Source organism: Budorcas taxicolor, chromosome 21, assembly GCF_023091745.1.
Source record: "Budorcas taxicolor isolate Tak-1 chromosome 21, Takin1.1, whole genome shotgun sequence".
In the NCBI taxonomy this organism is placed as follows: Eukaryota; Metazoa; Chordata; class Mammalia; order Artiodactyla; family Bovidae; genus Budorcas; species Budorcas taxicolor.
The window spans coordinates 28957086-29028147 of NC_068930.1; the positions used below are offsets into that span (position 1 = coordinate 28957086).

Sequence of the window (71062 nt, forward strand, 5' to 3'; positions counted from 1 at the left end):
TTACATTCGTTTTCTCATGCTAAGTCTTTAAAATCCAGTGTGTGTTTCAGGCTTGCAGCACATCTCATTGTAGAGCCAGCCGCATTTCAGGTACTTCGTGGCTGCAGGTGACGACGTCCCAGGGAGCCCAGTTCCCCGAGAGATGTGTCTTTAACGTCTCCCACTGCCATTGTGAACTTGGCTGTGACTGCTCTTCTATTTCTGTCCGTTTGTATGTATTGATGTTTTGAGGTTATGTTATTAGGGACATTCAGATTTAGAATCCTCATCGTCTTGGCAGACTGGACTTGCGTGAGCAGGAGATGCTCCTCTTTATCGCTAGTGATGCTTCTTACCTTAGGCTCTCTCTGACAGTGATGTTGCCGCGTCAGGTTTCTGCCCTTGTTCGCCTGGGCATCTTTGACTCTCACCTGTCTGTGGTCTTCCATCTTAACATGTGCCTCTGGGAACAGTGTGTGGCTCTAATCTTAATCAGGGTGACGCTTTTATCTTTTAATGAGGACATTTGCTCTGTTTATAACTTTGATGTTTCCGTCTGTAGATACCGTGTTGCTGTGTGTTTTCTGTTTGTCCCACCTGTTCCGTGTTCTTTTCTCTTGCCTTCTTTTAGAAGGATGAGGTGTTTCTCTAGTTCTGTGCTCCTCTGCCAGGTTGGTGGGTGCACATTCGCAGACACAGTCTGTGTTTTACATTGAAGTCTAACTTAGTACTTTTACTGCCTCCCTGACACGACTGTTTCCTCCTTGTCACTGTTATCCTTTAAAATTTTAGATATATTGTCGGCGTTATCATCACTGTAGCATTAATATTTACCCTGACAGTTCCCTCATTGTTGGTCTTTACTTGTTTTTTATATTTCAGTCAGAGACGACTTTTCTTTCTCCCAAAGCACTGCCTTAATATTTTTTTAGTCATGTCTGTGGGTGATGAATTGTCTCATTTCCATTTGCCCTACAAGTCTTTATTTTGCTTGCACTTTCGAAGAGTGTTTTTGTTGGGTATCGAATTCCAGGTTGGTGGTTATTTGTTTTTCAGCATTTTACAGATGCCAGTCCATTATCTTCTGACTTCCTTTTACTTGAAAAGTCAGCTCTCAGTGTTGCTGTGCCATTAAAAGCCACAGCTTTTTTCCTCTGAGAGCTTGAACATTTTCTTCTTGCCTTAGGCACCTGCAGAGCTGCTGAAACCAATGTGTGGTTTTCATTTTTGAGTCAATGCTCTGATTCTTGAACCAACTCTTGCCACTGTCCCTGTCAGTCAGTTCAGTTGCTGAATGTCTGACCCACTGCGACCCCATGGACTGCAGCCCGCCAGGCTTCTCTGTCCATCACCGATTCCCGGAGCTTGCTCAAACTCATGTCCATCGAGTCGGTGATGCCATCCAAGCATCTCATCCTCTGTCTTCCCCTTCTCCTCCTGCCTTCAGTCTTCCCCAGCATCAGGTTCTTTTCCAAAGAGGCAGTTCTTCGCATCAGGCGGCCAAAGTATTGGAGCTTCAGCATCAGTCTTTCCAATGAATATTCAGGACTGATTTGCTTTAGGATTGACTGGTTGGATCTCCTTGCAGTCCACGGGGCTCTCAAGAGTCTTTTCCAACACCACAGGTCAGAAGCATCGATTCTTTGGCGTTCAGCCTTCTTCGTGCGCCAGCTCTCACATCCATACATGACTACTGGAAAAACCATAGCTTTGACTGAATGAACCTTTGTCAGCAAAGGAATGTCTCTGCTTTTTAATGTGCTGTCTAGGTTTGTCATAGCTTTCCTTCCAAGGAGCAAGCGTCTTTTCATTTCACCGTCTGCAGTAATTTTGGAGCCCAAGAAAATAAAGACTATCACTGTTTCCGTTGTTTCCCCATTTATTTGCCATGAAGTGATGGGGCCGGCTGCCATGATCTTCATTGTTTGAATGTTGAGTTTTAGGCCAGCCTTTTCACTCTCCTCTTTCACTTTCATTAAGAGGCTCTTTAGTTTCAGCCCCTGGAGGCATTTCTTATTCCCCTGACTGTCTTTTCTCCACCATGAGGGGCCCCATTTATAGTTTTTCACAATGTAGTTGAACAACGGGTTCCTTCGCTATATTCTATACTTTTTTCCCTCATATATATATATTTTTTAACCGATCTATTCCTCAGTTCACTGATCCTCTCTTCAGCTACATCCAACTTGATGTGAAGCCCAGAGCCTGAGTTCTTCAATTCAGTCACTGTTATTTGAAAGTTCTAGAATCGGTTTTGAGTCTCAGAAAGTTTTCCTTTTGTCAAGTATATTTTTGAACTGGTGAAGTTTGCATCTGATTCCTCTAGCATACCTCTGATATGCTGATACACATCAGATACCTCTGGATCTGTTTCCGTTCTTTTTCTCTTGGTCTTATTTGTTGTTACACCCTTATTTGCTTTTTTGGTTGCATGGTGGACATTATCTATGGAAACCCTAGAGTTTCTGGTGATGCTGTCTTCTCCAGAGGTTCCTCTGATGCAGACCTCTAGTGAGGACAGAGCTGTCTGTTCACTCAGGGTCTGAGTGACTTGAGGCTGGGGTGTCTTTGTAAGCTGAGTCTCAGCAGCCTTCACCCACCTTCCCCCCCTGACCCCAGGGAGGAGCCCTCCAGCATCTCCATCTGGAAGCCTGGGGTGCCTCCCATGGCCCCCTCCCTTCTCGGCCGGTCCTGAAGCCCACCGTCTGTCTCCCGAGCACCACAAGGTGATTGATACTCAGCGCTCAGCCGGTTTGGGCAGAGTGCTGGGTATGTTTTCTGTGCCTCCCGTTTCTTGGGGAGCTTGGTCTCTACCATCCGGACTGACTTGTCAGGCCTGTGGTTGGATTTTTGTCTTCCCAGCCCAAGGAAGTGTCCAGAGCTGTTAGCCAGTCCCCTCTGCTTGACTTTTTCCCTGCCTTTTCTTCCCAGAGTCAGCTTTGTTCTGATGCCCCGAGGGAAGGAGCGGCCCTCTCAGTCTCCAGCTCCCTCACTGGGCTTTTGTTTGAAATCTTGGATTGTGGCTGCCTAAGGACCTCTTTTGAAAAGTATTTAGCTTCTCTAGCTCTTAGTAGGCTGACCCACAAGCTGCTTGCATCTATAACTGGTAGTGGGGAAGCCCCGGGTGTCTTCTCTCATCTGAAGCCACATGTAAAATTCACAGTAATTATATTGATCATCTTTGGTACTGGGGTAAACAAGAACCAGGGGCCCTTGCTCATTACCCACGGTTGTGTTTCTGATCAGAATCCCCTGCTTGCCTGGGCTGTTTCAGTGCCACTTGAACTTGGGAAGAAGGTGGGGCAAGCGGCCCATGCGGCCTGGGGACAGAGGAGCCAGTCTGCCCTCTTCCCTTGCCCCTGCCGGCCCAGGGCAGGCCTTGTGATGACAGGCGGCTGGTAGTGGAGGAGAAGGCTGAGGAGGAAGGGGTTGCGTGAACTGTATTCTGTGATGTGGTCAGTTGCGGGTTTTCTTTTTCAGTGTGAAAAAATGACTGCTTTGACTCTTCTCTCCAGTTTCACTTGAAGGTTGAAAATGAAGATTTTATCCTTAAAGTTGAGCACAGTGATTTTACAGTCTTTTCGAAAGCAACAGTTGAGGTTTTCGAAAGACATCTCAGAGAACTCTCGCAGATAAAGCGACAAAAAGAGAATGTGTTCAGGGTGAACTGCGGGCAGGACCCCAAACCGTACTCTGTATCTTCCAGAGTCTGTAACTGCTGAGATGGGTGGATATGGGGCCTCAAGCCCCCGGGGGACGGAGGTCCTCAAGTGACAGCAGAGGCCCCGGCTGAGCCAGGAGCCGTATGGCCTGTGCCCTGGCGAGTGGAGAGCCGCGAGGCTGGGAGTGGGGCCAGGAGAGGGGGTGGGAGACTCGGGCGTGGAGGGACGGGCAGCACCTGGCGGGGTCTGGGAGGCGCTGGCTGTCGCGGCTCAAGGCAGGGACACCCCTGAACCTCCACCGTGCAGCCCCCACGGGGCAGAGTTGTCTGGCAGCCCAGGGTCAAAGTGAAGAGGGTGAGTTCGCAGCAGATTGACCGAAGCCCTGTACCCACTGTGAATTCATTTTAAGTGCCTGGAGCGAGGTTGGTCAAGCCCTTGCTGCGCTCGAGTGAGGGAGTCAGTCAGGGAGGACGGAGCTCAGGGTGAGTGAGGGGCAGCTAGTGCGGTGAGTCCTTGTCACCCGGGTGGGTTCCGGGGACACCCTTGAGTTCAGTGGTGCCCTTTCAGTAGCCTCCCTGGAGGCTTGTTTGGGTGCTAGAGGAAGCAGAAGCCCACTTAGAAGACATGCTCATTCCTAGTGGTGGTGGTTTCTGAAGCAGTTGCTACTATTTGGTTTGACTGTGAACCAGTATCCTTGCAGGGTCATGTTTGATGGTGGGCCTGAGCTGTGGGGCACAGCCTTCCTTCTCCTGCACCCCACACTCATCTGTCATCTTTTGGGCAGCCCCTCCCCCCTCTCTGCACCCTTGATGGTGGGCCTGAGCCCAGCCCCCCTGTTACCATGGAGCCCCTTATTACCCAGTGGGTTCCAGGTGCCAGGCTCCTGGGAGACATGCTGGAGGCAGAGCCTTTGTGCCATTTCTTCTAGAGACAGCAGCGCTGATGGTCGTGGTGTGAGAGCGGTGGTCCTAGTGTGAGAGCAGTGTGTCTGAGAGTGGTGTGTGAGAGTGTCGTGTGTGAGAGTAGTGTGTGAGAGTGGTGTGTGAGAGCAGTGTGTGTGAGAGCGGTGGTCGTAGTGTGAATAGTGGTGGTCATAGTGTGAGATCGGTGGTGATTGCTCGGGTGCTGAGGTATTGAACCGTGAAACAGCAGTTGCCCCTGAGTGGGGGGCTTCCCCCATCCGCGAGGATGGGTCGCAGGAGGGCCCGCCTGTGGGCGCTTTTCCAGTGCTGCATCCCCAAGGCAAAGGCCAAGACAAGGAAGAACTTGGCCTCGGCCCAAGTCCTGGAAGCAGAGCGGCCTGAGGTGAGAGCAGCCGGGGGCTGGGCCCGTCGGATTGGCCTTCACGCGGCGAAGCGTTGGAGCTGTGTTTCATTTTGTTAGCATGGCTGTGGGCCCTGCCGGCCAGGGCGTTTTGGTCTTCTGGGCAAGATCGACCCCAGCAGGTTGACCTTGTAAGTGGTTATGCAGGTGCTGCGTGGAGGACAGGCGGGGACCCCACAGGAAGGGAAACACTGTCTGGAGGAGTCACTGGGGCACGTGGATTGAGCTATAGAGTCAGTCCTTGAAGCAGAAAGGCTAAGCCCCTTAACCTCTCCCATCTTACAAAGCACAGAACAGTGTGTCCAGTATCTTAATGACGGGTACCTGCTGCTTATGTGTATAACATACACCCTCATAGCTTCACATGTCTACTACATGCCTCTTAACAAGTGTTGGGCAGTGTTCTAGGCGCTGAATACTCAGTATGTAGTAGGGGATATGTAGCCCAGGATTTTTTTATTTGTGTAAAGAAAACTAGAAGAATGAAAGACTCCATGTGGTTCAGTTTGAGCAAGTTCACCACGTGGACGACACCGCGTGCGTGAAAATTGTGATAAAATACATAAAACATGAATTTAACATTTTCTCCAGTTTATTGAATGACTGGGTGACTTCAGTGGAGTCAGGCTAACAGATGGCCTTGGGGTGCCATCAGCCTTTTTCCCAGAGGAACACTCCAAAGCCTGATGGCCTTGTAGATCTTACCTTTCTTCCTCACTCTCCCCAGCGGTTCTAGGTCATTTGTCTGTGTGTCGTTTAAGAATCTCTTTATCCACTTTGTTGTTAGGTTTATGTTTAGGGAAGTTTCTCAGACGTCCCTGGGTCTTGAGAAGACAGGCTTGGATTCCGGGTTCTCCCCTGCCGCATGCCTGCCAGGTCGAGGTGGGGGCTGAAGGCCGGTCTGAGTTGTGGTGGTCTGTGTGGTCTTGGGGTCAGTGGACCCCCTCTTCTCTGGAGGGGCAGGGAGACCCTTTGCGTGGAGCCTGGAGAGACTTGACAGGGTCAGTCTTCAGAGTCTCGCTCTCTTTTTAATTTGTGTTTGCATTTAGTTACTTACTCATTTCACTGTTTTCTAGGAGTTGGCAACATCTACGGAAGAACTCAATATATGCCGGGAACAGCTTCTTGCAAGAGAAGAAGAAATAGCTCTGCTGAAAGCAGAGAGGAATAACATCATGGTCAGTAGGGGAATTCTCACATGTTGACATTTGCCCCGCGGGGTCACCGCTGGGCTCCGTGTTGCTGTCTTTAAACTCTGTCTGGTTTTCAAGTCATTTTTCACATCTTCCCACTGAGCAGACCAGGGTGGATCAGTTTGGAGTTCTCATACTTTGCTTCAAATTTATGATGAGAGCTACTATAATTTTAGTACATTTGAGGGGGGAGTTCTCTTAACCTACAATTTTGTCCATCCTACAGTTTGTGTGGGGTCTTAGTTCCCTGACCACGGATTAAAACCCATGACCCCTGCAGAAGTGTGGAGTCTTAACTACTGGGCCACTGGGGAAGTCCACTCTAATTTTAGACTGAAGTGGCGAGATTCCGACTTGCCTTAGCATGTTTCCGGCTGTAGCATGAGGCTGAGAGGGGTTGTTGGCCCTGAATTCAAGCATGAGGTTGACGGTGCTCCTTTGGCCCTGCCCTGCAGCTGCTGCTGGAGCACCTGGAGTGCCTGGTTTCCCAGTATATACCGTCCCTCCAGACGACGGCGGGCAAGTGGCAGGCGCAGTCCCCAGAGGGCATGACCAGCGAGCTGGAGGTGCTCCAGGCGCTGAAGTCACTCTTTGAGCACCACAAGGCCCTGGACAAGAAGGTACCAGCCACCCAGCCATCCTGGATTTGTACACTTGCAGCCTTGTTAGGTGGACGATGCACGTATTTATGTAACTAGTTGACTTTTGAGCTTCTTGAATTCTTGTAAATACTTTTCTTCTGTAAGAAGTCAGAGTTTTATATGGTTAAAAAGTGTTGCCTGCATACATGCTCAGTCATGTCCGAGTCTTTGCGACCCTGTGGACTGTAGCCCACCATGCTCCTCTTTTCCTGGGACTTCCCAGGCAAGAATACTGGAGTGGGTGGCCATCTTCTACTCCAAGGGATCTTCCCGACCCAAGGATTGAACCTGCCCTCTTGCATTGGCAGGTGGATTCTTTACCATTGGTCCACCTGGAAAGCCGCCAGTTAAAAAGTATTAGTTGGTATAAATGTCTCAAGATTTATTATATTCTGTATATCAATTTGCAATTAAAAACTAAGTGATAGAATTATTTTAGGAAACATTTTTTTCCTCTCAAACTTAGAATTTAAAGCTGTTAATAAGCAGATTTTTTGATGTGAAGATCAATGAGATACATTAAATGTATTCTGTTATAGTAGCCGCATATTAGGGTGAGTATACAATGCCAACCCACTCCAGTACTCCTGCCTGGAAAATCCCATGGGTAGCCGCGTATTAGGGTGAGTATACAATGGCAACCCACTCCAGTAATCCCACGGGTGGAGGAGACTGGTAGGCTTCCATCCGTGGGGTCGCGAAGAGTTGGACACTGCTGAGCGACATCACTTTCACATTTCCCTTTCATGCACTGGAGAAGGAAATGGCAACCCACTCCACTGTTCTTGCCTGGAGAATCCCAGGGACAGGGAAGCCTGGTGGGCTGCCATCTATGGGGTCACACGGAGTCAGACACGACTGGAGCGACTTAGCAGCAGCAGCAGCAGTATACACTAAGAAGTGCACTCACGTATATACACACATCAACACTCGAGGAGCACTTGAAAGGTGTAGTTTGTTAGAAGAATTAGGTGCCACACATAACAAGGTAAGTTGGATCATTCATCGTGTAATTTCAGTTAGTTCAGTTCAGTTCAGTTCAGTTCAGTCACTCAGTCGTGTCCGACTCTTTGCGACCCCATGAATCGCAGCACGCCAGGCCTCCCTGTGCATCACCATCTCCCGGAGTTCACTCAAACTCACGTCCATCGAGTCGGTGATGCCATCCAGCCATCTCATCCTCGGTCGTCCCCTTCTCCTCCTGCCCCCAATCCCTCCCAGCATCAGTCTTTTCCAATGAGTCAACTCTTCCCATGAGGTGGCCAGAGTACTGGAGTTTCAGCTTTCGCATCATTCCTTTCAAAGAAATCCCAGGGCTGATCTCCTTCAGAATGGACTGGTTGGATCTCCTTGCAGTCCAAGGGTTTGTCATTTGTATCCTTTCATTTTAAGAAAGTATGAAGGCTGTAGTGGTGGACATCAGATGTTCTTTATCTTTCTGATTGAGGACCAGCCCACCTGGGTTATTTTAATGACTAGTAAACTAGACTTTTGGCTCAGAGCTGCAGGATCTCTTAAGCACCCCTTTGTCCAGGAGGAGACAAATTCTGACTCGAATCACCTGGTTCTATTCGAGATGGATAGCATCACCATGTATTTTCTTTTTATGCTGTATTTTCAGTTTTGAGTTGAGTTTTTCCAAATGGAGTTTTGCTGTCTTTACTTATTTCTTTATTCTGATTCAATGTTTTGGTTTTCGCTGATGATTCTTAAAGAGAAGAATAACCCGAAAAAGATACTAATGGACAGAGCGCTTGATGTAAATCACAAGCAAGAAAACATGCCAAGCGCCAATGGAAAGGCATGTCCTCGGTCTCACTCTCTGTCTGGTTCTCGTCTTACTATCCAGTCTGTGCGGGGCTGTTGAGACCTTTCACCAATGCATCATGTAGGTCTGAGTGGCCGTGAGGGTCGTGTGAGCTCCAGAGCGCAGAAGGCAGTTTTGACTTCACCGATTTCCCGGAAGTGCTGCGTTCCCTTCCTCCCAAAACAAGGCTGTCTAAGGTTTCCTTTCCCCCTTAGAGAACCCGCGACGAAGACCTGGCTCAGGTGACCGAGCTCCAGGAAATCATCGAGAAGAAGTCACGGGAGCAGAGAGAGATGAAGGACCACCTGGCAGCCCTCTCTGCCCACGTAACAGAGCTGGAGAAGGACCTGGACACGGCCAGGAAGGACCTCCTCAAGTCTAAGGAAGTACACGTGAAATTACAGCAGGACGTCCGTGAAGTGAGTGACAGTGGACGTGTCTGTTGTCCTGAGGCAGAATGTGGGTCCCTTGTTCTCCCCGTGATCTCAGCCTTGGCATGGCTGCGTGAGCAAGAGCAGAGCACTGGCGAGACCGCCACTGGCTGCCTTCCCGCCTCTGCATCGAGGTCTCTGGGCTAGAAGAGGCCTGGTCCAGGCGGCCCGTTGGCAGTGGACCAACATGGCTGTGCTGCACCCTGGGTGTGGACTCCTTATTTCCGCAAGTTCTAGGGGACCTAGTGTGTTCCTTTTTAAAAAATTCATTCATCCACTCATTCATTTATTGGAGTATAGTTGCTTTACACTGCTGTGTCAATTTCTGCTGTACAGCAATGTGAACCAATCATATATATATATATATATATATACACACACACACACAAATCTCCCTGCTTTTTAGGTTTCCTACCCATTAACTTCACCACAGAGCACTGATAGAGTGCCCTGTGCTGTTCAGTAGGTCCTCACTCGTTGCTGACTTGATGCATAGTGTCAGTAGTGTGTATATGTCAACCCCAGTCTCCCCGTTCATCCCCCTACCTGCCTGCTGAATATATTCCCGATGATGCTGAGATTTCCTTCTGATTCACTCAGGTGAGTCTGAACGTCTGTGGAGCCCATTCTCCCGGAGAGATGGGAACATGCTGTGTGGGCTCTGCTGAGGCAGCTTGCCTGGTCATCTTCTCTAGTTTTCTGAGGTTCCGCTCCTTGAAAGGATGTGTGACAGTGATACCAGTGGTCAGACAAGTCAAGTGGCGTTTGCTCACCCTCAGATCCTCAGGCCCGTGCTGTGTAACCATGTAGAATCAGGATGTTTCTGGCGGTCGTGTCTGCGGGTGTCGTGATTTATGAGAAGCTCCCTAACGGTCACTGTGAAAACAGAAGAGAGCTGGGGGCTCAGGCCTCCTCTCGTGAGCCTCGCCTCTCCTCTCTGTGCAGACAGACAGTGCCCACCCTGCCCCACCCCTCCCCCATGAGACCATCTCAGAGTGCACCCCTCCAACATGTGGTACAGCAGGTGTACTGGTTTACTAGCTCGGTGTGAGTCATTCTGTGTGAGAACTCAAAACAGAAATATTTGCACGTTTGTATAACGTGTTCACACCACTCTTTGGCAACAGGAGGAGATTAGGTGGCAGAGATTAATACACAGAGAATTCTGGAAAAAGCATTTTTAAGACCTTTCACTTTTAATGTTAGGACAACATCGGTTACTTAGTGAGCACGGAGGGACCTGAAATGGATTTTGAGCCGGCGGACAGGAGTCGCATCGGCAGCAAGCTCTGCTCCTGGTTTGAGCGTTTCCTACATGTGGTGTAACTGCTTGAGAAGAACTAGGCTTGAGAAGGCTGCTCCCAGTTGTGTAACACTTTGACTTCTGTTTTTCTACTCATTAATATTCTTATTTAATTTTGAGGAAATTGCATGAGATTTTACCAACTTTCACCTGAGGAAATGAGCCTCAGAGCTCCCTGTAGGATCTGTTGACGGTCCCTCCCTGTTCTGGGTCAAGCCCGCCTGTATAGTGTGGAGACAGAGATCCTCATTTCATGCCAGATACCTTCCCTCCTGGAATTCTTGCAATGACAGAGTAGTTTAGTGTACTTTTTGTTTGCTGGTTGGGTTTATGATGTAGAAAAGAAGCTTGGTAAATCGAGTGGCCAGACAGACATTAAGACAGATGGGTGCCATCGTGGCAAATGTGACATTTGAGGTAGGCGCGTTTTTGCTCACATCTCAGAAAACTGCCATGTCTAGGACTTTAATTTTGAGGACGCTAATTTTATGTTTGATTTGAAACTTAGGATTTAGTCCAGCTTTTTAACTCTTAATTGTATCTGACTATTCTATGATAACGACTTACCTTTTCTCCTCTGCAATGCCTGGTGTAGGCTATGGCCCAAAAGGAGGACTTGGAGAAGAGAATCACTACACTTGAGAAACACTACCTCACTGCACAGCACAAAGCCATCTCTGTGCACAACCTCCATGATAAACTTGAAAATGAAATCACAAATAAGGATTCTATGCATCGACAGGTAATGGCTTTTCCTGAACTGTGTCTGACTTCTGTAGTAGTGAATACTGAGGAAGGAAGGTAAAGACCTTTTCATGTGACTCCCATGTTGGAAATGAAGTCCCAGTGTAAAGTTCTTATGACCCTAAAATACTGCGTTCAAAAGTGTGGATGTACATCATGATAAATCAGCTGTACTGAAAGGAAATACATTTTTTAAAAATTGAGGGTGACTGCAACTTAGAGGTTTGAATTATTTGGGATTTGGGTTGACCATTTTGTGGAATTCCACTCCTGACTCTTGTTTTACTTGACTTGAATCTGTTGGCTTGTTAGCATTTTTCCTGAAAGAGCAGAGAGCAGCAGGGAACTTCACAGCAGCTGGCTGCCTGTTGGGAAGTGGGGTCACTGCGACAAAAGGCAGGGTTAGAGCTCCAGTCTGATTAGGGTTTGTACTTCCTGTGGTTTGGTGAGCTTTACTTGCTCCTGTTCCTGTATGGTCTCACATAATCAGGACTTAATCAGGAAAACCAAATCTGGCTTCTCCAAAACAAAGTGAGTCAGTCTGGTGTGTGACAAAGTGTATCATTGGCCCCACTACAAAAATAAAATACTAGAAAGCCATTGAAATGTATGATGTGGAATGCTAATTAAGAGCATTCTGATATACAAAATAATGGCTGTAAAAGGCAGATCAGAAACTACTACGTACCATATGCTGTTGTTTTCTGAGGGTTTTAAAGCACATCTTATTGTTTATGTATCTACATAGAGTAATACACACATAGAAAAAATAAGAAAGCTGCTTAGAAATAAATGCTCACCTCTCAGGAACCCGAGCGTATAGATCATTTCATTTTTTTTCTTTTTCCAAAAAGAATCTGTCTAAATGTTCTACACTGAAAGTTTTCAGAGGAAGAAGATCTGTTAAAAGAATAATCATGCATTTACAAATATTAGTTGACTGGCATTTCCCCAGGCACACTCTGATCAGGTCTGTATTTCAGAGGAGATGAAAGCCATATTTTGGCTTACAAGCCCATGGCCGTCTGGGTTGGTAGGGTTCCCTTCAAATGATGATTCTGGTGATGTTTTAAGAAGGGTCAGTACTGACCCTTAACTTGTCAATAGGAATGCATAAGCTTCTACAGAAACCTGATCTTCTTTAATATATAAGAACTATTTTTTTTTTTAAAGACTTCTTTTGAGACGTTTAGGAAGAGCAAATACTCTGGCAGGAGGTGTTCTGCCCACTGAGACCAAGCCCAGGAACACTGAGAGAAAAATTACCGTGACGCGGCTTCCGAAACAGAACTAATCCTGTAGACACACGCATTTAGGTTTTGTCTCAGCTTACTAACAATGGCAGAGGCTGCACCACTTGGCCCATTTTGATGTTCTGCTCTCCCTTTGTAGAAGGAGGATAAAGACCGACAGCTGCAGGAGTGCCTGGAGCTGGCAGAGCAGAAGATGCAGCAGATGCTGACAGAAGTGGTGGCTGAGCTGGCTCAGGGGGGAGCTGCACTCTCCAAGGTGCTGCTCTTGGTCCCCGGGGGACGGGCGCGGGGAGGGCCTGTTCCCTTGTTGTCCCACCGTGCCCCTCCCCGTGCTGCTCAGTCCACAAAGGAGCGCAGACGCGGGGGTCGTGCTGCCCGTCTGAGATGGGAGCACTCCCTGAGTGTCGGACAGTCCCCGCTCCCGTGTCATCCCTAGGTTAATTTCCCTCCAGTTTTGTCCTGTGCTCTGTGTGTCCGCAGGATGCTTCAGCTCCGAGTCACTGCTGCTCAGAGTTCAGTCAGCAACTCAAAGCCTAGCAGGATACAGAACGAGAAAAATCCCATTCTCGTTAAGAGATGGCCAAAATAGCTCTGTCATGAACACAGTTTTAAGTCTTTATTCATACATTGTTGAATAAGTCACAGCGGGGCACGGTGCAGACCCAGGGCCCCACTCCCAGCTTGCAGTCCCCGGGAGCCCCTCGGGTGAGAGGCCGCGTCCAGGAGACGTGGCGCTGCTGGGGATATGGTGCCCAGAGCCAGCCAGCCACCCGGTCCTTCTGGTGGGAAAGGTGTTGCCTTGCACTGCTGGTGGGCACTGGCTGGGCATGGAGAGGCCGGCCGGGCCTGTGCTGGCCTGGCTGTCGGAGCATTACCTGGAGCTCAGGGAGCGGCTGAGGGGCCGGCAGGTTTCCTGAGGCGGGTGGTGTCCTGTGCTTGCAAACCCTCCCCAAGCAGGGTCACGAACAGCCGCCAGGGGGCGGCCTTCTGCCTGTGATCTTCCCCTCAATGGCTGGTTTCTTCTCTCCCCTGGCATCTTTGCTGTCTGTCCCAGGTCGGCCTTGTAGTCTGAACTTTTGTCTTCCGGAAGCTCTGCCACTAAGGAGGCGAAACTGTTCGAACTTACCTCCCAGCTTAGGAAGGAAGAACGTGTGCCCTCGTGTGTCCCGTGCTTGCCACTGCCTGCTGCCCGCGCTGGCTCGCCCCAGGCAGTCTGAGGAAGGGGCCTGGGGCCAGGGGGAGCACCTCTCCTCTCACGAGCCGGTCACCAGCACCCTCCGTCACCCACGTGTCACACACGAAGCCGCGCTGGCTGCGTGAGCAGGCGTGCGGGTGTGCCCCCCGCGAACCCGGGGCCAGTGGTCCGCACAGAGCATGGCCCGCTTGCCGTCCCTGCGGTCACAGCCCGCGTGCCGTCAGGACAGGGTCGTTGCGAGCGGAGCTGACGCTGTTCTTGGCCGACAGGCGGGAGAGAGACACAGCAGCATGGAGGAGAGGGGCGTGTGGGCCGGAGACGCGGCTGGGCGGGCCGGCGCTGCCTTTCTCCGCCGCTCCTGTCTCTGCCGTCCAGTGTGCGTGTGTGGCCCTGTCTGCTGATCCAGGCACCCAACCTCGGGAGCAGGGCCAGATGTGGTCGCCCCTAGGTGGTGGGCAGGGGCCAGGGGATCCCCACGCTCAAGGAGGACGCTTGTTGCTCTGACCATCCAGGCCGGGGAGCTGCTCAGCATACAGTTGGACCTTACGAGTCGCCCTCAAACCTGAGGGAGCCAGCCCGAGGCCCGTGAAACGGAAGGTATGGTGCCCAGGTGTGGAGGTGCTTGCCTCAGACGTGGCGCTGGAGTCCCACATGCCAAACTGCTGGTCCAGACGTGGGGTGTGTGTGTAGGATGGCTGCTCCTAGGCAGGAGGAGAACCCAAGTTGCGCTGCGACAGAAGGCGCACCAGGAAAGGGCGATGGTGGAGGCTCGCATCAGAGAGCCCTGAGAGAGGTTTCCCGGAAGGGTTGGCCACACAGCGGTACCGACCATCCAGGAAATGGAGTGGGGATCCCAGGTCCAGCCTTAGGGGTCAGTACTATCCCCACCATAGCTGTGTTCTTGGGCCTGGAGTGCAGAGCCTCACATGTGGGCTCCCAGGGGGCTGTGGTTCTGACTCCCATCATGAGACCTCGGTGAGGCTCCCTCTCTGCTTAAGCAGAGGGCTCAATGTCTCCCGATCAGGGGTGCACTTCCTTACTTTCAGAACTGCTGCTCAGAGGCTGTTGAGATTGGGATGCTGTTTATGACTAAGCCAATTCAAAGTAAACTTTTGTTTTGCTTTAAAAATATTTGAATGCTGATGCCTTATGCCTTCATGCTAGTCAATAAGCGTGACAGCATCCACAGGCAGTGTGTAAAGGAACAGACATAGATGTGTGCCCGCAACCCTTCCAGAAAGCATCAGTGAGGCGGAATCACCAGTGGCCCCGATGTTACCAGCCGCTGTGCTAGAACATTCTTCTAGGTCCACCCTCACCCCTTCGTTTCTTTCTTAGCAGTTTATTTCTGGGGCTTTGCTGGCAGTCCAGTGGCTGGGAGCCTGCCTTGCAAGGTCAGGGACGCAGGTTCGATCCCTGGTTGGTGAGCTAAGATTCCACGTGCCATGAGGCAATCACATCAAAGGAATCGCACGTGATGCAGCTAAGGCCCGATGCAGCCAAACCAATAAGTTTAGTTCAGGATCTTTTATATAATGTGATAGAAAAGATTGAAGTAAGTAAAAGCAAGCATTCTCATATTCCAACTCCAGCCATCTCTCTTTTTATTTGCTTTGGAAAATGTCTGAGAACCTCTATCAGAGCAGCTCAGTGGGCAACAGTCTGGTGGAGGTTCGGTGAACACCTGTCCCAGCTGCACCGGTGCCCTAAAGACGAGGCCCAGAACCTTCACCGAGGTGGGCGCTTGGGCGACGCTTGTCTGAGAGAGACCCATGGTCACTACAAGTTCTGCGGCACATTTTTTCCCCCACAAAACCCAAGATGATACCCATACCTCACTAGAGAGCTCTCTTCACCCTGACCTGTGGGCTGGCCCTGAGGTGGGGATAGTTTTGTCTCAGGTTTGAATTTTACATGTGAAACCTGCGCCAGTTTCCTGAGTGACCACTGAACTGCAAAAGCTGACAGTTGGGGAAGGAGGAGTTTTTCTGTGTACAAGTTAGTGTTAACAGTTGTCATCCGGCTTCGTGCCAACACTTCGCTCTGGGCGCGAGGTCCGCCCCTCATCCCGAGGTGCTTTATGCTTTCAGACAGGAGAGTAGCCATTCCGCAGTCCACGCAACATCTGTTAAGAATTGACTCTAAAGCACTGTATGTATCTTTTTCAGAATTCTCTCCTATGGGAAGTTGAAAATGCAAAAAAGCGTTGAGAAGAAATGCAAAACGACAAGGTCCTTAAATCTCTAAATCCTTTAGAAATGTGTTAAGAGCTGAACTGAGCTGGGTTCACTGTTACAGTTACTGCAGATGCTTCGCGGAAGTGGAGTTACATTTTCCTTATGGCTAGTCCACTGCTGTAACGTGTATAGCATTTCTGGTTTTGAACATTGAATGTGATTTGCATTATAGGTGGATTTAGAGTGTGTGGCCGTTGTGTGTGGTTCAGAATTCTAAGTAGTCCTTTCTGGGTTCACCCGAAAGCTGAGACAAAGCATGAGCCTTTCACGTGGACAGTGCTGTCCGTCAGAAAGATCATACGAGCCACATACACAATCTAAAATTTCCTAAAAATGAGCGGGCTGCTTTTCATGCTTTTTTCACTGCGAGTCTTGAAATCTGTGTGATTTCCACATCGAGCTTTGCACCGGCCTGTGTCACATCCTCAGTGTGCTGCACAAGGCGAGTGACTGCCGTGGCCGACAGCACAAAGCTGCCAGGTTGAGTCGAGTGACTCGGAAACTTGGCCCGTTTGACTTGTTTTACCCCGTGAGGAAGTGAAGTGGGGTGTAGAGGAATGAATGTGAGCAATGCCCAGGAATGAATGTGAGGTCCATGGAGACAGTCTAAAGCAATGAGAGGAGCGAGGGCAATAGAGTGAGTCCTGTCCCCCACCACCCGAACCCCGACCCCAAGTCCAGCTTCTCTCTATAGACTTCGTTGTCGTCAATGGCTTGCCATGTTTCCTCCAGAAGCTTTTCTACACCTGAGATGTGACTTCTTATTCATTATGGTTTATAAGGGTTAGTATTGTTCTGAGTGTTTCTATTTGCTGTGGAACACTTAGAGTACAATTTCTCAGAATGAAAATGTTCAAAAATGTGCGATTTTAAGGCGAGAGAATGGAGAGGATGTGCTCATCGGGCTGATGGGGGTGAACCCATAGGCAGCTAGTTCGCCGGACCAGAGCAGGAATGATGGCAGGTGGTCCTGGAGCCAGGAAAATGGGTGGCCCAGCCCTGGCGGGGGTCGGGGGTGGGTCGTGACGAAGACAGAAAGCGAAGGTACTGGCCACGGGGGACAGGGAGCCGGCAAGCCAGCAGCTCGAGGCTGCCCCTCTGTTGCTTTGAGGTCATGTCTGGGAAAACAAGGCAGGACCTGGGTGAGAGTGGGGCAGGGAGGAGATTTGCGGAGAGAAGGGTGTGAGGTGTGAGAGCGGGAGGGTGGCACGGGGCCCAGCAGGCATTCTTGCATGCGTCTCAGATGACAGAGGCGCCCTTGCGGTGTGCGGGGCCATCCCCAGAACAGCCCGAGGGCCTGTGCCCTGAGAGGAGAGCCACGGGAGGCTGGCCCTCCCGGCCCCTGGCTGCCCCTGCTCACTCCTGTCTGTGCGTGTTCAGACCAGCCTGGAAAACGGAGGGCTGGGAACCCTCGAGGACGGCACTCCTCGGCGGACTAGTACCAGTGATGACCGGCGGGGTGGACCCAGCGGCTGCGGAGCTGAAGGGTTTTTTTTTTTTTTTCTAATTTTCCTTCAGCCTGGCTGATGGAAGCAAGGATATATTTTTGTAATTTTCGGTTTTTGTCTCTGACTCCATCAGCCCACCCTTGTGAATAACCTCATAGGATTGCCTTCCGTCCACGCTGAGACCTGAATGTCACCAGGCCATCTAGGAACTGGATTCTCCTCCTGCCGTTTCTTCAGTACTGCTCGCTTAAGAGATGGCAGTGTCTCATAAGCAGGGCCCATTTGTCCAAAGTCAGGGCTTCCATGTAAAATTGTGTTCAGTTCCTGATAGACTTGAGGTGCCAAGAATGTTGCTGACGAGAAATGGTCCTCTCGTGCCCAGGTGCAGCTCCTGAAAGATCAAGACCGGGAGTGCGGGCAGCAAGCCAGCGTGCTGGCCAACGTGGGCCAGGTGTTGGAGAGTGACAAGGGCGTGTCAGACGGCGAGGGCGACGGGGTCACCCTCTTCAGCTCGCCGGCACTGCTGTCGCCCAGCGGGCAGGCCGATGCCAAGACTCTGGCCATGAGGATTCAGGAGCAGCTGGACAAGATCAATGAAGAAATCTGGTGGGTGCGCCTGAGCCCAGCTCTCCGGAGACTCGGCTTCTCTGAGGAGCTGTCTCCTGCTTAGAGAAGTCTGAGTGTTCCATAGTGAGAAAACTGACTTCAGGTCTGCTTCAGGAATTTTCAGTTCTGAGATTGCCCTTGATTATAGAGCTCAGTCAGCCAGGGCATTCTGTCCACAGTGTGGTGTCAGCACTCTGTGGGGGGGCGTTGTGGGGTGTCCCCCGCTCAGCTCTGGGCCCCAAGGTGGGTGAGGTGCCAAGGCGGTGTCCCCTGTGGCCCGTGCACCCTCCAGCACTGAGGGTTCGCCCTCGTGTGTCCCTCGGAGCCTTCTACGTTCTGGTGAAAAGCCACCTGGAACAGAAAAGCTGGGGTTCTGGGCTTGGCAAATTCCCACTCAGATCTGCATTTCCCTTTGTAACTTAATACATTGTGAAGATTGGCTTGGTGTAAGACAGTGATCCAAGGACATGTGTTTGAGTTTTTCTCATCTCATCAGTATATTTAAAATGTTTTCTTTAGACCCAGTCTTGGCAGTTAGAACAGTTTACAAAACAGGATAGAACCCAAAGGCCCGCCTCGTGGTGAGCAGGGGGCCCTGAGTCTGGGTGCAGCCGGGTGGCTGGGGCCCCGAGGCCTGCCTGGTGCCACACCCGCACAGCTGTGCCTCCTGTCCCGAGTCCACGTTTAGAGTGGCCGCAGGCCGGTGACCCTGCACAGGACCGGGCAGAGCTGCTGCTCAGATTGTTCTCATCCCGTCACCCCTGGCGAGGTGCGCGTTCCTGCCGGTCGAGTGCAGGGGGCTCGGGGAAAAGGCACGGGTGAATGGCACAACCAGCAAACGCAGATGGTGCCGCCTGTACTTTTGACGCTGAGACAGACTGCTTTGTGGGCCGTGTTTGAGCACAGACAAGCTCAGAAAGATTGTCTTTCCTCATCCCCGTAGGAAATTGGGAACACTTCTGTATTAATATTTTTATTTTTAGAGCAAGTTGTCAGGTAAAAATGATTTTTCCTTATGCAACAAGTTGACTTGATGTAAATGGTAAGTTCTGTCCATCAACTTGTCAACAGTGAAAAACTTTCAAGATGTATAAGTAGAAGTGAAACTGGAGAGTTTACTACCTGTAAGGATCTTGTATTTAAATTGGAAAATCATTTTATTTGCATAATCATGCATTTAATCTGTATATAAAATCATCCATGACATATTAGGGGAGAAGAGCAGTAACTGTGAATTCTAGGTTAAGGCAGCACATTGACCTGAATCCAGAAACTCACACAAAGCTGGTGGAGAACTTCATCAAGTGATGCGTTTGCACATACACAAGCTTAAAACAAAATGAAAAGTGCAACTCAGCACTTCAGCTGGTCTGGAGACGTGTTTAGAAACTCCAGCTTGCTCGTGAATCGCTGTTTTGGTTATACGGAGTTCCGGATTCCCAGTGGAAAAGATCTGAGGCACTGACGTGCATCTCTGCCCTGAGAGCAGGGAAGGTAAAGGTGGTCAGCTTCAGGTATCTCCTCACAGGGAGAGTCAGCACCCTGGCCCCATCAGAATGTTAGAGTAAATAAGTCAAATCAAACGTGAATGATGAGGGGCCACTTTGTAAGACTCAATGATAAGTTATTGTAAGTTTGAGAATATTCCAAAGAGGGAAAGCTGAACCTTTTTGCTGAGATGTTAATTGAGCAAGTCTTCCTGGAATTTGCTGATCGTGACACAGAATGCAAGCCCAAATTCGCTGTCCAGACATGTTCCTCTGCTGACAAAGGCAGGTGATGATTTTATTCTGTTTTAGGTTGAAACAAAAAGACAAGGAGAACACGAATCAGCGGGCGGAGGGGATTGAGAGCAGGGTGGGCAGTGAGAGCTTCAGCAACCTTCGGCGCTTTCAATCCTCGGACTCCCTCAACCTGGATCCCGCCTCCTCGCATGCCGACTCCTTCCCGCCCAGCAGAGGGCGCTCCATGCCCGAAAGGAGGCAGCCCAGCCCTGAGCAAGAAGAAGACAAGCTGGGCTTCATGACTCTGGTATGTGTCTGCCTCCTCCCTGCCGCGTCCCTCCCCGAGCACACTGGTTTTCTTTTGTTTGTTTGTTTTTTCTCTTTTTACCCAGAAGAAAATCAGGTACGTTTGCTACGCTCAGAGGTCTAAGATTTTTAAAACGGCCTAGTCTTGAATCGGGCTTCCCTAGTGCCTCAGACGGTAAAGCGTCTGTGTGCAATGCAGGAGAGCCGGGTTCGATCCCTGGGTTGGGAAGATCCTCTGGAGAAGGAAATGGCAGCCCACTCCAGTATTCTTGCCTGGAAAATCCCATGGACCGCGAAGCCTGGTAGGCCACTGTCCATGGGGCCACAAAGAGTCGGACGCGACTGAGCGAAATCATTCCATAATCACACAGCGACAAATGAGTCTTGATATTTGGACCCCTAGCTTAGGAATCTCAACTGGTCTGCTGGCTGATGCGCCTGGCCGCACGCTCAGGCCAGCTCTGCGTGTGAAACCAGGTTCAAAGCCCGGTGCCCCAGGGCCCTAGTGAAGAAGTCTGGCTTTCTCACTCTTCCGAGTCTGAAAACGGGATGACGACCTAGGGCTTTCGGTGACAGAGTGTGCGGCTCTAAAGCACATGTTCCAGCTTTCTTCCATGTTTAGCTTAGGTTTTGCGAGTGCATTGCTGTTTACCCCATGAACTCGTGTTTACAACACTCTGCTTTGTAACTGCACTTGTATTTTCACTTTTTTTTGGTTACCACCCGTTTCATGTTAGCTGCATTGTTAGTCGGCATATAATTAAATTAACTGTGAATCATTTAGCGGCATGTGAAGTGGTAACTAGTCCATTTTGTGGTCTTTGGAGACACTGTTTTTATAATTTGCTTCGTTGGCTTAATTAGTTGATATTTAAAATTCTTTGACGATTTCTCTGTAGTTTCACGATTGATTTCTTTCCGAGTGTTTGTAAAAGAACAGTTCTGTATATTTTGTCCTGCTGTTGGAGTTCTCTGACGGTGTGTCTGCTTTCATCATTGGTTTTGATTTCCTGGCTCATCCTGTTGTCTGCTCAGCGGTTGTCAATCCAGACCCCAGCTTCCCACCACTGCCCCGCCTCGCCCCCGAGGCTGCAGTTGACCCATCCATCTCCCCTTCCCCATCCTCCCACCTGCTCTAGTCATAGCAGTGCTGTGGTCCATAGCAGGCGTCCCCTTAGTCGGGTTTGTGCTTTGTCTTCATGTCTCATCAAATGGTGTTTTCCCCCCATAGCAGTAAGTTTGAATTAGCATATCACTATGCAGTTACAAGCATAATGTAGATGGATCCTAAACCACATATCATGTGTCATTCATAAATGAGATTATCCTTACCTAAAGAAATTATCTTCTTAAGTGTAGAATTAATGGACTTTTGACACAATATCCTTTCTGTGTTGGTGCTTGTTTTTAAGACTATAAATCTCAACAACTTTTGCACAGTGAATGTCTCTACTAGACTCTTTAAAAAGCATCTTCTACGGTTAATAAAATGTAAAGACTGCACCTGCTATTATGCTAGCTTTCTTTCTTACATATTTTCACAGGGAACCTGCTTTAATACATTTATTTTGAGAACTTTGAAATCAAATTCTAGGTAAGCATTTTATGTTCATGTCCAATAGATGGTTCGATTTGTTCAGTGTTCAAATAGGTATTATGGTAACTTCCTCATCAGTTAAATTACTATTTTAAAGTATAACATGTTTTTTATGAAGAGAAACTAACTTATAGAGAAGTTTGGCTGAGAATAGACAACTGGTAGGGGCCTTTATTGTACAGAATGCTGTGCTTTAATAGATCATGATGTTGTAATAGAACTGTATCTTCCTGAGTAATAATTTATAGTGTTTCTCTAGTAAATCTTGAATAGCTTATTTAATTTCTGTGGTCAAAAGAAATGTTCTGTTTCCAGTTACATGTTCTCTAAATGTTCATCTCACTTATATGTTTGCCATCATTTTTGCTATACTGTGTTTGTCTATATTGATTCTTGAATTTTTAGCTTCAAAGTCGCAAGAAATCTGGTTTCTCTTCATTTCTTTGCATGCATCTATCAGCCTAGTGATTTAAGGAAGCATTGTCGAAAGGTAAACTATTTAGTAATTTAGCATGCCTCTGTTTCTCTGTGAAGTATTACAGAGTCCTTATCATTTTACATGAATGAACACTGTGTGGTTGTGTACTGGTGAATAATTGACATTTTAATGGATGTAATGAAACTCACCCACCACTTAAAGTATGCTGATGGTTCTGTTGGAAATAGGTCATTTGTTGGGACAATTGTAACAGTTTGCCCATCTCCCACTTGTTTGCCTTCTAATCATCTCATGCTTATTTATAATAGACATAGTATTATTTATTATTTTAAAATTTTTCTTTACTTATTTTTTTGGCCATGCTGCACAGCTTATAGGATCTTAGTTCTGCAACCAGGGATCATACCAGTGTCCTGGCAGTGAAAGTGGCAAGTCCTAACGTCTGGACCACCGTGGAATTTCCGCTTAGAGTTTTTTTTTAAACAAATGACTGAATCAGAGCCATAGAAGTTAGATTTGGGGGAAGTCAATTTAATGACAGTGGGTAGCAGTGTGCAGGAGACTCTGTGCGCCAGGCACCGTGTGGAGTGCTTTTCGAGTCTGTCATCTAATCCCGCAGACGCCCAGGTGAGGTCCAGGCTGCTGTTATCCCCATTCAGCAGACAGGGACACTGAGGCTTAGAAAGGCCGAGCACCGTGCCCAGGCCCCCACACCCAGCAGTGTGGTTCGGACTGGTCTGATCAGAGCCTGGACACTTCCTGTGGTGCCGTCCAGCCCGCTTTGCTCCAGAGGCTCTCGTGTCCATCACGGCATCCCTGATGGAGGGAGCATCAGGAGGGAGCTCGCTGCCTCTCCCGTTTGGTCACTTGGTTGAGCCCCTGTTGTTGGAGTCCAGTGCCCCGAGGGCTGGCCTTCCTTGTCCCTCTCCCACTCCCAGCCCGCCGATGGAGCACTCCTGGGGCCTTCCTGCAGGACTCGGGCAGCCGTGCTCCACTTCAGGCAGCTCAGTGCCCGGGAGCCCTTCTGCTGGGCACAGCAGAGCAGCGCCATCACCCTGGGGTTTGTGACCTGGGTGTGCCGCTCGCCCGCTCTGTGGCCTGCTTTGCCCTCCTGGTAAGTGAGGACACGGCACTGCCCATCCTAGTCACGTGGGCAGCAGTGGGGCGGCTCCCACCCTGGGGGAGGGCGGCCAGGCTGCGGACCCAGAGCCTTCCTTAGGAGGAGGCCCGGGGGAAGGGGCTGGCCGTGGTCCCTGACTCTAAGGCAGGTGTTTGTCTCCACTGAGTCCATAGTCAACCCAGGTGTGTCACTTCCCTGCTCTGTTCTTTGTTGTTTTCTAATTTTTATAAGTGCTTATTTTAACTTGAATTTGAGATTGATCCCTGTTCAGTTCCATGTGGATAATTTCTAGCCTTTGTAGCCTTCTGTTGTCTGAGGTTTCTTGGTAGAGGTCAGGGGAGAGTGCCCAGTTTATCCAGCTGCTGTTAAATGAGTTCAGCTATATTTTGCACTAAGTCACTTTGTCGTCACCAAGCTCCTGTGGGGCTGCACGGGACCAGTATTCTTTACAGAATCCCATTAAAAAAGGACTGGTTAGTTGGTTAAAACAACACACTCATTGTTTATAAAAATACTTGCCATGCATGTTTCCTCAAACCTCCCCTGCTTGACCACATACCCAAATGTATAAGTGAGACCTGTCTGGACCCCGAGGGGTTCATCTGTTCCCCACACTGTTGCCACCAGTGTCTTTCCTATCTTCAGACCCAGGACTAGCGGAAGAGCTGGGAGTCCAGGCGAGATCATCTTTTTCTTTTTTTTAGTTTATTTTTTAATGGAAGGATAATTGCTTTACAGAATTTTGTTCTTTTCTGTCAAACCTCAACATGAACCATCCATAGGTACACATACATCCCTTCCCTTTCGAACCTCCCTCCCATCTCCCTCTCCATCCCACCCCTTCTAGGTTGATACAAGATTATTTCTTAGTGAAGACCTAGGAGAGCTTTATGTAAACCACAGTGAGCAAATGACACTCAAACTGGGTGTAAGCACTTCAGTGTGTAGCCCCCGGTCTGTATGTTACTGAGAGATACAAGCCAGACACATGGTGTTCGCATGGAGGGCTTAGGTACCTTTTCTGTGTTTCACTTGTTGTCATGGGTTCAGTAACCTGCATCATCACTACAAATGATCTTGGGTGGTGGTACAAGCTGTTTCCTTTCCTCCTTCAAATCGAAAGGTCTGGACGGCTTTGCTGAGAGGTTTCTTACTCTTGCTAGTGGTGCTTCTGAGCAGCATCTGGCGATCACAGTCCTTTCATCAGGGCAGTTCATGCCATGCAGGGTTGACGGTGCTGGCGTGGCTCTGCTGTCCAGCCTGGCAGGGCCATCTGTTCGCTGGATTTCAGGGAGTGCAGAGCCCGGCTGCAGGGAGGCTCCCGTCCGGGGTCTCTGCAGTCAGTGGGGTGCTCTCGCTGCTCCACGGCCCCGCTTCTCTTGAACAAACAGTCCTTTAAGATGGCATTAAGTTAGAACAAGGATTTTTTTGTATTTGGCGGATAGCATAGCTAATATATTTTCAAGTAAGTTTCTGGTTATAATGTAAAGCCTGTGTGATTGCCTTTTTCGACACAGTCTATTGTTAGCCAATTTTATACTTACCTCACTCCCTCAGCTGCCAGCCATACAGGAAGAGGTAGAAGATGACACCATCAAATGTGAAACCTCGACCTCCGCCTCGCTGCGGTCCTTTCGGCTGGACCGGATCACGGGCTCACTGCGCACAGCCAACGACGAGGACATCAGGGACGCCGGCAAGTAAGGGGCCTGCTCGCCTCGTCGTCAGTTTCAGGAGCCCTGTGCCTCTTGTCTTGAAAGAGTTGCAAGGATGGTTGTAAAGGAATCTCACTGGATTCGGTGCCTGTGTTTAGTGGTGAACTTCAGGTGCTGGGGTAGAAGAGCTCAGTGACCTCAGTGATTTTAGAAAACATCTGTCTCTACGTGTTGACTCCTGTGGAAGGTCACTTCCTGCTCTTGCTAGAGGTCTGCCAGGCAGGGGCGCGTTCCTGATGGTTACGGCTCCATGCCTCTCGGCTTTGCTCTTGAGGGTCCCTCCCGTTTCCTCAGGGGTCTCCTCTCAGGAGACCGTCTGTCCCCTCCTGTGACTGACACTGTCCTCATTCAGACCCCCACCTGCTGAGCTCCCGTCATGAGCCAGGCAGCACTCGATGGAGGGCACATGTGGTCACCTGCCCAGCAGCCCTGCACAGTGACCGTCGCTCTCCTGCCACGGCCGAGGACGGTCACCCTGCAGGAGGCGGGGGAAACTGCCCAGAACTGGGGAGCTCGCCTTCTCTGGGAGCGTCGTCACCTGCCGAGCAGAGACCCTGAGGGAGGGTCGGGGCGCCCTCTGCACCAGCTCGTCTGGAGTGAAGCCCTCCTTGGGGGAGAGCTCCAGTCAGAGAATCTCAGCTTCCTGGGGCCGTTGTTTGTGGCCAGAAGCCTGCATCACTCGTGTGGAGTGTGGTTGGTGAAGGAGACTCCACTGTCTGCTGCAAGGTTGAGGCGTGGGTGTTGCTGGGTGGCCGATTCTATCAGTAGGCCTTATGGAGGGGTGTGTGTTTGCACAAGCATGCCAGTTAAAGGTCGTTTTCTCTCCCTGAAGCACGACAGGCTCTCAGGATGGTCCCGGGGGCAACCCCAGCAACAGCAACAGCAGCCAGGACTCGCTGCAGAAAGCCCCAAAGAAGAAGGGCATCAAGTCCTGCATCGGTCGTTGGTTTGGCAAGAAGGGAAAGGGCCGGCCTGGACACACCAGCAAGGAGGCATTAGGACCAGGTGGGTGCTTCACCATTCAGAGGGAGGAGGGTCTGCATGTATGTCCCTTCTGTGTCTCCCCCACTGTCCCCACGAGGCTCCTGTCACTCACGCTGGGTGTCCTCCTGGGAGGAGCGGAGGAGTCGTCTGTCTTCTCTAGGGTCCGAGATGATCAGGTCAGTTGATGAGTGGATGGGTGGACGGGTGGATGAACAGATGGCTCGCTGGATGGGTGGGTGAACAGAGCATGGAATGAGTAAAGCAGATGCTTATACTCTGATGAGAAACGTATTCTACGAAACCGGTTGAGTAGGAGCCGGGCAATGACTGTTTTCTCCAGAACAGTGACAAGTGTTTGGAAACGGCCTAAGTGCTCATCAGAGAGGAGTGAGGTACAATCTGTGGGCACCCCACAAGGAACAGCATCCCCTCCTTCCTGCCACTTTCCCCATCCCCAGGGGCTCATGAGGGATTCTGCCCATGCCCCCCACCCCAGCCCACAGCCACGCAGGTCCTCCTGGGGTCTCCTCAACCCACAGTGTTATCATCAGGCCCCCGTCTCGCTCGGCTTCATCTCCTTAAGGACAGGGTATGTTCCTGCCTCTTCAGCCAGATATTTGTTGAGTGTCTTCTTTTTCCTGGGTGTGGGATTTACAGGGTGAGTAAAACAGATGTGGTCTGGAGCACAGTGAAGGGAGAAGAGAGAAAAAGGAGCAGATTGTTCAGTGCTATCCCTCTTGTTAGTGAATACAACACTGAGCTGGATGGTGCATTGATTGTATACCAGATGCTGTGTGTGCCCCTTACCAAGCAGGTGCTGCCACCTGCTGATTTACAGGGGAGGAGACAGTGATGGTCACGCGGTGAGGCAGTGGTGAGGGCAGGTTCACATCCACGCAGTGGGACCATGCACTTTGCCGAGCCCCAGCCACCTCTCTGGTGGATGCAGCAGGAATGAGATGGTTCTATGGCATCACTGATTCGATGGACATGAGTTTGAGCACACTCCAGGAGACAGTGACTTACAGCAAAGCCAGGAGTGCTGCAGTCCACGGAGCGGCAAAGAGTTGGACACAACTGAGTGACTGAACTAAAAGCTGAGTGTGTGCTCAACTGCTTCAGTCGTGTCTGACTCTTTGTGACCCCAGGGACTGTAGCCCAGTAGCTCCTCTGTCCGTGGGATTCTCCAGGCAAGAATACTGGAGTGAGTTGCCATGCCCTTCTCCAGGGCATCTTCTCAACCCAGGGATCGAACCCACATCTCTCGTTATCTCTTGCAGTGGCAGGCAGGATGTTTACCCCTAGCGCCACCTGGAAAGCCCCAGGGAACGCTGACAACTAGGAAATGCAGAAAATCAGGGGGCTGCTCCTAAGTTAAACTGGAAGAGCAGCAAGCACAGGATGAGAAGAGGAAAACACACAAAGAGCGACAACAGTGCCGACAGAGACAAGCCGGGATGTGTTCACCCAAAAAGAAAATATCTGTGCCATTCGGAGGAGGAGCCCGCCAGCCCCCGGAGGGACAGTCTGAACTGGAATGAAAACCGAGGCCATGGTCAGCAGTGCCCACCCACACGGCCAGAGTGGCGTGGTGTCATTCACCGGCTTCCTGTGTCCCCAGAGCTGCTGGGGTGACATCTGAGTGCTGAGGCCAGGCAACGTCCCCAAGTGAGCTAAGGCATCCCTGCTCTCCTTCCAGTGCTGCTGTGGGGCTCTCTGTGGGCGGCCACCCTCATCGCCTGCTCTGCCACCCGCTGGGGCCCGGCTGTGTCCCTGGGATCCTTTCAGCCCTTGAGCTTGGGTTTTCCCAGCCCTCTGCCACGCCGGACTGGGACGCAACTCAGGACTTGGGCTTGAGATATCAAGGAGACCGTGAATCTGGAAGGACACAGCCCTGGGGCCCTGGAGTGAGCATGTGAGAAGAGCAGGAGAGCAAAGCCCCCTCGGGGAGGCAGCAGAGCTGGGGAACGTGCCCACACCCACCGCTGCCTCCGGCACAAGTACCTCTTCTTTGCCTCTCCTTGGCCTGAAACAGACCCCAGCTGCTGCTGCTCCGCAGGTGATTCCTAAAGATGCACATCCTGCAAGAGCTATTGTCCCGCTGCTCTGGGGCTGCCTAAGTGTGCTCAGGAGCGTCAGACAAGTGGGGCTGCCACGCCTGATGCTGGGGGAGGGCCTGATGCTGGACTAGGGTCTGATGCTGGGGGAAGGTCTGATGCTGGACTAAGGCCTGATGCTGGAGGAGGGCCTGATGCTGGGGTAGGGCCTGATGCTGGGGGAATGTCTGATGCTGGACTAGGGCCTGATGCTGGAGGAAGGCCTGGTGCTGGGGTAGGGCCTGATGCTGGAGGAGGGCCCTGATGCTGGACTAAGGCCTGATGCTGGGGGAGAGTCTGATGCTGGATGAGGGCCTGATGCTGGGGGAGGGCCTTATGCTGGGGGAGGGCCCTGACGCTGGGGCAGGAACATCTGATGCTGGACTAGGGTCTGATGCCGGGGGAAGTCTAGGGCTGAACTAAGGCCTGATGCTGGAGGAAGGCCTTATGCTGGGGTAGGGCCCTGATGCTGGACTAAGGCCTGATGCTGGGGGAGGGTCTGATGCTGGATGAGGGCCTGATGTTGGGAGAGGGCCTGTTGCTGGGGGAGGCCCTGTTGCTGGGGGAGGGCCTGATGCTGGAGGAGGGCCTTATGCTGGGGGAGGCCCTGATGCTGGGGGCGGAACATCTGATGCTAGGCTAGGGCCTGATGCTGGGGGAGGTCCTGATGCTGGACTAAGGCCTGATGCTGGAGGAGGGCCTTATGTTGGGGGAGGGCCCTGACGCTGTGGCGGAACATCTGATGCTGGACTAGGGTCTGATGCTGGGGGAGGTCCTGATGCTCGACTAAGGCCTGATGCTGGGGGAGGGCTTGATGCTGGGGGAGGACTTGATGCAGGGGAGGGCCTGATGCTGGGGGAGGGCCTGATTTGGGGGAGGGCTTGATGCTGGGGGAGGGCCTTATGCTGGGGCAGGGCCTGATGCTGGGGGAGGGCCTGATGCTGGGGGAGGTCCTGATGCTGGACTAAGGCCTGATGCTGGAGGAGGGCCTTATGCTGGGGGAGGGCCCTGATGCTGGGGCGGAACATCTGATGCTGGACTAGGGTTGATGCTGGGGGAGGTCCTGATGCTCCACTAAGGCCTGATGCTGGGGGTTAAACGTCTGATGCTGGTGGGAAGGTCTGATGGTGGTGGGCAGCCTGCTCCCAGATGTACACAGAGTTGTGATTATAAATCTCTATGAGATATCTTTTTTCCATACTTTCCTGACCACCTTGCTATGTTCTTTTTTTCTGAAACATAACTGCTGTGCAATATCGGTTTGATTTCTGCCGTACAGCAACATGCATTCGCCATAGGTGTGCATGTGTCCCCTCCCTCTTGAATCTCCCTCCCTCCTCCCCCTGCTACATTCTTGTTTCTGTGGATATATGATAACAAAGACTGTTGACCAAAATAACATGAAAAGCTCCCACACACAAGAGTGCACACGTACACTCCCTAGTGCATCATTCGGGTCCACGTCAGGGTTGCCCTCGGCCCCCCCACCCTGGGATCCACGGTGAGCCTCGACACCTGCACTTTGTTCCCACCCTCGGCCTGCTGCCCACGCCTCAGCAGCAGAGGGGCCCCGTCCCCGCAGGTGCTGAAGTGATGGAGTCCCTTGTCTCCAGATCCAAGGACATGAATTCCAGGTTGGTTGTCCTTTGGGGACACCTATACTTCCGCCTTCTAGCCTTCCCATTGTATCCACCCGTTTCTCTTAACAGAATGTCCATGTGGTGACACGGGCTCCCATTACCAGCTCTGGTCTGTTCTCATTGAGAATACAGCTTACCCTCGGCACTCTTTATTGGCAGAAATTTTGCTTCAGTACTTTATTGAAAGAAAGCAATAAATAATACTGTGATAAAAAATAGTTCAAAAGTACCTGTACATACTTTGTCACATATCAGGAAGTTCACAAAAGATTAATAGAAAATCAGAATGTTAACAATGAATTGTACAAGTAAAGGCAGAACACCACGTAAAGAGACTTGCCGTCTGTGTCTACTGAGAGATCAGCTGCATAATAAGGCACCGTGATCTGAACGCATCTCTTGCTGGCTGCTTTAATGTGCTGCTGAAAAAGTAAAAGTTACATTTGCTACTTATACTATCCAAAATGGCTATGTCATCAAAATCTAAAAATGTATGCCTAGGTCCATTCTTTAAACATGTTTACAAACAGATGTAAAAAGATGATTTACATCAGAAAAATAAGGCCTTTGTCAGAGCTGCACTATGCTGTCTGTCTGTCAGGGATGTGGTGCCCTCACTGTCCAGCTCGATGGCTCCGCAGCGGGTGCAGGGCATCGCGATTGGTCCTCGAAGAGTCTCACCGGAGAGGAGGGATCTGGGTCCACAGAGACTAGTTACAGGAGAGATTTTCATAGTCTTCTTCTAGTTATCCTTTCAGCCCAAATTTCATTAGAAGCTCACATTTAACACCCAGTACTTTTAAATCGCTTCACGCTGCAGACAAAAAGCATTTCTTCTCAGAAACAAAGTACAGTTTAGGTCAGTCGTTAAAATACAACAATTGGTTGAAATTCAGTTCGCTCATTTCAGAGTGATTGTTGGAGAGCTTGGTTACATTCTGGAAGGATAATGCACACCGTGTCATGAAGATTTTACAATCGCAGTAAAACCCCTTCTCTCATGGTTTAACATTTAAAAATTAAACAAGAATAATGACAATAAATGCATCATTTGCAAAAGCCCTATATTTGTTCATAGGATTTATACAGACAAGTATTACAGTACAATCATTTGAAAGACTAAAATCAGGTATCAGAACATGAACTGATCTGAAAGGATATTCATAGCCTGGATAGACAAGAAAAAGGAAGTATATAAATGAAGTCATAAGTTTACATAAATATAAGAAACATTAAATTTTAAAATATTTTCTCTATGGTATTCATGAATTTTTCACTAATTAAAAACTCTGTAATAAAATATCTTATGGTCCATATAACAAGTATCGACAGATTAAAGATTGCATCAAGTTCAAAATGTAGCCTTTGTCGTATTCTGGACGCTGTATAATCACCTACAGAAGTAGTGCGGGTAAACTGGAAACAAACACATAGACGAGTCAGTCCTGGGACGGCAGCTGGTGCCCGAGCCCCTCCTCTCCAGACACCCCGCCCCACCCCATTCTGGGCTTCAGCTGCTTTGAGAATTCAGAGAAATGTGAAGGACCAAGCAGATCAAGGAGAGAACTCTGTGGCTGGCTTTATTCTGACATATAGCTAAAAGCTGCTGGTAAAAAAACTTAAAACCCAATCCAGCTTTCTAGCTGAGACGTGAACAGGACAGAGCAGACAGCCTCCTGCTCTCAGAGTGGCTCGAGCAGGGCTGGGCTCCCGGGCTGGACCCACCAGAGGACCGCCCAGAGCAGCACCTGCAAGGGAGGGTGGCCCCTCAGCGGTGGCTGACCCCCAGATGCCGGGGCACTTCTGTGTTAAACACTGGCCTCTGGATGAAGAGGCCCAGGGCAGGGCAGCCCTGTGAACCCTGATGCTCTGGGCCCTGTTCCCTCCGAGAACGTGCACGCAGGGCATGGCCAGCAGCACTGCTGCTGTGGGAGGGACACCCGTGTGCATGGACGCGAGGGAGACTCGGGCCATATTCTGACCACTCGGGTGGCAGGCGAGCGCCAAGGTCATGTTCTCTGCTGCTGAGGGCTCCTCTCCCGGGCGTGACCTCCATAGACCTGCTGACCCTCCACTCCTAGGGAGTGGCCTCCGTGCCCCCGCGGGACCAGGCTGGCGTGTACTCACCGCAAAGCTCAGCAGGAGTAAGTCCTGACTGTAGCACAATCCAGCCTCTGCGTTCCCGCCACGCTGCTTGATCCCAAGAGCACGGGAGGAAGCGTGCAAACACAAACTGTGGTTAGTCATGCAGTATCACACGGGGCACGAGGACACACACACACCTGCAGCGCCAACTCCTACTGAGGGTGGGGAAACTTCTAGAGGGTGGATGAGCTGGAGAGAGCAAGCCTGGGGGCTCCCACGTAGGGGTCCCTGCCACCCGGAGGGGGTGTGGGACGGTCACACTAGAGCATCAACGGCACATTCAATGACAGAAACGCCGACATGGGGACAGCTACTCCACAGCTACTCAGCTATTCACAGAGCTCCAGATCACATATTCGACACAGTCTATTGTCACCCAGTTTTACACTTACCTCATTCCCTCAGCTGCCAGCTTTACGGGAAGAGGTACGAGATGACAAGTCCACCATCAAAAGTGAAACCTCGAGCCCCACCTCTCTGCGGTCCCGGCTGCAGACGGGGCGCTGCGCACGGCCAGCCACGAGGACACGAGGGACACCCGCAAGTGAGGAGCCTGCGCGCCTTGTCGTCAGTTTCAGAGCCCTGTGCCTCTTGTCTTGAAAGTGATGGAAGGATAATTTTAAAGGAATCCCAGTGGATTCGGTGCCTGTGTTTAGGGATGTGTGTGTGTGTGTGTGTGTGTGTGTGTGTGTGTGTGTGTGTGTGTTTTCTGGTAGGCAGGTTTCTCTAGATCTGGCATTAAGGTAGACGTCTTACTCTGTGTGTGTGTGTTCGTGTGCGTGCGTGCACAAGTGGATTTTTCTTTGCTCTGTTGCTACGCCGTGGCAAATTCTAGGATGTTCTGGTGGTTTCACAGAGAACAATTCAAAGTACGAGGATTTTCTGACCACAGTGGGTAATCTCAGCTCTGTCAGTCAACCAGAGACAACATTGACTACAGGGAAAAAGCCTTACCTATAAAACATGAAAAAATATTTTAGTATTCCAGAAAAAATATCACTTGAATATAGTTTAACATTTATGGCATTATAGATGTGAGAATCAGTTTGTTTCTCAAAACTTTTCTTTCTAATAAGCCCCAATTTGTCTCAAAGGTATTCTTTTAATTGCTAAGTTTACGCAGCCAATGCATCCACTTTCAGAGAATTTTTGAGGGTTGGTGAATCTCAGATTTTCACGTTCTGTGGAAACTCCCAGGGAGAGCACTGCGGGCTCACCAGGTGCTGGACGTGCTCCATGAGGAGTGGGGGCCAAGGCCGCCGCATCCCCGTTGGTCACCGCAGTGTCCTGGGCGTGCGGGGACTCCCCTCGGGCATCGTGTACCTCCTGCTCTAAATGCTGTCTTTCCTCTTCCCCTTGGTGGACACTGTCATGCGCCAGCTCGCAGGGGAAGCCGAGTCAGCAGGTCTGCTGAGCTGTGTGCGTCCTGAAGCCTCCCCGTGGGGCTCGTCCCCAGCTCCAGGCTCTGAGCTGAGCAGCGCTGCAGGAGTAGGGCATGGTGTTGGTGAAGGGGAGCCCAGCGACCCCTCGTAGGAGGTGCTGGGCTGTGCGGACGGTCAGTCTTAGAAAACAAGGCCACACCTGTTGTCTGGGTGGTGCCACGTGTGTAGCATTTGATGGGAAGAAGCTCACACAGCCATCTTGTTAGGAAAGACAGCTTGACCGTGGTGCTCATATCCTGCTTTAAAGTGCCCGTTGTCAGCCACAGAGGGTGTGGCTTTCTCTTGGGCGTATCTGTTCCCCATAGAGTTCACTGTATTTCCGAATGTCTTTCTCCTGTGACTCTAATTTTAAGGCGAGGAAGCATGCCACGTCAGTTTACTGCTCAGCAAGTGTTTTAATGAATTGCACTTGGGGACTCCACTTTCATCCTCAAGGAGGCACAGGCGGTCCTAGCTAAGCAGCCCCGCAGGGCGGGCTGAGCAGGGTCATTGCAGCAGAACAGGCAGCCCCCCAGGCTCGTCTCTGAAGCTGTCTCTGTAAAGAGAGGTTTCAGCTGAGAGTGAGCCATTGACAGCAGAGTGATGCGATATCTTATAGCCGAGGAAGGAAATACACCCCAGCAGAAGCCAGGCGAGTCTTCCATTTGCTTCTGGATGGTGGTTGTGGTTGAGACGCAAACTCCAGGCATGTGGTACATGCTCGTTCCCCTGGGATACGGGAATTTTAAAAGTTTGCCTTTTTAAAAAACTCTCTTTGAGCTATTAAGGGGCTTCCCTGGTAGCTCAGATGGTAAAGCATCTGCCTGCAATGTGGGAAATCTGGGTTTGATCCCTGGGAGATCCAAGAGCCCCTGGAGAAGGAAATGGTAACCCACTCTAGTACTCTTGCCTGGAAAATTCCACGGAGGGAGGAGCCTGCTAGGCTACAGTCCATGGGGTCGCCAAAAGTTGGACATGACTGAGCGAAAACACTTCCACTTTCACTTTTTGAGCTATTAAGATACATGTTGTGTTTTCTGGTATAATTATTCCCAGAAAATAGAGTATTTACTATTCTAGGAAACCTAAGGTTGAAGTAAAGGAACAGTTACTTGACATTTGATGTGAAGCATTTCGAGCTTTAACCATACATAGACTTCACAGTCTGAAGTAAAGTCTGATGCTATTTGAGTGTATTGAAAAGCCACTGTGTATCTTCAGGGAATTCCCTAGCAGTCGAGTAGCTAGAACTCTGCACTCTGGGGTTTGATTCCTGGTTGGAGAACTAGGGTCCTGCAAGCCACACAGTGGCCTAGTCAAAAAAGAATAACCAGTATCTTAATTTAGCACATAGCTAGTTAGCTGAACAGCAGTGCAGGAGAAAAACAGCCCCCATCCAGCCCTCTCCTTGCTTGCTGTGTTATAGCGTTCTGTGTTGAAAGTCTGTGTTGCTCTTTGTGCGTCTGTTGTGAAATGGTGTGCATTCCTGAAGCTCTCTCAGGGACAGATTCCTCTGCTCAGATCTCGGTGTGGTTTCCTCTTCTACGTATCTGTCCTCACTGTTTAGAAAGGGAAGAGTGGATGTTTTTCCTTGACTACCCTCCTCCCTTGGATGTGCAGACTTCTGAATCCTTTAAGGTTGGCAATAATTCTTTCATCGGGAAGGAAGTGATTCTGTAAGGAATTGCGGGGACTCAGTCAGCATTTCATGACTCAGGGGTTCTTTGTAATATGTCTGAACTCTCATTAAGTAGATGGTTTAGAAGATGGCAAGTAGATGGTTTAAAGGAAAATGGTGAGATACATACTCTTTCACTTTCAAATTTATAAAGAAAATAAATATTTAGGTTAACTTGTTTTATACCCGTGTGTAGTAGTGATTCTTGAATTTTGAATGTTTCGTTACTTGGAGGCATGAGTTGCTGGAGGAAGCCGGGAGACAAGGCGTGCCTTGGCACAGTGGGACGGGCCAACTGTTGTGGTCTGGCTGGAGGTGTGTAGGCGCCCCACCCCCACCCGCACCCGCACCCCCATCCTGGGCTGGGTGTGTCAGTCCCTCCGCAGCCACACATAACCTCCTGCCTCCTGTCTCCTGTCCCCAGCGCTGGGTCGGGATCCCGGCCTGGTAGGTGGCTGCTTGCCAGCAAACGTGAGGAGCGGTGCCATCATGTCCACCCTGTCGCCCTGTTGGACACAGAGATTCAGCGTGAGATCGGCATCAGCAACCCGCTGCACCAGCTGAAGCTGCGGCTGGCGATCCAGGAGAGCATGTCCCTGACCGGCCGCTCCGCCCCGTCCAGAACGGTACCCCTCCCTCCTTCCCTAGGGAGAGTTCGCGCCCGGTTTGTGTCGCTTCCAGGGATCTCTATACACACATCCACTGTTCCAGCTTAAAGTTCTAGCATTCAAAACCATGACAGCTTTTCATTTGCAGCAGTAGTGTTGTTAAAAGATAGATGATTGAATACTTCAGACTGATTATTTTTGTAACAGAAGGGCTGCAGTGGCATTGTGAATAGAGAAATGGGAGTTTTTGAAAACATAAAAAAGGGACTTTTGAAAATGTGAAAATTGTAAAAAAAAAAAAAAAAGGAAGTTTTTGAAAATGTATTAAAAGAAATGTAAATATAAATGTCAAGAAAGTGAAAGAGAAAAGGCTTAGCCCCCAGGCTGCATTGTTTTTCCCTCATTTGCCTTGTCCGGCCTGTCCTCTTGGGCAGTTCCCTTTTCGGGAGCTGTAGACCCTGGCCTCTCAGGGTTTTAAGAGTCCGAACATCTGCCAGATCACACCAAGTCGTATCGTGCTTATCCAAGTTTCCTCCACGTGGGAAGGCCTTGAAAGTCCTGTAAGAGGGTCCTCCTAGTTGGAAAAATTAAAACGAATCTGGTGGAAATGTGGATTGTTGCCAGGAGATCATGGCCGGCCAGCTCCTCATTTCTCGAGTGCAGACTCAGGACACAGCTCAGTCCCCACGCTCGGTGTGTCCACTCTGGAGAGGAACCCTGGTGAAGAGACGTGACCTCCCAGATGTACCTGCCCTGAGGAGCAGGTAGAGCCTGACTCAGGCTCATGGTTATCTTACACAAAAAGCGTGAAGGCTTTCTCGTCCATTTGTCTTCCTTGTTTCTAAGGGTGAGCGTGAGGGTGGTTAACTCACCCCGCACTGATGCAATTGTTCTCAGCGTATCTGCTCTGCTCTCTGTGCCCCAGAGGGTTCACTAGAGCCACCTTTTTAGAAATGAAGGTGCTGAGGGTTCCCCGGAGGTTTTATTAAAGTATCTCAGTAAAGGGAGCCTCTTATGAATTGAGTTTAATGGGTGGTGAACTCAGGCAGCATCCCCCCTCCGACCGTGAGGATGGGCTTGGGGACGGGACATCGGCAGAACCCCTGATGAACTCCTGGGGATGGGGAAGGTGGCAGGAAGGAGGGGGAGGTCTCTTCCTTGTGGGGTGTCCACAGATTGTACCTCACCCCTCACTGATGAGCACTTAGGCCCTTTCCAAACAATTGCCACTGTTCTGGAGAAAACAATCATTGCCCAGCTCCTACTCAGTTTCGTAGAATATGTTTCTAGGATGGAGTGTAAACATCTGCTTTATTCATTCCATCCTCTCTTCATCCACCCACCCATCCAGCCAGCCAGCCATCTGTTCATCCATCCGTCCACTCACTAATTCATCCCTCCACCCATCCATCCATCCACCTGTCCACCCAGTCAGCCAGTCATCTGTCCATCCATCTATCTACTCACTAATCCATTTATCCACCCATCCATCCATCCTCCATCTATCAATCCATCCATCTATCCAACCGCCCATCTGTCCACGCATCTATCCAACCACCCATCCACCCATCCACTCATCAACCCATCCACTCATCCACCCATCCACTCATCAATCCATCCATCCATCCACCCATCCACTCATCAACCCATCCATCCATCCACCCATCTATACAAACTTCCTTCCTCCCTCCCCCGACCCCTTACTTCCATCCTTGGTTCCTCAGTAGATCTTTACATTTTTGTGCAGATTGGTATTTTATTCCTCTTAAGTTTAATCACAGGGTATTTCTATTCCCCCACCACCTTGCTCTTTTGGATTGCATCCTTTCTCCACTGCAATTTCCAGCAGTTACATGATTCTTTTGCCAACAGTAACTCTGGAGAGTTGTTAGCATCTGACTCCCTGACAGAGCTCTTCTATTATCACCATGTTTCAGCTGATACTTTTTGGTTTTCCAGGTAGGCCATCATATCATCTTTAATCAGTGGCTATTTTATTTCCCTCTTTCAGTAACCACAATTATTATTGACTTTTCTTGCCTGATAGCACATTCTAGAACTTACAGAGCATTGATAATTAACAGAGGTGATCACAGCATCCTTGACTTGTCCCTGACTTTGATGAGACCACTTGTGACACATCACTATTCAGTGTGACTTTGGCCCTTGGCTTGAAATAGATGTTTTTAAAGAGTTTTTAGCAGGAAGATGTTCAGTTCTATCCAATGAAGTGGGCGACAGAGGATGAGATGGTCAGGTGGCATCACAGACTCAATGGACGTGAGTTTGAGCAAACTCCAGGAGACAGTGGAGGACAGGGAGGCCTGGGGTGCTGTAGTTCATGGTGGAGTAGATTGTAGGAGGCCATGATTCTCCTGCCCTGGCCTGTAACTGCCCCGTTTGCCGCACTACATTGCAACATTTCCCGTTAAGAGGCACAGCGTATTTCTGCAGCTTCTGGGCTGGCCTTGTGACTTGGCTTGGCCAACAGAAAGAGGCAAAGTGACAAGCTTCACAGGGCCTTGAGAGCTTTACTCTCTGCCCACTTCCCTGTGAACAAGCCCAGGCCAGCCTGCTGGAGGACAAGACTCCCATCATCACCCCTGCCAACAGCCAGCTTGTCCATCGTGAACCATGGCTACCCTTGAGCAGCCAAGCTCAGCTGACCCACCAGCTGACTGTAGATGCAGGAGTGTCCCCACTGGAGATCGACCACACATCTGGCCCCGATCAGCTCCCCGACCCACAGCCTGATGAGAGATAATGGGTGGCTATTTGCAGCCACTAAGTTCTGGGTGGTTCACTGTGCAACAGTAGATAATCACACAATGGCTGTTCTCTTTTGGCCTGCTGAACATGAATTGATGCTTACTGTTGTGTCCTGGAAATCATAGAATGAGCCTGTATGTGTGATTGGGCCCAATTTTTTGACATGCTGCCGAGTTGCCAAAAACTCAGCAAATGTGACCAGGCACTCTTTATCAGAATTGGCTGAGACTTTATAAAATCGAAGGCTCATTTTGTCTTATTGCTTCAAAAAATGCTGCTACTGGGATTTCCCTGATGCTCCAGTGGCTAAGACCCCATGCGCCCAATGCAGAGGGCCTGGGTTTGACCCCTGCTCAGGGAATTAGATCCCACGGGCCACGACTAAAGATCCCATGTGCTGTGACTGAAAGATCCAGCACGATGCAGCTAAGACCCAGCAGGGCCCAGTAAACAAGTGTTTAAACACTGGTGCTGGAGTCAACTTGTGGGAGAGGATGGGGTGTGGTCCCTGGGTTACCCAGGATGCTGGGTTCCGGGTGTGCGATGCTTAGAGGAGAATGAGTGTGATCTCCAGAGTGAGGATACGGTGGCCGACACCCAGAGGTCTTAGGCCCCATAGACACAGCCAGCTGAGGCCACTTTCTGACTGGGGAGGTGGGAGGGGGGCTAGCGACAGTTGATACCATCCCGTAGTTGGTCACAAAGTCTAAGCTGAAAGAAGCTCCCAGAATACTGCTGTCCCTGGGGTTTTGCTGTGGTGGTTTTAAATTGTGTCCTCAAGTTTGGGGTTATTCCTCTGCTCAGAAAGGAACCCAATCTCCCTCCCCTTAAGTATGGACCGAGCCTAGTGACTCACTTCTAATGAATAGCATAAGGTAGAAATGACAGCATGGAACTACTGAAAAGAGGGCCGTCAGAGGCCTGTCAGACTCTTCCTCACTCTCTCTTGGACTTCCTGCCCTGGGTGAAGCCAGCCTCCATGTTGTGAGGACGCTCAAGCAGCCTGAGGAGAGGTCCATGTGGTGAGGAGCTGAGGTTCCACCAACAGCCCTGTGAGTGTGCCATCTTGCAGGCTGATCTTCCAGCCCCAGAACCACCTTCAGATACCTGCAGCCCTACATGACATCTTGACGATAACCCCATGAGGGACTCCCAAGCCAGAATCGCACAGCTAAGCCATTTCTGAATTTCTGACCCCACCGAAAGAACCTGAAATAATAAATACACAGTATTTTAAGCCACTAGGTTCTGAGGTTGTTTGTTACACAGTGCAAGCTAACTAATATACTTCTTATGGTGGCTCTGGGTGGTGAGTTCATCCATGTTAACTTGTTCTCTTTCATGGACTTAAGGTTCTGGCACAGTTGTCTCTGCTCTAAGATCCCACTAGCATAGACCTCTTAGTTTACTGGATACCCTCCTTAAAATGTATGCCAACTCTTTGCTTGATTAAGAGTGAGTTTGGGTTTCTGAGACTGGTGTTGTTCCTGAGAAGCAGGTCTCTGACCAAGGCTTTTCTACGGACCTCTGCAGGAGAAGACCCCAGAAGCTGCCTGACATCTATCCTATAGGGTTTGGTGGCAAGCTCAACACAGGATACCCCGTGTAGACAGAAGCCATGTCACAGATAATTCCATGGTGGGATTATGTGGTTGGCGAGAATGCCAAGGTAGCTTGAAGCAGGTGTGGGTTCCAGTACTGCCCTCTCCTGAGGTCTTAAAACCATCTTGTGGGAGCTTCACTTGCACGTGGCCAGCACCCAGGTAGCCCCCTTCCTGACCCCCAAGGGGAAACCACTAGCCCAATTCTTGTCTGCTCGCAACGCTTCACTCACCTGGTCCACTCTGTCCCCCTGGACACCAAACTTGCCTCCAAACCCCCAGACAGAGTCAACCTGCAAGCAGTGCTTGGAGAGCTTTGACTGATACTCGTGGCCGACAGCTAACTGGAACAGGGGCAAAAGTGAAGCATCAGACACCCACCAGCATTGCCACACTGGACGCGCCCCCACGACCCCGCCCGACCCTGAGGCAGCCTGCACTTCTGCTCAGTGTGGGTGTTGCAAACAAAGTCACTCAACGTGGAAGCCAGCCCAGAGGGAGGTAACTCCAGGGGGCATCGCAACTCCAGGGCCCCCCAGTCAGGTGTTCCTGAACCCTCTCCACACCAGGCTCCCCGGAAGTCTCCCAAGAACCCCAGCCATAGGGGGCCTTCTGAGGTGCCTGGGCTTGAAGAAACAGGAGGCCAGCCCCCAACCAGAACCACAGAGCCAGCAGCCTGCCAACGACTCGTGAGCCCACTTCCAGGAAGACTGCTGTCAGTGATCACCCTCTTCAGGTGGGACACTGTCAAAGCACGTGACCCAGGAATCAGGGCACACACTGGAACACAGATGGCAGGCTTCAGGCACACGGCACGGTCAGTGTCAACACCTGCCACACGTCCAGCCCGCCCAGCTGTGCAGTGGGGCCTGCCAGCGCCTCATCACCCACCAGTCAGGAGAGTGGGTCTGGTGACCTCTCCAGGCCACACGCTGACCGAGCAGTCCACCCCGAGCTTTCCGCTGTGTGGTCAGGATGCCATGGCCCGTGGCCCGCATCCAGCACCGAGGTTCTTTGTAAATAAAGCTATCTGGAACATGCAGATGTTTCAGAACATCTGTTCATTTACAGAAAATCTATGCGTAAATTTGTGTCAAGACAATATAGCTAGTTCAGGAGTCGCTCGAGACCCTGTGGCATCCAGGAAGCTAAAAATACTTACACCCCGAACTCTGAGTATATCACATGCTAATTCATGGGGTCACCACTCTCTGGTTTCCCCAAGACCAAGCTCAGGTCATTTAATTGGTAATTTAATCTTTAGTTTATAGTGAAGTAGAATTGATTTCCATTGTTTCATTGGTTTAGGCGTACAGAAATTTGATTTTTACATAGAAGTATATCTATTCTTTTCCTGTTTTTTTTCCTCATATAGGTTACTACAGTTTTTTCAGTTGAGTTCCCTGTTCTATTATTCAGTAGGTTCTATTTGATTATCAATTTGATAAATATTAGTGTTTATATATTAATGAAAATTCTTAATTTATCCCTCCCTTCTAATTTTGTTTTGATAATCAGAATTTGTTTTTCTCAATCTGTGAGTCCGTTTCTGTTTTGTACATTAGTTCATTGGTATGAATTTATAGATCTCACCTGAGTGTGATATCTTAGGATGTTTGTCTGTTTCTCTCTGACTTTCCTCACTTGGTTTGAAAATTTCTCAGTCCATCCATGCTGCTGCCAATATCTTCATTTCATTCTCTTTGATGGCTGAGTAGTAGTCCGATGTATAGACATACCGTGCAGTCTTCGTTTCTCTGTCAGTGGACTTTTTGGTGGACTCTATGTCTTGGCTGTTGTAAATAGTGCTGGCCTGAAGATTGGAGAGCACGTGTCATTCTGAATGAGAATTTCTCCAGATCTAAACCTGGGAGTGGGGGTTCAGGATCATATGCTACCTGCATGTTTAGTGTGCAAGGAAACTCTTGCTGTTCTCCACAGTGGTTTCACCAGCTACATTCCCACCAAGGCTGCACGATCCCCTCTCCAGGACCCCTTTCTGTACGTCCTCTGCAGTGTTCATTCTTTGTCGATCTTCTCAGTGATGGCCGTTGTGACCCGTGTGAGGAGATGCTTCACTGCAGTTGTGATTGGCATTGACTTAATAATTACTGATGTGGAGTATGTTTTCATGTGTTTTTGTTATTTTTTTGTTATGTGCTTTTGTTATTTGTTATTGTACATCTTGTGAGTACAATTTACTTCTTGAATCTGCTTTCCTGAAAGTTGGCCCTGTATGGAATTCTTTTCTGACAATTTACCCCAGGACAGTTCTTGAGGGCGGGTGTCATTTACAGCCCTGTCAGACTTGTGACTATTAAGATCCCATCAGCACGTTTTTTATGGTATATATATTAATCTGAACCGGCTAATGGCTCTCTGCCCCCTGAAACTTTCTTCTTTGGTAACCATAGTTTCTTTTTTAAGTCTCTGAGGCTGATTCTCTTGTAAAAAGTTCATTTGTGTCCATTTTCAGATTCCACCACACCTGTCTTTCCTTGTCTCACGTAGTTCACTTGTATGACCATCGCTAGTTTCTTCCCTGTACCTGGAAACGGCATTATCTCATCCCTCTTTCTTTCTGAGTATTATTGCATTGTGTATATGTAGCCCATCTTCTGTATCCATTCAGCTGTCCTTGTGCACTTAAGTTGCTTCCCTGTCTCTGCTATTGTACCTAGTGCTGCTGTGATCGTTAGGGTGCAGGTGTCTTTTAAAATTTTGGTTTTCTCTGGATCTATGCCTAGGTATGGAGTTGCTGGGTCACTTGGTACTTCTCTGTTTAGTTTTTATGTTTAGTTGGAGAACCTCCATATTGTTTTGTTTTGTTACATTATGTTATGTTTTGTTACATTATGTTATGTTATGTTTTGTTACGTTATGTTATGTTTTGTTATGTTATATTGTTATATTTTGTTTCGTTATGTTTTGTTATGTTATGTTATTATGGAGAACCTCCATAATGTTCTCCCTAGTGGATGTACCCATTTGTATTCCCACTAATGGTGGTAGGGTTTTCTTCTCTCCACACCTTCTGCAGGATTTATTGTTGTAGATTTTTTGAGATGATCATTCTGATCGATGTGAAGTGATACCTCATTAGACAACTGCCCTGCCTTTCTCAAAGAGCGAGCGACGCTAGAATCTTGTCTTGTACTCTACGGCCATCTCCACAACTTCTGCGGAGAAATGTGCATTTAGATCTTTGGCCAGTTTTTTATTGGATTGTTTGTTTTTTGACGTTGAGCTGTACAAGTTGTTTGTATGTGTAGAGAGAAATTCCCTGTGGCTATCTTCATTTAAACGAATTTTTTCCATTCTTGGTTGTCTTTTTTTCTTTCACTGATGGTTTCCTTTGTTGTACAAATGCTTTTAACATCTATTATGTCCCATTTGTTTATTTTCGTGTTTTTTATGTCCTGATTCCTAGAGGTGGATCACAGAAGATCTTCCTGCATTTTATGTTAAAGTGTGTCCTGCTTTTTTCCCTCAAGAGTTCCCCTGTATCTGTCCTTCTATTTAGACCTTTGATCTACTTGCAGTTTGTTTTTGTGTGTGGTGTTAGGAGACCATCTGATCTCACCCTCCTTCTCATGCTGAGGAAGCTGCCTGGCGTCCTCCCTCCACAGTGGCTGCTCCCAGTTTCCATTCCCAGCACAGAGCAGGAGGGCTCCCTGTGCTCTACACCCGCTCCAGGATTTACTGCTTCTAGAGTTTCTGCTCCAGAGAAGGCAATGCCTCCCCACTCCAGTACTCTTGCCTGGAAAATCCCATGGATGGAGGAGCCTGGTGGGCTGCAGTCCATGGGGTCGCTAAGAGTCGGACACGACTGAGTGACTTCACTTTCACTTTCATGCATTGGAGAAGGAAATAGCAACCCACTCCAGTGTTCTTGCCTGGAGAATCCCAGGGACAGGGGAGCCTGGTGGGCTGCCGTCTATGGAGTTGCACAGAGTCAGACACGACTGAAGCGACTTAGCAGCAGCAGCAGTAGCAGCAGAGTTTCTGCTTATGGCCATTGTGACTGGTGTGAGGTGATACCTTGTTGAAGTTTTGATTTGCACTTCTCTCATATTTAGTGATGTTAGCATCTTTGTATGTGATTTTTTAAAACAGTGTAAGTTAAACTTACTCAAACTGGCTTCTTGAATGATTTCCTTGCTTTAGTATTTTTCCAATGACCTTCCCTAGGACGTTTCTTGAGGGCAGGTATATTTTTACTTACAGCCCCTCGGGCCTTGTGAATGTTAAGTCCCCGTGAGCAATGGTTTCAAAGTTGTTGTTATGAAAAATGGCCACAAGGCGGCAGCATGTCTTTATGTCCAATTCTGGTTACTGGGGGAACCACCAGAGCCTTGGGAAAATCCTGTTCCTGGACTGTCAGTTAGAGTGGAATGTGCCAGAAAAACCACTTAAAGCTTGTGGCCCATTCCTTCTTCCTTCCCTACCCCTGACACCTGGACAAATCCCAATTCTTGCAACACCACTCTGGGGAGGGTGATTTCATCCATAGGTGAGGCGACCCTAAGGAAGGAGGCTGGAGGGGGAAACTCCAACACCAGGAGACATGGGGCCCACAGGGCTTTTCAGAGCTCTTCCAGCCCAGAGGTTACACATCCTTTGGAAGCAGTGGCATAGTTTCACTGCAAGAGGTCGTGCCTGCATCTGGAGGCTGTGGACTGATGCAGAGGGGAAGAGGCTCGCCAGGTCCATGGGGCAGGGCTCATTGGCTGGCACGCCCTCCCCAGCTCCGTCAGCCCCGTGACAGTCCATCCTTGGGAACCAAGTCTGCCCAGGCTTCAGGGATGTGACAGCAGCCCAGGCCGCCAAGGCCTGAGGGGAACAGAGTTGACATTCACTCTTGGTAATTTGTATTTTGTATTGGTGTATAGGTGACTTTGGAGAAGGAAATGGCAACCCACTCCAGTATTCTTGCCTGGAGAATCCCAGGGACGGGGGAGCCTGGTGGGCTGCCGCCTATGGGGTTGCACAGCGTCGGACACGACTGAAGCAACTTAGCAGGAGCAGCAGCGGCGGCACAGCTCTTCATCATGTAATTACAGAACATGGTCACAAGGTGGCAGCACTTCCTTACATCACACGGGTTTTAGGGGGTCTTTTTTTTTTCTTTTTTTTCTTTTTTGTTTTTTTACTGTAATTTCCTTGCTATTTTATATTGGAATAGAGTTGATTTCTGATGTGGTATTTGTTTCCAGTGTACAGGAATTCAATTTAGTTATATATAGACATTTCTCTATCCTCTTTCAGGTTCTTTTTTGCATATAGGTGATTACAGTGTGTTCAGTAAACTTCCCTCTGCTTTCCAGTAGTTCCTTTTGAGATCAACTCTTTGATATATATTACTGTGTATATGTTAATTCTAAACTCCTAGTTTCTCACACCTGTATCTGGGGGCGCTGCAGAAGGCAAAGGCACTCCAGGTCCATTGTGGAGGCACACTGCCTGCCACATGCTCGGAGCTCCCTCCGCCCTGGGACGGTCCAGCCTTGGGACCCAAGCCAGTCAGGCTCCGGGGATTTGACCACAGCTTAGGTCACTATGACTTGAGGGGAACAGAGTCAGCGTTTCTTTTTATTTTTCTTTTGATGTTTTTAACCTGTAATTTGAACTGGAGTATATAGATGAATTACAATCATGTGGGTCATTATTTTTTTTCTTCCTTTTCAATCCAGGATAACTTGATTCACATCTACATAGAGTATATACATTATTTTTCGGGGTTTTTTATGTGTAGATAATCACACAGCGTTGCATATGTTTACCTGAGTTACACAGTAGGTCCTGGCGACTTTTTAAATAGTAGTGCACATATACGAGTGTGAAGCAGCTCGGTTCTCCCTCATCCGTAGCCTTCTATGTTGGAGAGCAGTTGTTTCTTTTCTAAGTCTGTGAGGCTGTGTCTCTTTAAGAAAGAAGTTCATTTTCATCTGGTTTAGATTACATCCAGAAGTGATATCATATGATGCTGTCTGTCCCTGTCTCCCTTACTTCACTTCCAATGATCATCTCAACTTTCTTCTCTGTGACTGGACTTGGCATTGTTTCCTACTTCTTTATGGTTGAGAAATAGTCCATTGTGTGTATGTACCCCATCGTGTGTCCATTCATCTGAAATTCCTGCAATTAACTTGCTTCCCAGACTTGGCTCTTGTGTCTTTGGCCATGATTGCAGGAGTGTATTTTACATTTTTTAATTTTCTCTGGATTTATGCCCATGCATGGGATTCCTGGGTCCTAAAATACTTCTGTGTTATTTTTCAAATGAACCTCCATATTATTCTCCCTACTGGATGAACCTATGTTCATTACGATCAATAGTGCAGGAGAGTTTCCTTGTCTCTACACCCTCTCCAGCATTTATTATTTTCTAAGGAGATCCAACCAGTCCATTCTGAAGGAGATCAGCCCTGGGATTTCTTTGGACGGAATGATGCTAAAGCTGAAACTCCAGTACTTTGGCCACCTCATGCAAAGAGTTGACTCATTGGAAAAGATTCTGATGCTGGGAGGGATTGGGGGCAGGAGGAGAAGGGGACAACCGAGGATGAGATGGCTGGATGGCATCACCGACTCGATGGACGTGAGTCTGAGTGAACTCCGGGAGTTGATGATGGACAGGGAGGCCTGGTGTGCTGCGATTCATGGGGTCGCAGAGTCAGACATGACTGAGCGACTGAACTGAACTGAAGTAATTTTACTTATTCATTTGTCTTTGGTTGCACTGGGCCTCGGTTGCAGAAATCCAGCTCTCTCTATCTGCAGTGAGTGGGGCTCCTCTCTAGTTTCACTGTAGAATGAGGCTACTCATTGTGGAGGCTTCTGGCTGCAGAACGCGGACTCTAGAGCCCCAGGCTTCAGGAGTCGCGGCGGGAGGCCTCAGTAGTTGTAGTTCAGGGGTCTAGAGCACAGGCTCCGGAGAAGGCAATGGCAACCCACTCCAGTGTTCTTGCCTGGAGAATCCCAGGGACGGGGAGCCTCGTGGGCTGCCGTCTATGGGGTCGCACAGAATCGGACACAACTGAAGCGACTTAGCAGCAGCAGCAGCAGCAGAGCACAGGCTCCGCAGTTGTGGCACATGGGGGCTTAGTGGCCCCACTGATGTGGAATCTTCTGAGACCATGGTTCCAAACTGTGTCTCCTGCATTGGCAGGCACATTCTTAACACTGCACCACCGGGGAAGTCCTAGCATTTATTCTTTAAGATGTTTTAAGATGACCGTTGTGACCAATGTAAGTGCTTAGCTCATTGGATTTTGATTTGTGTTTTCCTAATAATGAGTGATTCTGAGCATATGTTCATGTGCCTAAGTGCAATCTATAGACCTTACTGAGAGAATTAACCGTTTTAATCTTTGGCCGATTTTGTTCTTGGTTATACGTATTGTTGATATGAAGTTGTACAAGCTGTTTGTATGTTTTGGAGATGAATCCCTTGTGGGTATCTCCTTTGCCAAATATTTTTTCCTATTCTGAGGATTGTCCTTGTCTTTCCTTGAGGGATTCCTTTAGGAATGCAAATGCTTTTAAGGTTAATTCAGTCCCACTCTCTGATTTGTGAGGTGGACCCATAAAGAACTTGCTGCATTTTATGTCAGATTGTGTCCTGTTTATATTTTTCTCAAGAATTTCATAGTATCCGTCATTACGTTTAGATATTTATGCTCTCTGCCGTTTATTTTGTGTTTGGTGTTGGGATGTTTTCTAATTTCATTCTCATTTTCACGGTTGAGAGAATCCTCACGGTGTCCTCCGGAGTGGCTGTTACCCATGTACATCCCAAGCATCAGTGGGGGAGGGCTCCCTTGTCTGCACATCTTCTCCAGCACTGCCTGTTTGCAGAGTGTCTGGCAACGGCCATTCCTCCTGGTGTGGTGTGATACCTCATTGTAGTTTAGAATTGCATTTCTCTAATGTTTAGTGATGTCGACATCTTTTCATGTGATTCTTTTAGAGTGTGACTTAAACTTACATCTTGAAATTGGCTTCTTTAACACCTGCCTTGTTTTGGATTCTTTTTCTATGACAACCCAAGGACAGTCCTGGAGTACGGGTGTTTTTTACTTAAAGCCCCTGGATCCTTGTGAATGTTAAATTCCCGGGACACAGCTCTTAGTGGTGTTATTACACAGAATGGCCACAAGGCGGCAGCACTACCTCATGCCACATTTTTTTCTCCTCTAAATTCCTTGTTACTTTCTATGGGCTTGGAGTGGATTTCTGATGTCATGTTTGTTTTAGGTGTGCAGGAACTCGATTCAGTTATACATAAACGTTTATCTATTCTCTTTAAGGTTCTTTTTTGCATATAGATGATTACAGTTTCAATAATTGCCTAAGCTATTCAGTAGGTACTTTTAATCATCTATTTAATATATATTAATATGTATATGTTAATTCCAATCTCTTAATTTCTCCTGCCTATCTCTGGAGGTTTGGGTCTCTCCAGGGGGCAACAGGCACTCCAGGTCCATTTTGGAGACACACTGCCTGCTACATGCTCCCAGCTCCCTCAGCCCCAGGACACTCCAGCCTTGGGTCCCAAACCAGCCAGGCTCCAAGGATGCGACACCAGCCCAGCTCTGTATGTCCTAAGGAGAATAGAATCAGAATTTCTTTTTTTATTTTTCTGTTTTCATTTCATCATTTGAACTGGAGTATACAGTGACTTACAATCTCGTGGGTGTATTGTTTTTTCATTTTCTTTCTACCCCAAATTGTTTCACTTTTACATAGGTGTATATATGATTTGTTGGGTTTTTTCTTTACAGGTTAATACAGAGTGTGGAGTAAGTTTCCTTGTGTTACACAGTGAGTCCTGGTCACTTACTTTATCAATAGTAGTGTGCATATCTTAGTCTGAAGCAGCTCATTTCTCCATGGCCCACATCTTTATATCTTGGTGACCGGAAGTTTCTTTTCTAGGTTTGTAAGCCTGTGTCTCCAGGCAATAAGTTAATCTGTATCCATCTTTAGTTTATAGCTAGAAGTGTTATCACAAGATACTTGTCTTTCCTCGTCTCCCTCACTTCACTTGGAATGATCATCTCCACTGTCTTTCCTGAGGCTGGACTTGGCATTATTTCCTGCCTCTTTATGGTTGAGAAATATTCCGCTGTGTACATGGACTTGTCTGAATCCATTTGTCTGTGCTTCTACAGTTAGCTTGCTTTCCTGTCTTGGCTGTTGTACCTAGTGGGGCCGAAATCGCGGGTTACGTGTCTCTTAAAATTTTGGTTGTCTCAACCTGGCTGTCTCGACTCCAGCCCAGTCCAGACACGAGACTCAAGCCTGCTCAGGCTCCAGCAATGGGAGAGCAGCCCAACTCAGGGAGGTCGTGGGGAATAAACTAGGCACTGCTTTTCTATTCCTTTTCTTTAGTCTCGTGCCTGTGCTGTCTTGGAATAGAGTCAATTTGCAGTTTTGTGCTTGTCTTCAGCTGATTCGCTTATGATATATACATACAGCTTACCTGACCTTTTATGGATTCTATTGCCATAGAGGTTATTGCAGAAGGTTGAGCAAAGTACCCTGTGCTGACCATGAGGTCCTTCCTGAGTATCTATTACAGATACAGATTTCTGTGTATATTTGGCAAGAAGGAAGGAAGGAAAGAGGTAATCCTTCTGGATTGTATATTACAGATACAGATTACCGTGTATATGTTAGCCCTGACGTCCTGACATCACTTTTTCTTGGAAACTTCTGATTGTGTCGAATTCTCAGAGTCACTTTTTGTGTTGTAAATTTGTTCCTTTGTATCTCTTTTTGTATTTTGCCTACAAGGGACATCATATGCTATTGTCTTTCTCCATCTGACTGATTTTGCTTAGTCTATGATCCTCCAAGGTCGATCCTTGTGACAATTAGTAGCATAATTTCAGTGGCCATTTTTCATGACTGAGTAATAGTCCATTGTGTGTATGTACACATCTTCTTTAACCTTTGATCCATTGGGTGACATCTGGCTGGTTCTGTGTCCTGGCTCTGTAGTGAATGATGGGGTGCCTGTGTCTTTTTCACTGGCAGTTTTCTCAGGATACTGGCCCAGGTGTGGGTATGTCAGGCCATGGGCTGAGCCCTTTTGAAGTTTAGTTTCTGCCCTGAGGAGACTGTCCTTTCTAGGGGCTGTTTCCAGTGTCCATTCTGACCGCGTAGAGGGGTTTCCTGTCCACCTGACTCTCTCCCCTGTTTATTGTTTGTAGACTTGTGAGGATGACCATTCTGACAGGTAAGGATTGATTTCTTGGTGTCTTTTAGATTGGCATTCCTCCTGGAATAATTAGGAATGTTGAGCATCTTGTCCTGTGGACGTTTGGGGATTTTTCTTTTCTGTAAAGGGTGTGAGGAAAGTTTACCTGTTGCAATTGACTTCTTGAAAGTTGGTTGTGTTTGGAATTTATTTCTGCAGTAACCATCTCAGGACCTTTCCTGAGGGCAGCTGTCATTAACAGCCCACAGATAAACTGTGAACTGGAGGGCTAGTACGCGCCAGTGTTTAAGTTGTAGTTACAGGAAATGTCCACAAGGGAGCAGCACTTTTTCATGTCCAACTCTGGTTCCACCTGCAACCAGAGCCTTAGGGAAAGCTGGCTTCCTGGGTTGTGAATTAGGGTGGAATATGCCTGAGCAAACACCCAACAGCTCCTATCTCACTATTTCTTTTCTCTGAAGCTTCACCCCTCCCCTCTAGCCTCATGCCAACCTGGGGCACTGCTCTCTGTTGAGGTGCCCAGGAGGCTGCTCTCTCAGGAAGGAGTCTTAAGCTGGGGACCCCAGCACTAGGAGACCTGGGGTCTGGGTGATTTTCCATGTTCCTCCAAGTCAGAGTATCAGTCCATTAGGATTTGGGTTCACTAGGGATTGTGGCCCCAGCCAGGGCAAACCAGACAGTACAGGTTTAAGGGGGTTATCTAAGATGGGCACCCTGCTCAGCTGTCTCGACCCCACCCCAGTCCAGCCCTGGAACCCAAGCCTACTCAGGTGCCAGGATTTGGATAGCATCCTAAGTCAAGCAGGTCGCAGGGAATAAACTAGGCATTGCTTTTCTTTCCTTTAATTTCATGCCGATGCTATGTTGAAGTCTAGTTGGTTTTCAATTTTGTCCTTGTCTGCAGTGTACAATGGACTGATCCAGCTATGACATACGCATTACAGGCTTTAGTATTTTTATTTATTCTTTTGCCATAGTATTTTTATTTATTCTTTTGCCAAGGTTGAGTAAAGTTCTCTGTGCTGAACATCAGATCCCTGTGGGACATTTATTAGAGGTACAGTTTTTTTTGTACATGTGCAAGAAACGAAGAAGGAGATAGTTCTTGTGGATTATCTATTACAGCTATAGATATCTTTGTATATGTTAAAGATAAATATTTCTCTGGATACATGATTGGAAGGAAGAAATGAAGGACAGAAGGTGGAAGATAATCCTTGTGGATTAGCTAATACAGATACATGTTTCTGTGGGTATGTTAGAGATCCTGGAGGAGGAAATGGCAACCCACTCCAGTACACTTGCCTGGGAGATGCCATGGGCAGAGGAGCCTGGGGGGCTACAGTCCCTGGGGTTTGCAAAGTGTTATACACAACCTAGCGAACATATAGCAACAACGTTAGACATACACATTTCAGTACATACGTGGAAGGGAGGAGATAATCCATGTGGATTATCTGTTACAGATATAGATTTCTGTGTTTAAGGTAGTAGCAACCTCCTAATTCATTCCTGGCACTTTCTTTTTTTTTTTTTGGTGGGGGAGATTCTTTGTATTTGAATCTCAAAGTCTCTTTTTATGTTGTAGATTACTCCCTCTGTGTCTCTCTTCAACTTCACTCTCAAGGGATACCATCTGCTATTTTCTTCCTCTGCTTTTGACTTCACTTAGTGTATTTTCCTCCAAGATCCGTCCTTTGGGGACCGTTGGCCTAATTTCATTTCAGCGGTGGTTTTTCATGTCTGAGTAAACTCCATTGTATATATGTACCACATTTCTTGAAGATTTAATCTGTCGAGGGACATTTCTTGGGTCTGTGTCTTGGCTATTGGAATTAGCATTGCAGTGAATGTTGGGTGCATGTGTCATTTTGAATGATGGGTTTCTGGAATATAGGCCCAGGTGTCAGTATTAAAATCCTAAGCTTAGCTCTCTTGAAATTCTCTTTCTGGCCTTTGGAGGCTGTCTTTTCTAGAGCTGTTGCCAATGTCTATTCCTAGAGAATTTGTAGGGGGGTTCCGTCATCTCCCTGCTCTCTCCACCATTTACTGTTTGCAGACAGTCAGGATAACCATTCTGTCAGATGGGATTTGATTGCTTGTTTTCATTTTGATTGACATTCTCCTTGTAATAATTAGGGATGTTGAGTATCTTGTCTTGTGGCCGTTTTTTGCTTTTTTTCCCTTGAAGGATATGAAGGGAAATTTGCCTGTTTCAATTGATTTCTTGTAAATTGGTGGTGTTTAGAATTTATTTCTGCAATACCTGTGGCAGGACCTTTCCTGAGGGCAGCTGCCATTAAGAACACCACAGGCCTTGTGAATTGGAGGTGCCGGTAAGCTCTGGTGGGCAATTTGTAGTTACAGGGAATGTCCACAAGGTGGCAGCACTTCTTCATGCCCAACTCTGGTTCTACCTGCAACCAAGCCTTAGGGACAGTTGGCTTCCTGGGCTGTGAATTGGAGTGGAATGTGTCTGAGCAAACTCCCAAGGGCTTGTGTCTCACTACTTCTTTCCTCTGAAGCTTCACCCCTCCACGCTAGGCTATTCAGTACCTGGGGCAACACTCCCTGCTGAGAGCCTATGAGGCTGCGCTCTCAGGAAGGAGTCTTGAGCTGGACCCCAGCACCAGGGACCCTGGATACTTGGTGACTTCACCTCTTGTCCTCGAGGCCAGAGGGTTGGGCCATCATCGTTTGGGTGCACTAGGAGTTCTGGTCCTAGTCAGGGCAAATCAGACAGTACAGGATTGAGACAGATCTCAGTGAAGGGTACCCTGTCGTGCTGTGTTGACCCCACCCAAGTCCAGCCCTGTGACTCAAACCTAATCACGTTCCCAGGATCAAATAGCATCCTGAGTCCAGCAGGTGGGAGGGAATAAACTAGGCATTAGTTTTCTTTCCTTTTCTTTAATCTCACGGCAACGCTATGTTGAAGTCTGGTTGATTTGCTGTTTTGTGCTTGTCCTCAGAGTGCTGCTAGCCAAAAGCTTGGCCTCTCTGCCCACCAAAGCTGAATGAAAAATATGGAGACAGAGTTTGGGGGAAATAGAAAGGTGGCTTTAATTCTCAGCTGGCAGAGAGCGGAACACAGTGGTCTCATGCCTCAAGAATTGCACCCCCGCTCCATGAGGAGTCCAGGGCTTACATGAGATGAGGGGCAAAGGCGACAGGATCTCGATTTCTTCCTCGTGCATTGTTTTGTCAACTAAAAAATATAGTCACAACCTGAAAGGAGAGAGTTGTTTTATTTGGTGGGAATGTTTAGGACTCCAAACCCAGGAGATAGCATCTCAGTAGCTCTGAGAAAGCTGCTCCAAGGAGGCAGAGGGTAAGTCAGGCTATATACAGGTTTGCAACGCAGGGAGCAGGCAGTCTGCTCATCAAAGGTCAGGTATCATGTTAAGGAATCCAGCATTCTGTGTGTGGGGAGGTGCAGCCTCGGACTCACTGCCTCCACTCCTTTCCCGTGACCTCAGCCATCAGGGCCAGTCCTGTCTCCTTGCTCACCTTGCTTCCTGCACCCCCAGCCCCTTAGCAGTCACCGGGTGGAGGGGGGGTGGCAGCAGCATCCCCTGGATCACAATTTGGGGAGCCTTCATTCACATTTGGGGGCCAGAAATCACTGATGGTGGTAAAATTTCTTGTTCATTAATATGGCAGAATGCTTTTGAAATGTGGTGTTGGAGAAGACTCTTGAGAGTCCCTTGGACTGCAAGGAGATCCAACCAGTCCATTCTGAAGGAGATCAGCCCTGGGATTAATTTGGAAGGAATGATGCTAAAGCTGAAACTCCAGTACTTTGGCCACCTCATGCAAAGAGTTGACTCATTGGAAAAGACTCTGATGCTGGGAGGGATTGGGGGCAGGAGGAGAAGGGGACAACCGAGGATGAGATGGCTGGATGGCATCACCGGCTCGATGGACGTGAGTTTGAGTGAACTCCGGGAGATGGTGATGGACAGGGAGGCCTGGTGTGCTGCGATTCATGGGGTTGCAAAGAGTCAGACACCACTGAGCGACTGAACTGAACTGAAGTAAAAAACTAGGAATGTTCAGGCCTGTTCACTGTTCTTTCTCTTTATCGTCTTTGTTTTCAGGAAAAGGAAAGAGAAAAACTCATTCCTCTTTTTTTCCTTTCACTACAATAAGTGTACAACAGACTGACTCAGTTATGGCATAATCATACAGCATGTCTGTACTTTTTATTGAGTCTTTTACGATAGAGGTTACAGAGCAAAGCGGAGTCAAGCTCTCTGTGGTGAACATCGGGCCCCTGTGGGGTAACTATTAGAGGTACAATTTTTTTATATGTGCAGGGAATGAAGGAAGGAAATACTCTTTATGGATTATCTATTACAGTGACAGGTATTTACTTATATGTTAGAGATAAGTATTTCTGTGTATATGTAAATGAAAGAAAGGCAAAAAGGAGGGAAGGCAGGCAGGAGATAATCCTTGTGGAATAGCTGATACAGATACAGATTTCTGCGAGTATATTAGAGATACAGATTTCAGTGCACAGGCAGAAGGAAGGAAGGAGACAGTCCTAGTGGATTATCTGTCACAGATACAGATTTCTGTGCATACGTTAGTACCGACCTCCTAATCATCCTTACCCCTTTCTTTTTTTTCTGGATTCTTTTTTCGTGTTTTAATCTCTGAGTCTCCTTTGGTGTTGTAAATTACTTCCAGTGTATCTCTTTGTTTAACTTCACCTAGAAGGAATATCATCTGCTATTTTCTTCCTCTATTGCTGACTCCGCTTAGTGTTTGACCCTCCAGGGTTTAACCTTGTGGTTACTAGTGGCATAATTTCATAATTTTAGTGGCGGTTTTCATGTCTGAATAATGGCCCATTGTATATACATACCATATTTCTTTAAGATTTAATCTATTTAAGTAGTGGTGCAATGAAAGTGGGGTGCATGAGCATTTTTGAATGATGGTTTTCTCAGGACATTGACCCGGGTGTGGGGATGTCAGATCCTACGGTTAGCTGTCTCAAGGGGCTGTCTCTACCCCACCCTAGTTCTTCCTTCCTTCCTTATTTACTATGTTTATCTTTTTTCCCCAGGTTTGTGTTTTGGTCCTTGCCAAATTTTAATGGAGCTGTTTCATATAATTTGAGTACAGATTCTTTATCTGATATGTGTTTTGGAAATAGTCTGTTTCAGTTTGTCATTCATTATTTGATTTTCTGAATAAGGTATTTCATAGAGTAAAAGCTTTCAATTTTATAATTTTTATTTTTCTGAGGAAGTTTTTAGTCATATGAAAGTGAATAAAATTGTATGGAAGTGAGTAATATGAATATTATTAACTATGTGAAAGTTATTAACTTTATAGAAGTTATTCAATTTATGCCAGTTATTCAGTTTATGAAAGTTATTTTTATGGAAGTTTTAATTTTATGGAATATCTATTTACATCTACTGAGAGATAGAAATATCTATCTACCTAGAGATGTTAACATCTACACAGAGATGTAAAAAATTATATCCTGATAAAAAAATCCATAAGGCTTCCCTGGTGGCTCAGATGGTAAAACGTCTGCCTGCAATGCGGGAGACCGGGGTTCAATCCCTGGGTTGGGAAGATCCCCTGGAGAAGGAAATGGCAGCCCACTCCAGTACTCTTGCCTGGAAAATCCCATGGATGGAAGAGCCTGGTAGGTTACAGTCCATGTGGTCGCAAAGAGTCAGACATGACTGAGTGACTTCTCTTTCTTTCACTTCAAAAAGTATCTGTGTACATATCTCCTTATATTCTTGATGAGGTGTGTTTTGCAGTCTTTACCAAATATAAATGGGGCTGTTTGGTCTAATTTGAGTACAGATCCTTTATTCGATATGTGTTTTGGAAATGATTTCTTCCAGTATGTGATTCATTTTTTGGTTTTCTGAATAAGGTGTTTCATGGAGTAGATGTTTTTAATTTTATAAATAATTTTATAATTTTAATATTATGAGGAAGTTTTTAATTTAATGAAGTAGTTTTTAATTTCACGAAGCTTTAAATTTTCAGAAACTTCTTCATTTTATGAAATTTTTTTCATTTTATGAATGTTTTTAATTCTTTGCTCTTGTTCAGATTCTAAGTTGTTTCCAGCTCTTTATGACCCATGGACTGCAGCACACAAGTCTTCCTTGTCCTTCACTCTTTCCAGGAGTTTGCTCAAACTCATGTCCATTGAATCAGCGATGCCATCCAACCATCTCATCCTCTGTTGCCCACTTCTCCTCCTGCCCTCAATCTTTCCTAGCACGAGGGTCTTTTCAAATGAGTTGGCTCTTTGCATGAGGTGGGCAAAGCATTGGAGCTTCAAGTTCAGCATCAGTGCTTCCAATGAATATTCAGGGTTGATTTCCTTTAGGATTGACTGGTTTAATCTCCTTGCTGTCCAAGGAACTCTCAAGAGTTTTCTCTAGCACCGCAATTCGAAAGCATCAGTTCTTCGGTGCTCACCCTTCTTTATGGACCAACTCTCACATCCATACATGACTACTGCAAAAATTTTGACTACACAGACCTTTGTCAGCAAAGTGATGTCTCTGCTCTTTAATATGCTGTCCAGGTTTGTCATAGCTTTTCTTCAAAGGAACAAATGTCTTTTATTTCATGCTTCAGTCACCATGAAATAATTTGAAGCCCAGTGATTTTGGAGCCCAAGAGAAGAAAATCTGCCACTGTTTCCATTTTTTCCCCATCTATTTGCCATAATGTGATAGGACTGGATGCCATGATTTTAAGTTGAGTTTGAAGCCAGTTTTTTCACTCTCCTCTTCCACCATCATTAGTTCTTCTTAGTTTTCTGCCATTAGGGTGGTATCATCTGCATATCTGAGGTTGTTAATATTTCTCCCAGCAATCTTGATTCCAGCTTGTGATTCATCCAGCCAGGCATTTAGCAAGATGTACTCTGTGCATATGGCCTTTATACAGTTCATGAGGTTCTCACGGCAAGTGTCCTGGGGTGGTTTGCCACTCCCTCCTCTAGTGGATCACGTTTTGTCAGAACTCTCTGCTATGACCTGTCCATCTTGGGTGGCCCTGCATGGCATGGCTCATAGCTTCATTGAGTTATGCAAGCCCCTTCACCATGACAAGGCAGTGATCCGTGAAGGGGATCCTTCATGTTGTTGACCCTTTTTCAACAACACAAGAGATGACTTTACACATGGACCTCACCAAATGGTTATTACTGAAATCAAATTGATTACATTCTTTGTAGCTAAAGGTGGAGAAGCTGTATTCAGTCAGCAAAAACAAAAGACCTGGGGATGACTGTGGCTCAGGTCATCAGATTCTCATAGCAAAATTCAAGCTTAAACTAAGAAAACCTGGGAAAAACACTAGGCCAGCCAGGTATGACTGACATCAAATTCCGTATGGATTCACAGTAGAGGTAATGAATAGATTCAAGGGACTAGATCTAGTTATGAGTGTTCCTGAAAAACTATGGACAAAGGTCTGCAATATTGTACACGAGGTGGCAAATAAAACCATCCCGAAGGAAAAGAAAAGCATGAAGGCAAAGTGGTTATCTGAGGAGGCTTTACAAATAGAAGGACAAAGAGAAGTGAAAAGCAAGGCAGAGAGGGAAAGGTACATCTAATTAAATGCAGAGTTCCAAAGAACAGCTAGGAGAGACAAGAAGGCCTTCTTCAATGAATAGTGCTCAATAGAAGGAAAAAAAACAAACAGGAAAAGACTAGAGATCTCTTCAGGAAAACTGGAAACATCAAGGGAGTATTCCGCCCAAAGATGGGCACAATAAAGGGTAAAAAATGGCAGTAGTAGACCTAGCAGACACTGAAGAGTTCAAGGAGAGATGGAAAGAACACACAGAAGAACTGTATCAAAAAGATCTTGATGAACTGGATTACTACGATGGTGTGGTTAGTCACCCAGAGCCAGACACTTGAGTGTGAAGTCAAGTGGGCGTTAAGAAGCGCTGCTGTTGATAAAGCTAGTGGATGCAATGAAATTCCAGCAAAATTATTCAAATTCCTAACGGATGATGCCATCAAAGCTTTGCATTCATCATGTTGGGAAGTCTGGAAGATCTAGCAGCGGCCACAGGACTGAGAAAGGTCCATCCTCATCCCATTTCCCAAGGGTAGTACCAAAGAATGTGCTAACCATCGGACAGTTGCACTCATCTCCCATGCTAGTAAGGTCATGCTTAAAATCTTGCTTGCTTGGCTGCAGCATTGTTCGATCCAAGAACTTCGAGATGTACAAGTTGGGTTTAGAAATGAAGAGACACTAAAGATCAAATTGCCAACATTTGCTGGATTGTAGAGAAAGCAAGGGAATTTCAGGAAAACATCTATCTCTGTTTCATTGACTACATTAAAGCCTTTGTGTGGATCATGACAAACTGTGGAAAACTCGTAAAGAAATGGGAATACCAGATCATCTTCCCTGTCTCCTGAGAAACCTGTGTGCAGGTCAAGAAGCAACAGTTAGAACCCCATATGGAATGACCGATTGGTTCAAGATCGAGAAAGGAGTACAACGCTGTCTGCTGTCACCCTGTTTGCTTAACCTATACTCTGAGCACATCATGAGAAAGGCCGGGCTGGATGAGTTACAAGCTGGCATTGAGATAGGCGGGAGAAACATCAGCAACCACAGATATGTGGATGATACCACTCTAACGGCAGAATGTAAAAAGGAACTAAACAGCTTCTTGATGAGAGTGAAGGAGGAAAGTGAAAGAGCCGGCTTAAGACTAAATATTAAAAAAAACTAAGATCGTGGCTCCCAGCCCCGTTACTGCATGGCGAATAGAAGGGAAAATGTGGAAGTAGTGACAGATTTCCACTTCTTAGGCTCCAAAATCACCGTGGATGGTGACTGCAGCCATGAAATCAGAAGACAATTGCTTTGGCAGGAAAATGATGACTAACCTAGACAGTGTGTTGAAAAGTAGAGACATTAAATCTACCGACAAAGGTCCGTCTAGTCAAGGCTATGATCTTCCCGGTGGTCACATATGGTTGTGAGAGCTGGACTGTAAAGACGGCAGAATGCCAAAGAATTGATGCCTTTGAACTGCGGTGCTGGAGAAGACTCCTGAAAGCCCCTGGACAGCAAGGAGATCAAACAGGTCAATCTTAAAGGAGATTAACCCTGAATATTCACTGGAAGAGCTGATGCTGAAGCTCCAGGATTTTGGTTATTTGATGCAAACAGACGACTCATTGGAAAAGTCCCTAATGCTGGGAAAGATTGAGGGTAGAAGGAGAAGAGGGCATCAGAGGATAAGACGGCTGGATGGCATCACTGATGCAATGAACATGAACTTGGGCAAACTCTGGGAGATGGTGAGGGACAGGGAGGCCTGGTGTGCTGCAGTCCACGGGGCTGCAAAGAGACAAGACTGGGCGACTAAACAAAAACAACACTGCATATAAGTTAAATAAGAGGGTGACAATATACAGCCTTGACATACTCCTTTTCCAGTTGGAACCAGTCCATTGTTCGGTTCAAACTGTTGCTTCTTGTCTTGCATCCAGGGTTCTCAGGAGGCAAGTTAAGGTGGTCTAGTATTCCCATCTCTTTAAGAATTTTCCACAGTTTGTTTTGAGCCATGCAATGAAAGCCTTTAATTGTTTGAAAATGTTTATGAGTTTTAAATTTTATGGTACAAAAATATGTACCTCTATTTTCATATATGAGATATGTACCTATATTGTCATATAAGAGATATATACCTCTATTTTCATATATGAAATATATATAGAATATAACTCAGCAAAATAAAGGTTGGAGACTTAAAATAGAAGGTTCCATTAGGAAACTAATTTTGATGAGAATTTTTAAAAATCACATAAAGTAGTTTTCCTCTTAATTTTTTTTACAAAGAATTATTCAGCCAAATGAATCTAATTACAGGATAATTTTTTTTTATCTTAAGTTCCTCTCTCAATGTTCTTTGACAATATATTTTATTTTCATTATTTCTGATGCCTACATATTGATTTCAGTTTGTAGTGCCCTATAAATGGAAATCATTTAGCAATCTTCTAGTTTCAAATTAAGACTTTTGTATGTATTAAGATGTAAGACAGTATACTTGAATTAGAAGGGTTATCTTCAGTGTCTAAAAGCATTACTCAAAAGACACAGTGATTTTCATTATGGTCCCTGGACTGGTATTTGCAAATCTATTAAATCAGAAGCTATGAAACTGCAACCTGACAATTTGGATTCATAAAGCCTCCAGGTGATTCTGAAGCACACCAAAGTTTGAGAACTATTGCCATAGAAGTCCCAGTGAAACACATTTTACCAAGCCCAAGTTGTAAGAATTAGTATCATTATAAGTTATTGTAAATTTACATTCCTTTGGTTAAAGAACAGTAGCGAAGGATTCCACTCTTCAAATATATATACTTATATTTTCATATAGGAAATCTATACCTAGCTTTCCTAGGTTTTCATATATGAAATATATACCTAGGTTTTCATATGTGAGATACATACTGAATACTGCTGCTGCTGCTAAGTCGCTTCAGTCGTGTCCAACTCTGTGCGAGCCCATAGACGGCAGCCCACTAGTCTCCCCCGTCCCTGGGGTTCTTCAGGCAAGAACACTGGAGTGGGTTGCCATTTCCTTCTCCAATGCATGAAAGTGAAAAGTGAAAGTGAAGTCGCTCAGTCGAGTCCAACTCTTCGCGACCCCATACTACTCAGCTATAAAAAAAGATTAAAATAATGGGTTTTCAGCAATATAACCCTAGACATTATCATAGTAAGTGATGTAAGTCAGAAAGACAAAAAGAAATACCGTGTGTTATCACTTCTATGTGAAATCTAAAACATGACACCAATGAACTTATCCATGAAACAGAAACAGACTCACAGGTATGGAGAACTAGAGGCTGCCAGAGGGGAGGGCAGGGAGGGGCAAGACGGGTGTCAGGGCCAGAGACAGAAACTGCTAGGTATGAAGTCAGTAGCTATAGGCATATATTCTACAGCACAAGGAAATACAGACTCTATTTGTAATAACTTTAAATGGAGTATAATCCATAAAAATAGTGATCTACTCTGTTGTACACCCAAAACTAATACAGTGTTGGAAATAAACTGTACTTCAACTTAAAATTGTTGATGGCTATCTGCACAAAATAATCAAAAACATTAGCAAAATAAAAATGGGAAATTTTTAAAAATAGAGATTCCATCAAGAAACTAATTTTGATGAGAAACTCCTTAGGCTCATGGTGTAACCCCGTGTCCTGGTGTAACTTTAAAACATATATTTTGCTATTAGAGGGCTGTTAATCCTACAGAATCCTAAAATGTCATTAACAGCTCACCTAGTCATACAGAAAGAGGTGAAGCTGTATCAGCAGGGCAAACTGTTACACCTCAAATGGAATGGTCAATCTGAGGCCTGAGATGTGGGAAATGTCAGCTGACATGGTGGTCTCACCATGTGCCCCCTGGTCAGTGACTGAATTTGCTCAAGGAACAGCTTTTATTGGGAAGCAGACCTTGGTCCCAACATAAGACTTTCTTTTATAGGAAGCATGCAAGTCTCTCAAACTGCTCAAAGATGCATGTGTGTGTGTGTTAGTCAGTCAGTTGTGTCCAACTCTTTGTGACCCCATGGACTGTAGCACGCCAGGCTTCCCTGTTCATCACCAACTCCTGGAACTTGCTCAAACTCATGTCCATTGAGTTGGTGATGCCATCCAATGATCTCATCCTCTGTTGTCCCCTTCTCCTCCTGCCCTCAATCTTTCCAGGGTCAGGACCTTTTCCAATGAGTCAGTTCTTCATGTCAGGTGGCCAAAGTATTGGAGTTTCAGCTTCAGCATCAGTCCTTCCAGTATATATTCAGGACTGATCTTCTTTAGGATTGACAGGTTGGATCTCCTTGCAGTCCAAGGGACTCTCAAGAGACTTCTCCAACACTACAGTTCAAAAGCATCAATTCTTCAGGGCTCAGCTTTCTTCATGGTCCAACTCTCACATCTATACAGGACTACTGGAAAAACCATAGCTTTGACTTAGATGGACGGACCGTTGCCAGCAAAGTAATGTCTCTGCTTTTTAATATGCTGTCTAGGTTTATCATAGCTTTTCTTCCAAGAAGCAAGAGTCTTTTAATTTCATGGCTGCAGTCACCATATGATCCAGCAATCCTACTCTAAAGCATGCATCCAGACAAAGCTTTAATTTGAAAAGACACATGCAATATTCTTAAAGAATTTGTCCATACCAGTTGCATGTCTGACAGGAAACCTTTACCCTCACATGAGATATCAAATTTGTCTTCACATATTGCCTACTATATGTAGACCCTTGGTTCACACTCTGTGTAACCACATACTGTCATAATTGAGTCCAATTTGAATTTTAGCTTTATTTTTAGGATGTTTTTTCCCCTCCAGCAGCTTAGGAGTATTCCCTTTTCTCCAGGTCCTGTTTCCCTGGTATGACATTTCAAACCTCAAAAATGTTACCTGTTGATATGAATATCAATTTCAATCTAGCTCAGTTTGAACAGAGAAGCAAAAAATCAAGGGGCATATGTTTTCTGTACTAATAAAGAATGTATTTTTCCAGATTTCCACTGTGGTCACCTCCTGCTGGAAGCCTGGGATGCTGGAATTAGGCCACTTCCTGTCTGTCTTTACAGGACACTGGGCTGCACTCAGGAGTTCCTGGATCTCCCCTGGATTCTGACCATCATGTGACCAGAGAAATTGGTAACGTTGTTTTGCCCGTTAAAATGTTTAATGACACAGATCCTTTCAGTTTCCTGATGCGGGTGAAGTGTGGAGCCCAGGGATGATTTCTTCAGAAAATGTACATCCTAACTCCCACACGAGGGTGAGCCCCCTGTTCAACACTGAGACTCCCTGCATGTGTGTGACCTGTGCCTCCTGGGAAACCAGCCTTAAACTAGTCTGAACCTGACCAAGTTCTGTCTACATGGTAGATTTAGACCTCTCCAAGTCTTGTCTATACTGATGCTGTTTAGACAAGACCGTGTGCTTTCTGCAGTGAGGACATTTAGGCTTGACCTTGTACTCTCTGCACTAGGACATGGAGACCTGGGTAGAGACCTGGCCTGGCCTCTGTCCTGGAAAACTCCGTGCCTGCGTCTGAACGTCAGCGCTCAGATGTCTAGGGTCTGGGGCTGAGGTGGGCTTCTCTGGGGAACCGTGCTCTTCTCTGAGTAGGATTCCATGGCTCTCCTGGGATAGGGGGAGGTCAGTGCTGCGGTAGGGTTTGTAGTCTGTCTCTGTGACAGGTTCATCTTCCCTGGGGTCCTTGAGACTCCTCGGGTGGGCTGCTAAGTCACTTTAGTCGTGTCCGACTCTGTGCGGCCCCATAGACGGCAGCCTAACAGGCTTTCCCATCCTTGGGATTCTCCAGGCAAGAACACTGAAGTGGGTTGCCATTTCCTTCTACAATGCATGAAAGTGAAAAGTGAAAGTGACGTCGCTCAGTCGTGACCCCATAGACTGCAGCCCACCAGGCTCCTCTGCCCATGGGATTTTCTAGGCAAGAGTACTAGAGTGGGGTGCCATTGCCTTCTCCGCCTCAGGTGGGCTAACTAGTATTTATTCCAATTTTCCAGCACATTCAGGTTTAATAGAAAGGCAGGTTCACCTGGTGAATTGGTTCCAGGGTGCAGGGATCAGGCAAAAAGTCAACGGGCAGCAGGTGAGGTTGCTGCTGTGCTCTCCTTCCAGTTGACTCTCTCCTCCAAAGAGGATGGAGTTGCCCCACGTTTCTCAGCCCAGCTCTCCTGTGTTTCTCAACACCTCAGTGGGACAAAAAAGACAGAGCCTGCCAGAACCAAGGTAGTGTGTTCATCTCTAGCATGAGCTTTCAAACCGGGAAAAAATCACACAGAACCAAAGTGAAAACAGGAGGGCCCTGACTTCTCAGGGACAATTGTGGGGAGAGGAGGTGGACCCTACACTTTTTTCTAGGGTCTTAGAGGTCCCAGGGACCAGGCTTGTTTACACATTGGGGGCCCACCGACCACAGCCATGGTGTCCCGACCAAGGGGATGTGTGACCCCAGGTGGGGGCTCAGGGGACTGTGCGAGTCTCACCCCATCTCCATGGGTCAGGGTCACGTGTGTGGGGAGACCATACACACAAAGCTAAGAAAAAGGGAAGAACACGTGTGCGCTTCACGTGTGTTTAGGAATTAATGCTTTATTGTATTCACTTTATACAGGCCTGTGCCTGTTTTCTTCTTACCCTGTTGAGGTTCACCCTCCCTGGGGCTCCTGGAGACTCCTCAGGTGTCTCTACCTGGTAATTATTCTAATTTTCCAGCACAAGCATGGAGGGAAGGGAGGCAGGTTCACCTGGTGAACTGATTGCAGGGCACACGGATCAGGCAAAAAGCCAATGGGCAGCAGGTGAGGTTGCTGCTGGGATCTCCTTCCAGTGGACCATCCCTACTCAGCAGAGACCAGACCTGCCCGTCGTCTCCCAGCCCTGCGTCTGGTGTGTTTTCTCAACACCTCAGTGGAGCAAGAAAGGACCGACCCTGCCAGAACCAAGGTAGTGTGTTCAACATTATCATGACAGCTGTAAAAACTGTTAATATCACACAGAACCAAAGGGAGGAGACGAGGACTTCTCAGGACAAGTGTTGGGAGAGGAGACCAACCCTACATTTCTTTCTATCATGCCAAGAGTTTACAAGAACCCATTTGTTTCCATCTTAGGGACCCAACCAGCAGAGACATGGTATCCTAACCAAGGGTCGTGGGACCCCAGGTGCAGGCTCTGGGGATTGTGTGGGTCTCACCCCATCCACGTGGGTCAGGATCCTGTGCACACGGAGACCACGTGTCTGCTCTTCACCTGCAGTGTGTCCTGTCTCCTCAGAGATTCCCAACATCTGAAGTGAGGGTGTTGCCCTGATTAACCTGTGGTCCTTTTTCTTCTTTTCATCTTGTCGCATTCACATGAGGTCAGGCACCTTTGGGTCGGTTGCTGCTCTGTGTTCTGCTGAGTGAAAATCTTTGGAGGTGTCATATTAATATCATAACATATCACATGTCCAGTTCATAGGGTCATGACTGTGTGGTTTCCCCTAGACCAAGCTCAGGTCCAGTTTGTAATTGAATTGTTATTTTATATTGGGGTAGAGTTGATTTCCGATGTTTAGTTTTAGGTGTACATGAACTTGATTCAATTATACATGGATGTATATATATTGTTTTTCTGTTTTTTTCTCATATAGGTTATTACAGTTTGTCCAGGAGACTTCCATGTTTTATTCAGCAGGTCCTTTTTCATTATCAACTTGATATTTATTCATGTGTATATTTTCGTCCCAAACCCGTAATTTATCCCTTCTAACTTTGTTTTGATAATCAGAACTTAGTTTTCTCAGGCTCTTTCTGTTATGTACATTAGTTCATTCGTATGAATTTAGAGATCCCACCTGTATGTGATATCTTAGGGTGTTTGTCTTTTTATCTCTGACCTACCTCACATAGAATTATAGTTTCTTGGTTCATCCATGCTGCTGCCAATATGATTATTTCATTTTGTTTTGTGGCTGAGTAGTATTTTAGTGTATAGATGTACAATGTAGTCTTCATATTTGTGTCAATGGACATTTTGGTGAATTTTTATGTCTTGACAATTGTAAATAGTGCTGCCCTGAAAATCGAGGTACACGTGTCATTTTGAATGATGATTTTCTTTGGATCTAAGCCCAGGAATGGGACTGCAGGATCATGATACCTCTGTGTTTAATGTTTCAAGGAACGTCCATGCTGCTTTCCATCGTGGCTTCACCAGTTACATTCCCACCAAGACTGTAGGAAGATTCCATTTTTTGGTATGTTCTCTACAGTATTTATTCTCTGTAGATCTTTTTAATGATGGCCATTGTGACTAGCATAAGGTGATAGCTTACTGAAGTTTTGATTGGCATTGATTTAATAATTATTGATGTGGAGTATCTTCCCCTGTGCTTTTATTATTTTATACCTTGCAAATACAATTTACATCTTCAAACTGGCTTCTTGAAACTTGGCCCTGTTTGGAATTCTTTTACAGTGATTTTTCCCAGGACATTTCTTGAGGGCAGGTGTCATTTAAAGCCCTGTTAGACTTGAGACTATGAAGAGCCCTTCATCACCTGTTTTATGACTTCCCTGCTGGTTCAGTGGTAAAGAATCCACCTGCAGTGCAGGAGAGTTGCAGGAGACATGGGTTCAATCCCTGGGTCAGGAAGATCCCCTGGTGGAGGAAATGGAAACCCACTCTAGTACTCTTGCCTGGGAAATCCCATGGACAGAGGAGCTACAGTCCTCTGGTAGGCTACAGTCCATGGGGCCACACAGTCAGACATGATTGAGTGGTTAAACAACAATAGCACCTGTTTAATATGTATATATTAATCTGAACCAACTAATTATTCCCTGACCCCCCCCCCACATATCTTTTTTGGTAACCATAAGTTTCTTTTCTAAGTCTGTGAATCTGTTTCTCTTTTGTAAAGAAGTTCATTTGCATCCATTTTTAGATTACACCTAGAGTGATATCATATGATACTTGTCCACACTTGGAATGATCACCTTGACTCTTTTCTGTGGCTGGACTTGGAATTATTTCCTATTTCTTTGTGGTTGAGAAATATTGCATTGTGTATATGTACCCAATCGTGTATTCATTTCTGTGTAATTCTATCAATTAGCTTGCTTCCCAGACTTGGCTATTGTCCTTTGTGGAGCTGAGATTCCTGGGGTTCTTGTATCTTTAAAATTTTTTATTTTCTCCAGATTTATGCCCAGACATGGGATTGGCTGAGTGCTGAAATACTTCTGTTATTTTTTAAATGAACCTCCATGTGTTCTCCCTACTGGATGAACCTACGTACATTGTGATCAACAGTTCAGGGGGGTTCCCTTGTCTCCACACCCTCTCTAGCATTTATTCTTTTAAAAATAATTTTATTTATTCATTTATCTTTGGTTGCACTGAGTTGGCTGCTGGGCGTAGGCTTTCTCTTATCTGCAGCAAGCGGGGGCTACTCTCTAGTTTCACCGTGCAGCTTCTCCTGCGGGAGCTTCTGGTTGCAGAATGTGGGCTCCAGAGTGCCAGGCTTCAGGAGTTGCATCACGAGGGCTCAGTAGCTGTAGTTCAGAAGCACACGCTCAACAGTTTTAGCCCATAGGCTTAGTTGTTTCACGTGTGTGGAATCTTCTCAGACCAGGGATCGAACCCTCATCTCCTGCGTTTATAGGCTGATTGTTAACCACTACACCACCAGGGAAATCCTAGCATGTATTCTTTAAGGTGTTTTGAAATGGCCATCCTGACCAATGTAAGTGCTTAGCTCATTGGACTTTTGATTTGTGTATTTCTGATAATTAGTGATGCTGAGCATCTTTTCATGTGCCTAACTGCAATCTATAGGCCTTCCTTGGAGAAATATCCATTTCAGTCTTGGTCCATTTTGTTCTTGGATTATATTTATTTTTGATATTGTGTTGTATGAGCTGCTTGTACATTTTGGAGATGAATTCCCTGTGGGTATCCTCATTGCAAATCTTTCTCCCTATTCTGAGGGCTGAGAGTGTCTCATAGTTAGGGTTTCCTTTGGTAGGCAAATGGTTTTAAGTTTAATGAGGTCCCATTTTCTGATTTGTGGTTTATTTTTCATTATTCTGAAAGGTAGATGCACAAAAACTTGTTGCGTTTTATGTCAAATCATGTCCTGTTTATATTTTTCTCAAGAATTTCGTAGTATCCATCATTACCTTTAGATATTTATACTATTTGGAGTTTATTTTGTGTATGGTGTTAGGAATTTTTCTAATTTCATTCTCATTTTCATGTCTGAAGGAACCCTCACTGTGGCCTCCATAGTGGCTGTTACCAATTTCCATCCCAAGCATCAGTGGAGAAGGGTTCCCTTGTCTGCACATCCTCTCCAGCACTTATTGTGTGTCAGTGGCCATTCTGACCAGTGTGATGTGATGCCTTGCTGTAGTTTAGATTTGCACTTCTCTAATGTTTAGTGATGTTGACATCATTTCATGCGATTTTTTTTTAAAGGGTGAGTTAAGCTTACATTTTGAAAATGGCTTCTTTAATATCTGCCTTGTTTTGAATTCTTTGTCCATGACTGCCCCTAGGACATTTCTCGAGAGCATGTGTTTTATTTTTTTACAGCCCCTAGATCCTCATGAATATTAAATGTCCAGCAGCACAGCTCTGCCTGATGTTATTATAGAAAATGGCCACAAGGAGGCAGCACTGTTCCATGTCCAACTCTGGTTCTTCAGGCAAACTGAGCCTTTGGGAAAGCTGGCTTCCAGGGCTGTGAATTAGAGTACAGTATGCCCCAGGACCTTGTGTCTCACTACTTCTTCCCCGTAAGTCTTCACCCCTCCTTTTCAGCACAGGGAGCTTACTCAACCTTGTTCAATAATCGTTACGGCAAAAAACTGAAAAAAGGACAGATATGCTGTGTGTATATGCCATAATTGAATCAGGAGCCTGTACACTGACAACAAGCACAAAACTGCAAAACAAATATAGGTCAACATTGTGTCAGCATGAGATTAAAGAGAAGAGAAGACTATTGCCTATGTTATCCTCTCCAGTCTCCTTGACTTAGGCTGCTTTCCAATCCCTGGAACCTGACCAGGCTTGGATCCCAGGACTGGACTGGAGAGGGGGTGAGACAGTCAGGGTGGGTGCCCTTAATCCCAGCCTGGGACAGCGTTCTCTGCTGAGACACCAAGGAGGCTGCACTTTCAGAAAGAGGTTTCAGCTGGGGACCAAACAACAGAAGACCTGGAGGTTAGGTGAGTTCCAAGGTCCTCGTGGCCAGAGGGTCAGGCCACCATCCTTTGGGTGCACTAGGATCTGTGGTGCCAGCCAGGGCAATCCACCAAGTAGTCAAGTTTAAGAGGAGCTCAATTAAGGGCACCTGCCCCAACTATCTCACCCTCTCTCCAGTCCAGTCATGGGACCCAAGCCTGGTCAGGTTCCAGGGATTAGAAAGCAGCCTAAATCAGGGAGATCAGAGGGGATACCATAGGCAATAGTCTTCTCTTTTCTTTACTCTCATGCTGACACAACGTTGACCTATATTTGTTTTGCAGTTTTGTGCTTGTTGTCAGTGTACAGGATCCTGATTCACTTATGACATATACACACAGCATATCTGTTCTTTTTTCAATTTTTTTGCAGCAAAGATTATTGAACAAGGTTGAGTAAGTTCACTGTGTTGAACATTATATCCTTCTGAAATATCTATTCTGACTGTATGTGACACCAAGGACTGTAACCCTCTAGGTTTCTCTTCCCATGGATTCTCCAGGCACGAATACTGGAGTGGATAGCCATTCCCTTCTCCTGGGGATCTTTTGGACCCAGGGGTTGGTTGCAGGCTCCCACATTATTAACCCTTTGGCCCCCAGGGAAGCTCTGAGTATCTATTAGAGATACAGATTTCTTATATATGTGGAGGGAAAGAGAAAGGAGATAATCCTTTGTATTATCTTTTATGGATACAGATTTCTATGTATATGTTAGACATACGGATTTGTGTGTATATGTTAGACATACAGTTTTCTGTGTACATGTGGAAGCAAGGAAGGAAGAAGATAATCCTTGTGGATTATCTATTACAGATACAGATTTCAGTGCATATGTTTGAGACACAGGTTTTTGTGTATATATAGTCCCAAACTCCTAGTTAATCCTTGGCCCTTAATTGTTTCTTTTCTTTGGAATTCCTTGTGTTTGAATTTTCAGACTCTCTTTCTGTATTGTGAATTAGTTTCTTTGTATCTCTTTTTTTATTTGACTGGAAGGAACATGCTATTTTCTTCTGTCTCCTGAATACACTTAGTGTGTGACCCTCCAACGTCCATCCTTGTGGCCACCAGTGGCATAATTTCATAATTTCAGTGCTGCTTTTTCATGGGTGACTTAATAGTCCAATGTGTTTATCACATTGTCTTTAAGCTTTAATCTGTCAGAGGATATTGTGTTGTTCTGTAACTTGACTATTATAAGTAGTATAACAGTGAATATTGGGGGGCATGTGTCTTTTTGAATGATGGATTTCTGGGGATATACGCCCAGGTGTGGATGTCAGACACTACAATTAGCTCTCATGAAATGTTTATATTCTGGTATATGGAGGCTCTTTTCTAGGGGTTGTTGGCAATGTCCATTCCCACCAACCTTGTGCTGGGGTTCAATCAGCTCCTGCCTCTCTCCCATGTTTGCTGTTTGTAGACTTTTGTGGATCTCCATTCTGACTGGTGGGATTTGGTTTCGTGTTATCATTTTGATTGCCTTTCCTTCTGTAATAATTAGGGACGCTGAGCATCTTCTCCAGTACAATTTTTTTTTAATTTTTCATAAAGGATTTGAGGAAATTCACCTGTCGCAATTGGCTCCTTGAGTTGGTTGTGTTTGGAATTCATTTCTGCAATACCCTCCCCAGGACCTTTCCTGAGGGCAGCTGTCATTAGCAGCCCCATAGGCCTTGTGAATGGAGGTACCAGTAAGCACAGGCATACAAGTTGTAGTTACAGGAAATGTCCACAAGAGGCAGCACTTCTTCATCCCCAACTCTGATCCTCCTGCAACCAGAACCTTAAGGAGCGCTGGCCTCTTGGGCTGTGAATTAGAGTGGAAGGTGCCTGAGCAAACACTCAAGGATTTGTGTCTCACTACTTGTAAGTTTCTTCCCTGCAGACTCATCCCAACTTTGGCCACAATCCCAGGTGAGTGGCCTGCCTAGGAGGCTGCACTCCCAAGGAGGGCCCTTGAATTGGAGACCCCAGCACCAGGAGACCTGGAGGCTATGTGACTTTTCCCAGGCCTTCAAGCTCAGAGGGTCATGCCACCATTCTCTGGGTGCTCTAGGGCGTGTGGTCCAAGCCGAAGGATACCAGACAGTACAGGTGTCATAGGGGTCTAAATTAAGGGCACACTTCCTGATGTCATGACCCCACCCCAGTCCAGCCATAGGAACCAAGCCTCCTCAAGCTCCAGGAATGGGACTGGAGCCCATGTCAGGGAGGCAAGAGGCAATGAAATAGGTACTTCTTTTATTTCCTTTTCTGTAATCTCATGCTTTTGCCATGTTGGAATATAGTTGATTTGCGGTTTTGTGCTTGTCA

General features: G+C 47.2%; 1 protein-coding gene across 1 annotated transcript; it reads left to right on the forward strand.

The window, feature by feature from the left end:
* Positions 1-4829: 4829 nt before the first annotated feature.
* LOC128066455 (liprin-alpha-1-like) lies at positions 4830-35750 on the forward strand. Its single transcript, XM_052659518.1, has 22 exons — positions 4830-4998; positions 5073-5197; positions 6041-6142; positions 6613-6783; positions 7410-7425; positions 7737-7785; positions 8497-8599; positions 8821-9024; positions 10935-11081; positions 12476-12592; positions 13801-13907; positions 16198-16297; positions 17599-17822; positions 19622-19853; positions 21910-21939; positions 24566-24708; positions 25556-25728; positions 25840-25883; positions 31525-31587; positions 31994-32132; positions 35207-35313; positions 35730-35750. The coding sequence occupies exons 1-22, from the start codon at positions 4830-4832 to the stop codon at positions 35748-35750; spliced, it is 2586 nt and encodes an 861-aa protein (XP_052515478.1).
* The last annotated feature ends 35312 nt before the right edge of the window (positions 35751-71062 follow it).

What these genes read in the sequence shown, in the direction of transcription:
- LOC128066455 (XM_052659518.1), top strand. Translation starts at nt 4,830, where the DNA reads ATGGGTCGCAGGAGGGCCCGCCTGTGGGCGCTTTTCCAGTGCTGCATC. An exon ending in TCCTGTCTCTGCCGTCCAGT is followed by an intron (nt 13,908 to 16,197) that starts GTGCGTGTGTGG and finishes TCACATCCTCAG; the next exon opens with TGTGCTGCACAAGGCGAGTG. An exon ending in CGTTTGACTTGTTTTACCCC is followed by an intron (nt 16,298 to 17,598) that starts GTGAGGAAGTGA and finishes TCTCGTGCCCAG; the next exon opens with GTGCAGCTCCTGAAAGATCA.